Source organism: Prunus persica, chromosome G1, assembly GCF_000346465.2.
Source record: "Prunus persica cultivar Lovell chromosome G1, Prunus_persica_NCBIv2, whole genome shotgun sequence".
Taxonomy (NCBI): domain Eukaryota; kingdom Viridiplantae; phylum Streptophyta; class Magnoliopsida; order Rosales; family Rosaceae; genus Prunus; species Prunus persica.
The window spans coordinates 18,640,725-18,712,071 of NC_034009.1; the positions used below are offsets into that span (position 1 = coordinate 18,640,725).

Sequence of the window (71,347 nt, forward strand, 5' to 3'; positions counted from 1 at the left end):
AAACTTAGATTGTATCAGACCAAAAATTAATTTATATATTGTCAACCAAATATTTTTTGGCGGGAACCCTTTTATTGGTATACTATCACCCCTTTCATAGAAATTCTCCCTCCACACAAAACTCACTCCTCCACCAAATCTGTCTCCATCTACTGAAACTCTCTCCTTCATAGAAACTCACTTCCCCCATAGAATGGATTTACTAACCAAGTTTGATGTGAGCATAATAAACACCCCTCCAAACAAAGACCACCTTCGAAATGCAAGTGAGTCACCAGACAATCAATGTCACATTCCTAGACAGAATGACCATTTTGTTGGAAGTTTTGAGTCTGAAAGAGTTCTTGCTTTTTGGAAGGAGAGGCATCTTCAACTTGGTGATGAAATCCAAAGGGCAAGGGCACGTTTGGAATTTGTTGAAGGCCAAATTGAAGATGACAAAAGGCAGGCCAATCTGGATAGGGCGAAGTTGCAGCGCATGAAGCGTAGACACAAACGACTTCGGAGTGTAGCTGTTCAAAAATACAAGAACTCATCTAATGCAGTGGAGTCAAAGAAGCGTGTGATGCAAGCTGGATTCGACTACTTCCGATCCTATGCAAAACTCGTCGTACCCGGGTTTGATTGGTCATCTATTACCGTTTCCGACGTTAACAAATATACTCAGCAAGGGAAGTAACCATTTTGGTTCTCGTGTTTGAGCAGAGGCAAATCAGTGGAATTGGAATTTTCGTTAAACTCTGCTTTAAACCTATTTTGATGCTTACTACTATGGAAGATTTCAACCTTAATATTTTGATGTCTTTAATTACGATAACACAAGATGCAAAGAGCCCATCTACTTTAGTCATATGTTGCTGCCATGTCCATTTTTTTGTGATCACGTATCAGATTTGGACATGGTTGCATCATATGCAATGTTGCCTTTATTTATTATATGTTAGGACAAAGTTTATGGAAAAACATTTGTGAGTGCGTTTGTGACAAGGTTATGGAATTATTATGTACCATTTATATATTATTTTTTGTACTGGTTCATCTCCTACTATTTCTTTCTTTCTTTATATTATATGTTTGTGGAATCCCTCTCAAAGTTAACATATACTGTGAAAAAAATGCAGACTGAATATATAATCACTCATATAGACTAGGACAAATATTCACTAATATTTTAAAATTGCTTGACTTGTGTGAGGTTTTTCAGAAAAAGTATGGCATTATTTTATGTGATTGGACATGATAGAAAATATATTACTGATTCCCAATGCGGCGTCATATGGACAACTTATTGAATACCTCTGACGCGTTCAAAACTCTAGGCGCAGTTGCATGTGGACAACTTATTGAATACCTCTGACGTGTTCAAAGCTCTAGGCGTAGTTGCAATGATGGCTTCAAAGCATGTGCAATTATTATATATGTACATTATTATAACAAAACATATTATTTTACATCCTTATATATGAAAGGAAACTAATTCTTGTATTATTACAAATTATATAACGAATATTAAGTAAATATACTTGTTAAAGTGAACAAAAATATATACTTAGGGTTAAGAGGAAAGTGAGTTATGTAAAAATAATTTGGATTTTTTCATTGCGAAACGGATGATTTATAGGTTCCCCTAGATTTATAACATCACAAGGAGGTTTGAGTAATTTTTGGGGCATTTTTAGGATTTTCCTACTATTTATTACCTTTTTTTCAAAGATTTTTGCACTAAAAAAGCCAAAATAATTGCAAGAAAACACCTGGCGCGATCTCAGCCCCTCACATTTCACCACTTGCACAAGTGTACGTCAATCAACATGGCCACATCCTTGCATTTTATCCTAAATTATTATTTTATTACTTTTTCTTAGAAAATTCATAACTAAATACACAAAAATTAGAAAAATGATCCGAAAATTGCTACGAACTCATTAACACTCCATCTCCCTTGTTGAATTCCCCGATTCATGGTTACGTATTTTAAAAAATTATTCCGAATATTAACGGGAGATGCTTGTTGAAGTAGGTTATTGAAGTTAAAGTTAACAAACATATATACTTAGGGTTAAGAGGAAAGTGAGTTATGTAAAATAATTTAGATTTTTTCATTACGAAACAAATGATTTATAGGTTCCCCTAGTTTTATAACGTCACAAGGAGGCCGGAGTAATTTTCGGGGCATTTTTAGGATTTTCCTACTATTTATTACCTTTTTTTCAAAGATTTTTGCACTAAAAAAACTAAAATAATTGCAAGAAAACACCTGGCCCGATCTTAGCCCATCACCTTTCACCACTTGCATAAGTGTACGTCAGTCAACATGGCCACATCCTTGCCTTTTACCCTAAATTATTATTTTATTACTTTTTCTTAGAAAATTCATAACTAAATACACAAAAATTAGAAAAATGATCCAAAAATTGCTACGAACTCATTGACACTCAATCTCCCTTGTTAAATTCCCCAATTCATGGTTACACATTTTAAAAAGTAATTTCGAACATTAACGGGAGATGATTGTTGAAGTAGGTTATTGAAGTTAAAGTTAACAAACATAAATACTTAGGGTTAAGAGGAAAGTGAGTTATCTAAAACAATTTGGATTTTTTCATTGCGAGACGGATGATTTATAGGTTTCTTTAGTTTTATAACGTCACAAGGAGGCCCGGGTAATTTTCGGGGCATTTTTAGAATTTTCCTACTATTTATTACCTTTTTTCAAAGATTTTTGCACTAAAAAAGTCAAAATAATTGCAAGAGGACACCTGGCGCGATCTCAGCCAGTCACCTTTCACCACTTGCACAAGTGTACGTCACTCAACATGGCCACATCCTTGCCTTTTACCCTAAATTATTATTTTATTATTTTTTCTTAGAAAATTCATAACTAAATACACAAAAATTAGAAAAATGATCCGAAAATTGCTACGAACTCATTGACACTCAATCTCCCTTGTTGAATTCCCCGATTCATGGTTACACATTTTAAAAAATAATTTCGAACATTAACGGGAGATGATTGTTGAAGTAGGTTATTGAAGTTAAAGTTAACAAACATAAATACTTAGGGTTAAGAGGAAAGTGAGTTATCTAAAACAATTTAGATTTTTTCATTGCGAGACGGATGATTTATAGGTTCCCCTAGTTTTGTAACGTCACAAGGAGGCTCGGGTAATTTTCGGGGCATTTTTAGAATTTTCCTACTATTTATTACCTTTTTTCAAAGATTTTTGCACTAAAAAAGCCAAAATAATTGCAAGAGGACACCTGGCGCGATCTCAGCCCGTCACCTTTCACCACTTGCACAAGTGTACGTCAGTCAACATGGCCACATCCTTGCATTTTACCCTAAATTATTATTTTATTACTTTTTCTTAAAAAATTCATAACTAAATACACAAAAATCCCAATAATATTCCGAAAATTGCTACGAACTTATTGAGATTTCATCTTCCTACTGAATTCCCTGTTTCATGGTTATGCTACATTAGTATTTTATTATTATTTATCCTAAATTATTTTTATTATTATTATATTACTTTTTAGCCTGTACATTTGTTAATTATATTTACTCCAACTTTTTTTTTAATTTTTATTTTTCGTGCGAATAGACCATTTCTGGTGCTAATTAGTTTCTCTCTTCTTCAATTTGTTAATTTTTTTTCTTTTTTAGGTTTAAGGGATGTTTTGAAAAATAAAATGGAAATATACAAGTCATCCATTCTACAACATCAGGAAAAAATTATTCAAAGTCATTCACTGTTCAAGTTTTGCTTAAGAAACGTGTAACCAAATCATTTGGGATATGCTAAGTGGGAAAATATCATTCCCAAGCACTGGTGAAAAGACACATACTCACTCCATGCATGCCTTTTCGTTTACCAAATATTAAGATTGCAATTGTGCAAAATATCTGTGTCAGTAAAATGTCATTCGTAGCCGTCTATGATATCAGTAATCATTCCACTATATAATATATATTATACATTTATATATAAAACGGTTTATGACAGCACAAACACCAGACAAAATATATTAAAACCCAACATTTAAACAACATTTGTACAACGTAGCCAGCCAACCTAGAACTGAAGAAAAGCAAGTCCACAATGCATAAAAATCGTAAAAGCATACTACAACTAATTATAAGGGTATGGATTCCCTGGCACAACATACACACGCATCACCTTGAACCAAAAAATACTCTCACGGTGCCATTTGCATCAATTGCAACAGTCCAGAAGGCAGGATTTATCCTTTCTTCAGTAGGCCAGCCTTGAATAACAAAACACTATTCATTGTTGTTACAAGCACTTCAGTGATTGAACTTAATCTTCCCATAGTAAAACATATCTACGATATGTCTTGCAACAGAGAAAACTCGGCTTAATATTCTTCTCAAAGCATCTCTGGTTCCTTTCATATCAATATTGCTACGTTGATTCAAAGGACACAAGAATTCTAATGCATCCTCTTTTGACTGACCAATTCCGGACATGCCAAATAGTCCAACTAGATATTCCGCTTCCAAATGGCCTGTCGTGGCTGCAATGCGCATCCCATACAACGCTTCCACATTACCCTGCATGAAAAACACTTCGAATGCTTCTCTAAATATCGACTCAGGGTTATCGCAAGCCCTGCATTGTTGCAAGAAATGCTGGACTGCAGGATTGGCATGGTACCAGCTAGGATGGTCTGGGTACTTTGCCATTGAAATGGTGTTCCACACTTGTGGAGTGTTTGCCAAAGTATGGAACAATGGGCACACAGATGCCATACGGAAGAGATCTTCCGATGATTGGGTTGCCACGTATAACATCACTTTAAACCAAGGTAACTCCGGGATGAAGGCTTGGGGCATATCCAAATGGAGATGCTTCCTTCTCTTTCCTCCGAGTGTAGTGAAATGTTTCGAATTCATTGAAATGTTTTTGGAATGGAACGATTTGAGGAGTGGAAGAGGGGAGAAATGAGAATATATGGGGTTTTGGTTTTGTTTTAGCCTCTGTTTGTAGTGTTTTGAAAAAGTCAATTAATAACCTATTTGCATAGCCATTTTTAGGATTTTCCCGCCATCAAATTCATTGATACAAATGTGATGGATTACTGACTAGTCACAGAAGGTCACATCAGATACTTTTTCATTTTCCCACACCAAACTACCTCTAGTAATGTTATTAAAATGGAACCAATGATGATGGATTCTTATCCAACTAGTTGCCTTAATGAAATATAAATAAAATATTATATTTCAAGCAGTGTCCCCTCATTTTTGAAATATTATATTACTTTTCGGGGTAAAAGGTGTCACAATTCTGACGGTACAGGTGTCCAAATCGTGACCAACCCACCCACACACAGAAAAAAAGGATATAATTCGATATGGGCAGAGATGAGAGAGAGCTGAGTGAGAAGTTTAGGGTTATGAGTGAAGGGGTATGACTGAGAACTATGAGTGAGAAGGTATGAGTCCGAAGAGGTTTCAGTGAGAAGATCTGAGTGAGAAGAGGTACAAGTGAGAAGATTCAACATGTCTTCGTCTTGATCTCCCGCTCAAACAAAGAGGTGTCAGTATTGTGGAGCTACAATGGTGCTTCGGGTTTCAAAATCAGATAAAAATCAAGGGAAGCCATTTTGGAAGTGTCTAACCTCCTATGTAAGTTTTCATTTCAAGAATATGTATGTGGGTGAAAAAAACCTAAGTCTAACTCTAACAGAATTATTTTGCATATATGATGCCTGCAATTAGGGAGCCACCAGTTGCAATGGATTCGAATGGGTTGATGTAACCTCCGCTGAAGCAGAACAGCAAGATGACACGTATGATGCTACAGTGTTGAATATGCTGAAGTCCATTAAGGACTTGGTATTAGTTTTATTAGTTGTATCATTTGTCATATTATTTGTTCTTTTATTGATCAATTAAGTGCACGGTTTCAAGGATTGTGAAAGTTCTACCCAAAAAGACATGTTGCACGTACCTCCAATGAGTTTTCAAACCCATTTTGTAATTTTTGTTCTTGAAATAGGTGGATTGGCATTGAATTTAAACAAAAGTATTTATTTGTTTGAAACCCAGCAAAAACTTTCCAAGACTTACTTTTAAAAAAAATAAATTCATACGAAGACGATAAAATCACAATACAGGGCCAATACGATGCAATAATAAGACAATACATTTTTTTTTTGAAAATTGCATAATTATTTAGTGTATATAGATTGTTTATTTGCATATACTTAAAGTTTATTGATTGTTTACTGCATATAAATCGCATGATATTGAATGTTTATTGAAGGTTTATTGATTGTTTACTACATGTATTTCGCTTGTTATTGCTCCAATATTGAATGTTTATTGAAAGTTTATTGATTGTTTACATGTTTATTGAAGGTTTATTGATTATTAACTGCATGTATTTCGCATGTTATTGAACCGGTATTGAATGTTTATTGAAGGTTTATTGATTGTTTACGTGTTTATTGAAGGTTTATTGATTGTTTACGTGTTTATTGAAGGTTTATTGATTGTTAACTGCATGTATTTCGCATGTTATTGAACCGATATTGAATGTTTATTGAAGGTTTATTGATTGTTTGCTGCATGTATATCGAATGTTATTGCTCCAATATTGGATGTTTATTGGGGACAAAAGTACCACTCAAGTAAGATTTAAGGGGGGGAACGGACCTTATTCTTTCTTTTAGTTGGAAGAACAACTGTTAAGTATAATTTCCTATTCAATATGACTTCCTTATGGTTGGTGTAATTGGGGACTGATGTATATTGCATGTCTATTGTGTGTATATTGCATGTCTATTGTGTGTATATTGCATGTCTATTGTGTGTATATTGCATATCTATTGCGTGTATATTGTTTGTCTGTTGTGTGTATATTGTTTTTCTGTTGTCTGTGTATTGTTGTTTATTTCCTTCGTAAGCAATAAACAATCAATACACATACAATAAATGTAAGATATACACGCAATAGAGAAGCAATATAGACGCAATAGACATGCAATATAGACGCACCAATATACATTACTTTTATACTACTAAGCTGCCCAAAACCAATAAAAAAAGAAAATCAACGAATTTATTAACAGATTATAAAGGAGAGAGGGATTCAAACCCGAGGGGCAGTACGGAACCAATAGGGAGTTTTTATAGCATTACACCTGGGGACATTTTTTCATGTGTTTCTATAAAGAGGGCATGGTTGAATAAAACATTGGAGGCGAGGCCATAGCCGCTTATTCCCCTTACAGAATTACCTTATTAAGATGCAACCCATTGCGATTAAGTCAAGGCATGTTGAACGGCTTAAAGATTAGGATATGATATTTGAAATGGTGGCTTGCATAAATGATGACATATCACTTTGCAATGATGTAATACACTTAAAAAGCCATCTTCAAATCCCAATTCACATATGCAGTCTTTAAATCCCAATTCAATGCAGTTTGGTTAAGGTTATGTAAATGTCGTGAAGGAGTTAGGCTAATATTACACAGATGTTTGTTTCATTAAATCCAAAAATACTTTACACTCTATAGGCACATTCTATGTATGGGAATGACATGTGTCTAACTTCAAAAACTCATCTGCCTATCCATTTAGATTGCCTACGTGCAATAGATTTACAGATCCATTTACTTTTCTCCTCACCAAGCCTCAGCATCTCCATTTCAATTTCTTCATTTTTCTGTCTATGCTCTGCATCCAACTCCATATACATTTAGCACAATATAAGAATAAACGTAGCGTAGTATCACACTAATCACAATGAAAGCATGCATCCGCTATAATATTTGCCACTATTTTGGTTCTAATTGTTATTGTCCAATAACTTAAACCTAAAACTATGTACAAAAATACACTAAGATTGAGAAAGATGAAAGAAGAATAGAGGAGCAGAGGTAGAATTCGAAAAGGACCCGTAGGTCTCTATTGTGTATTTACATGAGTTTGAAATTAGACATTCCCAAAACCTATTTAATCATCATGTACCTAAACCAAGTTCAACCAATATCATGGCATGTAAGCATCTCCCCCGTGTATCTCTGCAGCCAATTTCAACCGAAAAAAGGGCATGTTCTGCGAGGTGCAAGTAGCTAACGGAATCTCAGCGCTCAAAAGCTCAATGTACTTCAACACGAACATGCCACAATCACCTCTGAAGCAAAATAAGAACTCGATCAATTCAACTAATGACATTCTAACGAAATTGACAATTTAAAGTAATAAAATTAAATAAAAAGTTGTGCTTACTGATTAGACTGTTGTGGAACATCCACACGCTCTATTGGCCACAGACACCACCAATCTAGGCTGCAATTGTTTGCGTAAACACCTTTTTCATAAAAGTCGATGGTGTTGAGAAGATTTGGAATCGTAATTGAAAGCGGGGTGAGTTCTTCCTTTAAGATCTCATCTGGAATAAGTGAAACCTTTGAATCGTACACTTTGATTTCACACAAAACCAGATCAATCATTACAGCCACCCAATGCTTGTACTTCGTCAACATACAAGGGGCATACACCTTATATGCGTTCTGCCAATCCATCCCACACGCCGGAACCTTGCCATTTACAACGTTCAGTAAACTGTTTCTAATTTTCCACCCAACCTGCTCTTTTTTTCTTTTATTATCTGCAAAGCGAGTATGAATGTGATTCTGTGAAATAGAAAACAATCAATGGTTAAACACCTCCACAAAGCAAGTATGGATAATTTGTAATTATTAACAGCACTTGGTCAAGGCCCATGACATACCATAAAAAATACATCGGTCGTTGTCTAGTCCGATATTTCTACTTCCTCCAACTCTTGTTGTCGCTTCCGGATGAGATACAACCCCAAATCAATGTGCTGCAACATGTTTTTCTTGTCAATCTCATAATCTATGTACATTAAAACAAATGCATAATCAATTAAACTTACATCTCCTTTCAGCCAACCATCAGCTTTGACGAGAGAAGCGAAGAATTCAATCTCAGCTTCCACGTTGTCAAATTGCACCACCAAACTATGAATATAAAAAAGTTTTAGAACACAACAATTAAAAAATATATACACCCATGCCTTCTATCTCAAAAAACAAGGGACTTACTTTGGGTTATGGCGCCATTCCCAACAAAGTTTCAGCAATTTTACCATATCATCATGCGGAATCGCCTTCATTGGGTCTAACATCTGAAGTCGGATTGTCTCTGGCAGAGTTTTTTGAACCAATTCACTACCTTCAATGATCTTCCACATAGGAATGATCCTCTTCCTCTTCCGTAATTGGACCTCTTGTTCTACAGCTTTACCTTTATCATTCAACCAAACGTTCAACTGAGATAGCACAACTGTAGGTTGATCCAAATCAATGTCCCTGAGAGTAAACTCAACCTTTGTCCCCTCCGTGCTCTCGCCAATGTCATCGCCAAGCAACATAACTTCATTATCTTCTTTCTCACATTGGTTTCTTTGCACTTCCTTTTCCTCACTTCTTTGTCTTTTTACTTCCTTGCCCTCCCTTCTTTTTCTTTGCGGATCCTCTCCCTCACTGCTTTTTCTTTGCAGTTCCTCTCCCTTGCTGCTTTTTCTTTTCACTTCCTCTCTCTCACTGCTCTTTCTTTACGCTTCCTCTCCCTTGCTGCTTTTCACTTGCTCTCCTTCACTTCTTTTCCTTTGAGCTTCCTCTACCTCACTTAGTTTTCCTTGCACTTTACCCCCTTCAATCCCCTCCTCTTCCTTTTCCTCTCCCTCATTTCTATTACTTGGCCCTTCACCCCCTTCAATCCCTTCATCTTCCTTTTCCTCTCCCTCATTTCTGTTACTTGGCCCTTCATCCCATTGAATGTCATCCATTTCCTCACTTCCCTTAAATAGATGTGAGATGACACAACGATTCGTCCTCTCTTTCAGTAAAGCTAGGTCCCTCCTTACTTCCTGCTCAAACTGAGAACCTAAACAGTGGTCTAAAAGTTTTTCCATCCGTATGACCTTTAACTCAAGGACGTCTTTTTCCCGCTTTACTTGAAACAACTCGGACCTCAATAAGCTTACCACCTTGTTCAACTCATCAAGGTCAACACATGAAGAAGGAATTGACTCTGCCAAGACAACAGCAGGGCGATCCTGTGGCCAACTCCAATATGGTTGTCTCATTTTCTCTTCACTCGGACATAGCGCCCGCAATTGAACTGACTGTTTCAGAATACAGATAAGAGTCATATTCAATCATTCTACTTCATAATTTCATTGAATCTTATAAATAGTTCCAAAGGCTGCAAACCAAACTTCTTTGCTCTGGAAAAAATAATTGTTCAACTTTCTCATCTCGGGAACAGACATAGTAGTTCTCCATCGCAAAATACGCGGGACAGCTGTCGGATCAACAACCTTGCAGTACTTCAGGTCCGCCATTCTAGGAATTAATTCATATACCCAAATCTACACAATTCACAGGACAAAAGTCATTATTTAAGTTTTAAAGTCCACAAAACATAACTGACATGAACATTATTACCATGTACTTGGAAAGCATACGTGAAACCTTTAAAACTCCAGCCACCCCTTTGAGCTTCACCATGCTTATCCTTCTTGCCCTTCTCATTTCTCCGGCTTGTTCCTGCTACCTTACTTTTCCCATTCCCTCTTCCCTCTTCATTTTCAAAGCTTTTCACATACTTTGTTGGTGCAGAAAATAGACTGTCTTGGGTTTTATCAAAGGACACCGAACCCCACGGATACCTATTGAACGCATCCAAGTCCTCTACAAAGGTTAGGTAATTTAGATTGATGTTCAAATGTTTGTCCCTTCCCAAAACCACTAACTCAGCAAAGTAAACAAGAGCTAGCTTGTAGGTGTCATCTTCCTCTGTGCACCTCAGAAATGCTTCTTCTAAAGCATTACATGTAATTCCTTCGTCTATAAAATATCTTTTCTGAAGTCTAATTTCATCACTCTCTCCACTGGAAACTTCAGGCACTTCCCCAAAACGAAGCCCTGTGATCAAATAGAAATCCTGACGAGTGAACTGAGCAACGTCACACCCTATTAAGAAACTCAGTCCATCCAAGTCTTTTACACCCTGCCCTGCTACTCTACGCAACACAACCCCATGCACAATCTACCCGCTAAACTGAATCTTATTTATATTCAGAAGATGGCCAAAGCATGATGTCTTAAATTGTTCTAATTGTTCCGCACTCAACTTCGCTCGAATTGCAGCTAGAGATGAATTTGCATGTGAGCAGTTGTTTACCCATGATGAATATGCCTCTGACTCTGGCCATACCAGCTCCACGTTGGATCCCATTTCCTAAAATACAAGATGAAATAACGTGAACACATATACTACCACGTATTTGCACAATCACATTGGTATTTACACAACTAGTCAACCAGGCACATTATAAATTTTACAAAATACATGAGCATAGGGATTACTGATCACAGGCTTTAACATCATCAAAGCAATATGACAAATTTTGTGCAAATACCTGTTAATGCAATGATTATGTGAATTACAAATAATTTCATGTGTTTTATTTATGGATCCAAACTCCAATCAATGGTTGATGCATGAGTGAGTGTGAGTGCAATCTAGGCAAGTTCTGCACTTCACACACATGACAATTATTGTCATCTCATACACAACAAAAAATAAATAAATAAGAAATATAGTGGAAGGAAGCAAAGCAAAGCATCTACTCTGCTATCTGCTTGCTAAGCCATTGCCACATCCTTCTTTCTTTCTAGCTTTTTCTTCAGTCAGCCACAATCATCATAAATCAACCTTTATTTCAAATGCTTTGCACTTTTATTCATGAGTTTATTATTATTTGTTCTCATTTCTCATAGGCAAATTTAGTAACAAATGAAATAATATTTATTTCAAAAATATATATAAATTCTAGCGCCAGAAAGGTACTCTGCACTCTGCACTGCTTCAAATGTGGAAGCTTTTGAGGGCCTCCTCCAATTCAACACCATTATCTTATTCATATCATTATTAACATGTTATTGATATGTTATTGATATGTGATTGACTTGATTTTCATTCGTTTTTTAACATATACCCAAGCAAAAATTAACATGCAAGTGAAGCACAAAGAAGAGATGCCAAATCCAACAACATCGATGGTACAAATTGGGGAAAATCGTTACTCTAACCCTAAACTCAAATTCCATAAATTACTCATCAAATGATTTGCACTTCTATTCATGAGTTTATTATTATCTGTTGTCATGTTTCTCAGGCAAATTTAGTAACAAAGGAAATCATATTTATTTCAAAAATATATATATTCTAGCGCCAGAGACATAATCTGCACTATGCACTGCTTCAAATGTGGAAGGTTTTGAGGGCCTCCTCCAATTCAACACCATTATCTTATTCATATCATTATTGACATGTTATTGACTTGATTTTCATTCTTTTTTTAACATATACCCAAGCAAAAATTAACATGCAAGTGAAGCACAAAGAAGAGATGCCAAATCCATCAACATTGATGGTACAAATGGAACCTACCACTTCCAACGAATACGGCTTCTCTCCTTCCCCTTCCACTGCTTCGCCCCTTCACTGTTTTGGAATCCACACCTTTGCCCCTTCTACTCAAAATAAATACTTTTTCAGGGTCTGGAGAACGGAGTGGCTTCAACCGTTGCCTTCAACCGTTTCTCAGAGATATGGGTTTTAGAGAGATGAGTTTTTTATGTTCAAACTTCGAACTTGCCTCTTCTTCTTCTTTTTTGGACGTGCTAGATATTCAATTCGGGTTTGGGTTCCTCACCTACCCGATTGTAAAACTTTATCTCAATTCTCCCCAGCCCTTGGATTGATCTGATGACTATAAAGTGAACCCCTTATAACTTACCCCTTATAACTTTCCACTCATTATAGTCTAAGCGATAGCAAATAGCCTACTTATAGCCCTCTCTCTTCCCCCTTATTGGTGGACTTCAACGGGCCCTACAAGCTCATGTGTCAATTCTTCGCATTTTAAATCAATTTCTAGTGACCAAGAAAGACCAAAATGAAAGAGAGGAATTCAATCAAACCTACTTTCGTAAAATCATCAATTGTTCAACAAAATATAGCTATTTCGCCCAGTAGACAAAATAAAACTTATGTGGTTCGAATGGGGTTCTTAGTGGTTTTTTCCCCCTAATGTTATGATACTTTTTTAATATATAATTTTTAAACTATTGTAGCTTCAAAAATAATTCATTAATTAAAAATTAACTCTTTAATATTTCATTTGAATTTTTAAAATTTTAAATACTAAAATTACTAAAATTCCCATGCCACCTCGATATAAGATACCAAAATAAAAAAGCACAAAGCAATAATGTCGAACAGAATAACGAAGAAATAAAAAAGAAATTGTTAAACAAAAATTTGAGTTTGGGTCATATGCATTGGAGCAAAAATGAAAAATTGTAGCACAAGATCTTGAGCGTAGCCTTTGCAAGCGCCGGCTAATAGTAGAATTTCCCTCTCTACTCCTCCTCCACTTCCCCTCGGTTAACCTAAGGGTGGTGGTATCTTTACGAGAGATTGAAAAGCTATTTCTATAACCAGATAGAACTTTGAAATAGCTTTGTTCACTTTATAACTGGGTTTAGGCAAGGCTACACCCTGCTAAACAAAGCACAGTCCACTTACACAACAGTAAAACATGCTGCGGCGTTTCAGTTTGACTTTTGCACAAGGGAGCAGTGTAGAGGCAGTGAACAGCCGTCTGTAGAGATTCAAACTGGTATACAAACTTTATCGCATGCACTGTTAGGTACGATTTGCACTCCTTTTTCTTACTTAAGTTTGGTCAAAGAACTAATAATAAATCATGGGCAACATTTAACACAAACAGAGAGAAGATCAAATGACATACTCTAGTCTGAGTATGAACTGTCTTGCTCTTCAGATTCAAGTTCTCTCATATTGTTAGTTGCCAGTTCAACTTTCAATGATAACCTCTGAGTATGTTCCTCGATATATTTCAATACAATCTGTAGCTTCTCTTGATAAGCTGCAGACTTCTTTTTCTCTCGATGTAGCTCCGTGGACAGTTCCCGGATTTTCAAGTCCTTCTCATCCTGAAAACAGAGAACTAATATCAGACACTGTTGTAATTTAAGCTCATATAGGAACTTGTAAATATACACTTATTAGGCAGGATGACACATGATTTCAACAAGCAGCTGCACAAAAATATGATTATTGAGGCATTAGCTCATAAATTTATTGGTACTAAGACCTATCTAGCAAATGTCTACTTGATTTGACCTCAGAATCATAGCCACCAAACCTCTTGCCCAACCAGAATTGCTTTTGGCCAAAAGGACTTGCATACCTATGGAATAGCATATGTATGACCAGGTACCAGTTGACATCAAAGATGGAAATTTTCAATTCTTCAGAATTTTCATTTTCTTAAATAAAAATAGAACACAGTTGAAGTGTTGTACTATCATCGCTATGAATTTAAATTTTTATATTTTTTTAAAACTGTCAGACCAATAAGAAAATAAATCCCCAATTACAAGTCACATTCTGCTCAGCATCTCTTACATATCAGAATAATATAAGTTCATACAGCCAAACTGGATGCTCATTTTGTTTTTTTAAACCAATTCAAGGATTAATTATTCAAACCTAGTTCTTAGTTCCAATTCATATAACTCCAGTCTCATGCTAACTCCTCAAAAGAATCTTGCAACATAAGATTAAAATTCTATTATAAGCACATTTACATACCAAAACGAAGACCAACATACCTCGCAGAATGCAATCCTATGTGATCGTCGAGGTGGTATTTTGTTAGGATTCAACTCATGATTATGTTCTTTTACAAAACCATATATAACCCACTTGCCTCCATCCTTTGCCGTTATCCTCAACATTGCATTGCATCCCTTTCTGGTGGCTGGCCGTGATGGAAGAACTCTGTTTTGACTCGTTGCATATTTTTCTGCTCGGAAACCTTCTTTTGAGCAAACAAACTCCCGGCCAATTATTGCGTTATCTTTTAGTGAACGACGGGTACGATTGTTCCGTATTGTAAATCCCATATGCCTACCATACATCTCATAAAAATCTCTAGCGTCTTCTGCTGATTCAAATTCCATCCCAATAACCGGTTCCAAAGTTAAAGAAAAATCTTGGCTAGATGTTTCAATCAAATTATTATCTACATCAGGAGTATATGATAGCTCGTCATCAGCTGTTTCATGACTGGAAAAAGTTTCATCTAGCCAACACCTGTAGTTTCTCTCAGGGCTAAATCCTTGTCCTGAGGTGCTTGCCATCATTAACCTGCAAAAATGAGATATAGTATAAATAAGAGCATCGGATCAAAGCCCAAGGGACAAGCAATGGTAGCAAGTTAGCAACTAAAATTCTATCTTACCTGAAGTATCCAATTTATTCCAGAAATAAAGTCAAAATATGCAAGTAATAGTGCGGATTGTCAGCAATGAGACCTAAGCTTATGATTAGGCAAGACAAGGACTTTTTGAAACCCATCACCTAGAGAGTCTGGAATTTGTCCTTGACTGTGCCCATGATATTGAACTTGACGGCTACATAACACCAAAAGCGTCCACCCATGATAAAATGAGAAGGCTACAATGCAATTTTGTTAAAGAACTCATCACCAACTGTAAAGTTCACTTGTTTTGCTATCTTTTCGCTCTATATGGCTCACACATACACTCTATTCAAACATAAATGAGAACCAATCTCTGAAGCAATTCATAGGCACATCACTTGGGAGTTGCCCTCTCAGATACAATACCTCAGTATAAAAATAAATAATAAACAATAACACTTGAATCCATATCTGCAGATCCTCGGATCTTGACAGAAGGGTAGCTAGAGTAATAGGGGAAAAATCATTTATAGCTACTGGGTTCCCCTCATCCACTCAAGAATGAAAAAGGGTAGATGCAAAGAGCTGCATCAGAAGATCCAGCAGAGGCTTGCTTGCCTCATGGAAGAGTAAAATCTTGTCTTTGCCTAGACAATCTGTATCTACTGCTATCTCCATACGTGTACAACGCCGAATGTGAAGCTGCCTGCCTGAATCAGTTACCTAAGTCATTGACAGCTACCACCAGGACTAACCCACTCAACTAGGAGTCAAATTTTTCAAAGGGGAGTAGTAAATTCACAATACTCATTGACTCATTAGATCAATAAAGAAATCCACATAACATAATTCAAACTTCAAGGTTCAACCTATATAATATAACATGAATCTGAAAGCAACAAAATTTGCTAAGAATCTAACACATTGCTAAACTGTGCAAGATTCTTAGCAGCCTAAAATGAACCCCTCTACAAATTTTCCAAATTGGTCTTCAACTGTTCATAAACACAAGAACAACAACAATAAATATACAGAGAGAGAGAGAGAGAGAGAGAGAGAGAGAGAGAGAGAGTAGGATACCTGGCAAGTACTAGAAATTGAAAACCCAAAATGATTTTAGCGTTCTTTTGGGTTCTACAGTCTGAGATTTTGGTGAACTGATCAGCAAAGGAGGTTTTGCTATCAATGGAACTTGGAAGCTACAGTTCGGTCTTCCCCTGTAAAAAGCGTTTTTTGGGTCAATTTAAATAGCATTTTGTCTGTGTAAGCACTCTAGAAAAGAATACAATTTTCTGTTGCAAAAAATAGAAAAAACAAAACAAAATTTATTCGAAGTCAATGATCTTTGACCTAATAGTCCCACCCAAAAAAAATAATCTCAAATCTAAAATCCCAAAACGGGCAAATGATGAAAACATCCTCAAAGTGACAAAAATGAATTAAGAATTAGGACACATAGGTCCTTTTTGTTTTTTATATGAAAAGAACACTTACAATGAAAAGGCACTAAAACACGATGTGCTAGAGGTCAAAATAAAACGTGTTTACAACAGAAAGGGTTAAGCCATTCTCGCATAAACGGGAAGGAGAGAGGCTATGTTCCAATTTAGCTAAGGCACTAGCCATGAAGTTTGTCAATTCATAAGTTAGTAGTAGCACCATTTTCATTTGTTTGCATAGCATGTAGGAGTATCCTCTAGTTAGAGGCACGTCTGAGAAGAAAAACTCTTTGGTTCTCTCTAGCTTTCAATAAAACAGCTTTGCTTTCAACATTTTCCATCTCTTATGTTTCAATTTCCTTTTACGTTTCAAGCTCCAAGCAACACTAGTACTCTTTAAGTAAGTTTCTTATCTTTTATTTTATGTTTATTCAAGCAAACATCTAGTCCAAAAAACACTATCACAGTTATACTATTATCTTTCTAAACTAGGGATCATACTTTCTTTGAATACTTTGTTATAGTGAAATGCTTGCTATGTTTGGAAACTATTCACCCGTTTTGATTTAGTCCTGTGATGGTTTGGTAAAGTTCCATATTGGCTTGAGAACCATTTGTGGTCAATAAGTCAACTTTCTTTGATGTGCGAGCGTGACACTATTAGCAATTAAAAATCCTAACAGACTTATGAAAAATAGATAACTTGCGCTTCAAGTTACTGACGTTGAACAAGTGATTGTGAATTTGGGTGAGGAATATCTCAAGTAAGTTTTTTTCTTGCCTCAGACTGGTGAGGACTTCACAATTTTTCATAGTAAATTAGTAGTTTTGGCCAAAATGAATATTGAGAATAAATCAAACTGTTTTATGGAAAACTACCTATTACACAACTTAAAACAATAGGGAACTGCCATGTTTGAAAGGACAACGGAACATTGGGTTTCAATTTTTGCTTGGATTGTTGCCTGTGACTCATGCTAGATTAGATGTATCTATACTGGATTCAAACGTCAGCACCTTCAACTGATGAGGTTCAACTGGAAATCGATACCGATGTTGAGATTAGCAGAGCTTCAATCTATTTGAGCCATGGAGAGGCTTGTTGGATAGGCAGAATTGAGATCTCTTCAGTCTGGACGAGGCTGGAAGTGGCTGGATTGATGATTGCTAGTATGGAGCTGCACTGTAGTACATGTTTTGCTTGATTATGAATCATCCAAGAGCTATTCTTCTGGGAGATCAAGGCATCTCTGTAAATTTGTTGAGGTTTTCATATTATGAAAAACTCAAGTTCTGCTGTTTGATTTGGCTTATGTTGAACCAAATTTGTAACGAGAGAAATCTCGTTTTCTTTGTGAATTGCTTCCCTAAACTGAACTGGAGTCAGAAGTCTGAGTTCTGCCTGTTTTGTTTAGGAGCTGTATGAATTTTCAAACCAACTAGTTTGATTGCTTTAGAGTCTTAAGGCTTTTGAGATCGAATGATCTTGTTTAGAATTTGTCAATATGACTTGAGAGTTTTTATTTTGATTGAATTTTTTGGCTTTCTTTCACCATGTTCACCTCCTTTCATATTTATAGAGAATCTGAATTAGGGTAAATCTTTTGAAAGGTTTTTATTTTTATTTTTCTAATGTAAAGAAGGAGGAGTTATTATTCTGAAAAAAAAAAACAAAAAAAAAAAAAAAAAAAACAACAGACCCATCAACAGTTAGTTTTTATGATGGTCCATTTGTTTTTTCGACAAACAACTTCCCTGTCTCCTATTTATCTCTTGTAAACACAACTTGTCTTGATGTAGAGCCCTTTATGAGTCTAGAAAGGAAACTTGGCCCTCTTTTTCTGGCATAAAATGGTTTATGGGGAGTGATTTTCCAATTAGACTTTCTACCAGCTCCCCATCACTTCCTCTGCCCAGTTGAAAATTTTGACTTCAGAGTCACGTGTGCTTTTTGAGAGAAAGATCTTCCCAAGAAAAAAAATCTACTGACTTGAACTTTGGAATTGAGATCAACGGTGATGATGAATTTTTTTATATTTTGGAGAGATTAGAAGCTGGGCTTAATCTTTAAACCAATTAAAAACTGATTGTCCAGATTAAATCACCATTTAATGGTAATTAATCTTTAATTTGTAAATTTATTCCTCATAATTGGTTCACAAAGGCCTGGGCCTCTAAATTCATCTGGGCTGATTTCTGGCTTTAACAAACAAAGCCCAAACTCATGTTTTTGACATGGGCCAAAAGTCAATTAGGCTAGCGTGTGGAATTTAGGCCCAAACAAAAATAAAGGGAAAAAAAAGTTCTTGTAAAAATAACTGAATATCAATCTGGAAGCCTATGAACTCTATACATGTGACCCTATGAGTAAACCACAAAAATCTAAAAAAGCAAAACATGGAAACCTGTAATCTATGTTTTCATTTGATTTCAAACATAAAAACTCCCCTCTATTAGTCTCTGTCATTGGGCTTGAAACTTTGGTAGTATCTATTGTCATCAGCCATGCTAATGCTATCACCATTAGAGGCACAACGCTTTGTCAGCCATATATGGACTTCAAAGTTGCTAATTGGATTCCAATATGAACTTTAACATTGCAAAGATGAATCAATAACTCTATGAGTGCCTTGTTAAATATATAATACAAATATATGGCTTATTAAAAATAATTATGTAATTTTAATTATGTAATTAGTTAATAGAGATGAAGGAAATCATAGAACAAAAGCTTTCCTTCAACTCAATGTTGGGTGGATGCAGTACTCATAGTACACTAGAACTTAATGACACTTATAAATAATAATGGAGAGACTAGTTAGGAATCAAGTCATATTCATGGTTCAACTCCTCCAATGATATAACATGGGATCAAACCTTTGTTTTTATGTTTAGAATCAAATTGAAAATTGAGATTGCATATATTTCTTTTTAGGTTTGTGGGTTTTTACTTTTGAGGGCGTTTGAGTATTTTTAGATGAATTTTTTGTTATTTTTGAAAGTTTTTATAAAATTGATATTTATAAAAATAATAAATAAAATTTAACTATTTTTTATGAAACCTGACAGAGCCCCCACTCAAATTTGTTATCTGACCCTAGTTTAGCATTTTAATAATATTTCACTTATCTGCTAGCTAGTTGCTATTATTTTATATCTTTATTGAAAATGCGCGGGATGGAAATTTTATATAGCTTTCCATTTCTTCTTCTTTTTCTTTAGCTAATTAAGCTTGAGGGGGCCTACTTATCCAACCTTATGTCATGCTCAAGTATACCTTGACCTAGCTTCTAGACTGAGAAGTGAGAACTATAAAATTGGAGAATTTGAGGCAAAAGATGACGATGAAGATTTGCACAGCTTGGTATTGGAAAGCAGTTGTGTACTCTAGACACCAACTTTTTCCCACTCTCTCACATCACGCGGAACGTAGAGCACTTCCAGCAGTTTGTTCTTTGTCATGATAAGGGTCAGAGCTAAGACAGCTACTATTCACGTGAATAGTGGCTGCCTTTGCAAAAAGTTGTGATGTTTTCACTAATTGTCATGGCAACAACTATTTACATGAGATATGAGGTGAGAAATTTGTATAGAGTTTTGGTGTGGGAAGTGAAAACTATGACTAAGTATTTATTTATTTTTAAATGCAACAACTATTCACATGAGATATGAGGTGAGAAATTTATATAGAGTTTTGGTGTGGAAAGTGAAAACTATGACTAAATATTTATTTTTTTTAAAATCTGAATTTTTTTTGTATTTTTTTTATAAAAATTTTGTTGCTAACATCATCGCTGACGTCAGCAAACCAGGGCTTGAACTAGGGTTGATCTTGCCTGAGGGCTGGCCTGGTTTCGTGGGCCCCACCTTCTACCAGGGCTAGCCCTTGCTGTTGAAAACGTTTTTTGACCCAACCCCATCCCGCGCGCCCCCCCGCCCCGTGCGGCGCCCGAGCCCAGCCTTAGCTGCTGGAAGTGCTCTTATCAAATTATGAGACTCCTTAACTTTTTATCTCATACCATGACGTGCAGTTTGATTAAGTCGTTGTGATTAAAGGTTGCATGTCTAATTAAGATCCAATATTGAAATAATTTCAGATGTTTTCCTTCACTTTGTCCTTGTCGGTTAATAGGACGGAAGCTTAATGAAATGAATCAGAATTAAAACCTCAGATTCATACTAGAACTGCCTAGGACCCATGTCGGGCGAGTGAGGGATAAAAGTTAGTGTGTGTAAACGAATTTTCCATAGTATATTTATTCAAAAAGAACCTTTTCCAGTCCAGACTAAATAGTATATATCAAACTCTAGATTGAACAAAAAGCCAATCTACTCATAAAATAGGCATGCCATGATTTAAGTCATGACATTCAAATCGTAGAACATCAAGCTCCAGTTTACTTTCTACAAAAAAAACCATGCGGCTTTTCAAGTCAATACATTGTTCAACCAATTTCTACAAAACTCCCCATTTTCTCCTAATTAATTAGGAAAAACAGGAAATTTAATTCTTTGATCCTGGTATTTAAAGAAGTTCATAATACGAGCCTCCTTTGTCATACTCATGGCTCAATCATCAGCTCTCCTCACAACCCCTACTTGGTCATGTCCCCATCACAATCTTATACGTTTACTTTCAATGCTTTGTAAAAGGCAGGACAGCATTCAGAAGCATCCTAATTTTCCTACTTATCTCAATCCAGATTTTCCGATTCGAGAAACAAAATTGAAGCCATAACTAGAACTGAAGGCAACTGAATGACTTACTATACTCACACAACTTCTGAAAAGTATCTATCATGTAAAACCTACTGTTTTAGCTTCAAGCACTTTTAGATTGTCAAAGACTGATTGAAGTTTTATTGATAGGTGATTGTTATGGTCTTCAACATCCTTCATAAAGGCAAGTAGCTGTTCTCTATATGCTGCACTTAACCGCTTCTTCACTCGCAGTTGTGCAGTTAACTCCTGAATTTTCTTATCCTTCTCATCCTGGTAATATAGATGCAAAAACGATGATAAATGATCTCTGTGGAAGGGAAAAAAAAGTGCATACAGTGTAAAAGAAAACAAAACCAAGAAAGAAAAAAAGACCCAACAGATTTAGAAAATCCCAAATGCAAGAGAACAATAAGTTGGACAATTCAAATTACAAACTTTCACCAAGCATAAGGCTTGGACCTTCTAAAAGGAAAGAAACTATAAATATGAAGATAGTACAAAAGCTCATGAGTTGAATAGTTTGAAAGAGCAGCAAGAGAACAGTGTGGTAAATGAGAGTACAAAGGCCATAAACAGATGCCAAAACTTGGGAACACAGTAAGCAATGTTCAAAAAGGGAAAAATACATGGATTTAGAAAGAATATATTAAGGTGTTGAATTACCAAGGTAAGCTCATGAGTAAAACACAACTTGGATGCTTCCGATGTAGTCAAGATGTCATCAGAAGATACTTGGATCACTCTGTAATTTTCCTTTTGCACTTTTAAATGTATGTTCTTAATGTTAATTTGGAAATGTAAGGAGTCAAATTACAGTAAAAAAGCTATAAATAAATAAAAACTGATTAATCCAATAGTCTAGTTCAGCTGGCATCATTGAGTACAGGGAGATAGCTTCATAGGGAGAAAGAAAGAAATATGGTAGCTTTCAACTGTGACTTGGATTTTGTCCTTCATTTCATTGAATATAAGTTGCAAGCATTATTTATGTACTCACATTGAATATCAAACACAAACTACAAAACATGCCAAAGTCTGCAACTTTGGAGGCACTACTGCTTTCCAAATATATAAATAAGGATTAAAAACAGACCTCCCTACAACATTGTAGCAGTTCCTAAAATATGAATTGGTTAAAAATTTAAAGGTTCCCAGACGTATCCAACAGCCATAGTCTATCATCCTCTCCACTGCTATGTAATCTCAACCCTTCCAGTACTTGTAACGTGTCTACTAACTTCCTACCTTCCTCATCTTTAGGTTTCTTCTAAAACCAAAGTCCGAACTTAAAGGAAAATTCTTATCCAAAACCACCCTTGTGCTAATGGGCAACGTATAGGCCATGGGTCTTGATCATGACCCAGCCTAGGTCCAATCTGATTTTTTTTCTCTTTTTTTGATTTTTGGCTTTTAAGTTTTAAATGTTATAGGTTCAACTAAGATCTATTAAGTTAACTTTGGTTTATTTATATAAGTTAGTTAATCATAGTCAATTAAGTTTAAATTCTCCTCGATTGTCTTGTGATGCAGGTGACTAAGTCCGTTTACGTTGGGAAAAGGAAAATATAAAGAAAATTTTCAGTCATTTTCAAAGAATTTGGATCATTCTATTTCTCATAGTATAATATTAATGGCAGTGGTCGTAAAAGGATATGAAAACACTAGATTATCAGTAACTGGATGCATCCAACTACATGAGAACATATGCAACATAAGAGAGGCTTACAAGCGTTCGGCGACTCTTTTGTGATTGAACCACTAACGGATGATTATGGTCCTTCAAAAACTTCTTGACAACCCAACTTCCAGGCTTCTCTTGCCTCAACAACACCATGGCTGTGCAAAATTCTCGTTGTGCACACTCCTGCATTACTTTTCTACCATTATCAGAGACCCCTCTACATCCAAGTCCACGAGAAATTATTGACCCATCACGCTCAGACTTCCGGGATGACAGAACACGGGTCAAAAATCCTACGCGACTGGCATAATCATCATAGAATACTCTGGCAGCATCTTCTGATTCAAATAGCATACCCTCATATGGTTCTTGATTTGTGCTAACTTCAACAATAGTTGTTTCCCCTCCTTCAGAAGTGTACATTGTCCCATTCTGATCATCCATTTGCACCTCCACTATAGGACAACATATATCAAGTTATAAGATACACTAACGCACACCTGTCAACCATGTCATCGAGCAGACCCTTTAGTATTGCATATTCATACAATAACTTGAGATTTGCAAGGAAATTAAATGAGAAAATCATAGAGACCATCCAATAAAGGAAAAACATAATATATATATATATATATATATATATATTGAAATTATCATTGCATTTTTGGAATGTGGTAATGTAAGATTAACACAGAAAGTCTTTACAAATGGTCAAGCCTTGATATAGAAATTAAGGTGAATTATCAAAGATAGGCAAGCGCAAAGATATGCAGTCAACTCAGAAAAGCCTTGATGAAAGATACTTATGGGAAGAGAAAAGGAATGAAATTTGGATCACATAAGTTACCATGTTCTAAAGTGTACGAAACCTCAATCAGACATGGTAGAACAAATGTACAAGATGCAGTTAACGTGATGTAAATGTTTCATTCGGCACACAAAAAACAAAGAAAGAAAGAAAAAAAAATCTTGCAAAGTTTAGGTATATCTCAAGCAGTTCTCAAGCTTATGCCAAACTTTGAAAAGAAAAACAACCAAAACATTCAAGAGCTTCGTCTGTTGCTTATAGTTTGCTCATAGATGAATGTGCAAACAACTTGTTTTTGCATTTAAGATATATTTTTGAGAAACTTCAAAATAAATAAGTAAAAAACCCAATTGCATATTTGATTTGTCTTTTCTGATCCTTAATTAATACATGAAAATGTAACCAAACACAGCCATTCTCAATCTTTTCCTGCCTTCTTGATTTCCTTTCCAATTACTCTCTTATTCCTCAAATTTCTTAGCAGTTAGAAACGAACGCAGCATTTCAAAATTTACTATCATCAATTATATTGATAGACAAAATTAATAATAAAACAGGTGGACCAGAAAGTATTGCCACCAAAGAATCATTACAACCCATTAAAATAAAGTTGAAATATCAGAGATACACAAATAAATAAAAAAACAACAAGACAATAGGAATTTCAATAAGCAAGAAAAAAATAAGGTCAATAAATCAATGGCGAAAGCCCAAAAAGAAAAAGCAAGAAAGGTTATAGCATTCAGTGTAACAGAAGAATGGAAAGAGGGGTTGGATTGGACTTACTGGAATTCAAGAGGACTTTCAGTGAGGTGGTAGAAAGATAGAATCAGAGAGAGAGAACTCGGGTTATGAAAAAGGAGCAACTCGTTCTGTGTCTTGGAGAAGTTTTCAGACTGTTTATAGTGTTTGATGTAAGAAGAACCGCACACGTGGTAAATCATAGGAACTTATTCAAGTATACCAAAAAAAAAAAAAAACGAAACAACAACGTTCTAAAATTTATTAAAGAACAAAATAATAATATTTATTTTCGTTTTTTAGGGCAAATTATTGAAATTCCTTACCATAAGTCAGGATAATAAACGTGTCAAGAATACTCAATCCAACATCGACTCATTTAATAAATATATCGTGTTAAATAAGTTATCTCGTTAATGCATGTTTAACAAATTATCGAGATTGCTACATTTGATTCTTATCATAATTTGACCAAAAATAGAATTCTTATCATAATCAAATAAGGAATGTTTTCTAAAGCCTTGCAATAAATTGACTTCAATTGCCTCTAGTTTATATTCTCCCCTATGTATGGTATAACTTTTTTTGGGTCAAAATGTGGTAGCATCTAGTAATTAGCTAAAAATGTAATCGGTAAAAATTAAAAACAAATAATAATAATAATAATAAAGAATAACTTGCATGGGACATACAAGAATCACTTGCATTCTTGAGTATTGGGCAATAAGTAAACAAATAGTAAAAATCAACAAAGACCCACATATCAAATTACGGTCATAAAAAACGAATTAAAAACATAAATTTCGATCATTTAAACAAATAATTGCATTTAGCAATTTATTTATATATAAAAATAGTGATCACATTTTGCCTCTTTGTATGTATGAAGATTGAGAAAGAAAAATAAAAGAAATTTTAAAAAATGAGAAAAATGAACAAAAATGAAGAAAAAGAAAAAGAAACAAAGAAGTGGGTTGGTGGGTTGGTTGGTATTACACGGGTTGACACGACCCATTTAATAAACGGATTACATAGGTATTTTAGTGGGTTGGCAGGTTAATCCGAAACTTACCTGTTTATTAAACGTATCATAGCGGATTGACCCAAAAAAGTCCGAAAATTGAATCGTGCGAGTTTTAAGTCGCCAAGACTATAATGAGTGGAAAGTTATAAGGGGTAAGTTATAAGGGGTTCACTTTATAGCCATCAGATTAATCCAAGGGCTGGGGAGAATTGAGTTAAAGTTTCACAATTGGGTAGGTAAGGAACCCAAACCCGAATTGAATATCCAGCACGTCCAAAAAGAAGAAGAAGAGGCAAGTTCGAAGTTTGAACAGAAAGAACTCATCTCTCTAAAACACAGAGGTCTGAGATACCCAATGAAGGCAACGGCTAACGACAGTTGAAGGCAACGATTCGCCACTCCGTTCTCCAGACCCCGAGAAAGTATTTATTTGGAGTAGAAGGGGCAAAGGTGTGGATTCCAAATCAGTGAAGAGGCGAAGCAGTGGAAGGGGAAGGGGAGAAGCTGTATTCGTTGGAAGTGGTAGGTTCCATTTGTGGAGCAAAGAAACAAAAAGACCCCACACAGACACCTTGCAATAACCAGCATTTGGTGAGTAATTTATGGAATTTGAGTTTAGGGTTAGAGTAATGGTTTTCCCCAATTTGTACCATAAATTTTGTTGGATTTGGCATCTCTTCGTTGTGCTTCAGTTGCATGTTAATTTTTGCTTAGGTATATGTTAAAAAAAGAATGAAAATCAAGTCAATAACAAGTGAATAACATGTCAATAATGATATGAATAAGATAATGGTGTTGAATTGGAGGAGGCCCTCAAAACCTTCCACATTTGAAGCAGTGCATAGTGCAGATTAAGAAGAGGCGCTAGAATATATATATATATATATATTTTATGAAGTAAATATGATTTCCTTTGTTACTAAATTTGCCTGAGAAACATTTGAACAGATAATAATAAACTCATGAATAGAACTGCAAAGCATTTGATGAGTAATGTAAGGAATTTGAGTTTAGGGTTACAGTAATGGTTTTCCCCAATTTGTACCATCAATGTTGTTGAATTTGGCATCTCTTATTTGTGCTTCAATTGCATGTTAATTTTTGCTTGGGTATATGTTAAAAAACGAATGAAAATAAAGTCAATCACATGTCAATAACATCTCAAAACCTTCCACATTTGAAGCAGTGCAGAGTGAAGAGTACCTCTCTGGCACTAGAATTTATATATTTTGTGAAATAAATATTATTTCATTTGTTACTAAATTTGCCTATGAGAAATGAGAACAGATAATAATAAACTCATGAATAAAAGTGCAAAGCATTTGAAATGAAGGTTGATCTATGACGATTGTGGGTGACTGAAGAAAAAGGTAGAAAGAAAGAAGGATGTGGCAATTGCTTAGCAAGCAGATAGCAGAGTACATGCTTTGCTTTGCTTCCTTCCACTATATTTCTTATTTATTTATTTTGGGTTGTGTATGAGATGACAATAATTGTCATGTGTGTGAAGTGCAGAACTTGCCTACATTGCACTCACACGAGTATGGATCCATAAATAAAACACGTGAAATTGTTTGTAATTCACATAATCATTGCATTAACAGGTATTTGCACAAAAATTGTCATATTGCTTTGATGATGTTAAAGCCTGTGATGAGTAATCCATATGCTCATGTACTTTGTAAAAGTTGTAATGTGCCTGGTTGACTAGTTGTGATTGTGCAAATACGTGGTAGTATATATGTTCACGTCATTTCACATTGTATTTGAGGAAATGGGATCCAACGTGGAGCTGGTATGGCCAGAGGCAGAGGTATATTCGTCACGGGTGAACAACTGCTCACATGCAAATTCATCTCTAGCTGCAATTCGAGCGAAGTTGAGTGCGGAACAATTAGAACAATTCAAGACATCATGCTTTGGCCATCTTCTGAATATAGATAAGATTCAGTTTAGCGGACAGATTGTGCATGGGGTTGTGTTGCGTAGAGTAGCGGGGCAGGGTGTGAAAGACTTGGATGGACTGAGTTTCTTATTAGGGTGTGACGTTGCTCAGTTCACTCGTCAGGATTTCTGTTTGATCACAGGGCTTCGTTTTGGGGAAGTGCCTGAAGTTTCCAGTGGAGAGAGTAATGAAATCAGACTTCAGAAAAGATATTTTATAGACGAAGGAATTACATGCAATGCTTTAGAAGAAGCATTTGTGAGGTGCACAGAGGAAGATGACATCTACAAGCTAGCTCTTGTTTACTTTGCTGAGTTAGTGGTTTTGGGAAGGGACAAACATTTGAACATCAATCTAAATTACCTGACCCTTGTAGAGGACTTGGATGCGTTCAACAGGTATCCGTGGGGTTCGGTGTCCTTTGACAAAACCCAAGACAGTCTATTTTCTGCACCAACAAAGTATGTGAAAAGCTTGGAAAATGAAGAGGGAAGAGGGAAGGGGAAAAGTAAGGTAACGGGAACAAGCCGGAGAAATGAGAAGGGCAAGAAGGATAAGCATGGTGAAGCGCAAAGGAGTGGCTGGAGTTTTAAAGGTTTCACGTATGCTTTCCAGGTACATGGTAATAATGTTCATGTCAGTTATGTTTTGTTTTTCTTTAAAACATAAATAATGACTTTTGTCCTGTGAATTGTGTAGATTTGGGTATATGAATTAATTCCTAGAATGGCGGACCTGAATTACTGCAAGGTTGTTGATCCGACTGCTGTCCCGCGTATTTTGCGATGGAGAACTACTACGTCTGTTCCAGAGATGAGAAAGTTGAACAATTATTTTTTCCAGAGCAAAGAGGTTTGGTTTGCAGCCCTTAGAACTATTGATAAGATTGAATGAAATTATGAATTAGAATGATTTAATATGACTCTTGTCTGTATTCTGAAACAGTCAGTTCAGTTGCGGGTGCTACGTCCAAGTGAAGAGGAAATGAGACAGCCATATTGGAGTTGGCCACAGGATCGCCCTGCTGTTGTCTCGGCAGAGTCAATTCCTTCTTCATGTGGTGATCTTGATGAGTTGAACAAGGTGGTAAGCTTGTTGAGGTCCGAGTTGTTTCAAGTAAAGCGGGAAAAAGACGTCCTTCACTTAAAGGTCATACGGATGGAAAAACTGTTGGACCAATGTTTAGGTCCTCAGTTTGAGCAGGAAGTAAGGAGGGACCTAGCTTTACTGAAACAGAGGACGAATCGTTGTGTCGTCTCACATCTATTTAAGGGATATGGGGAAATGGATGACATTCAATGGGATGAAGGGCCAAGTAACAGAAATGAGGGAGAGGAAAAAGAAGATGAAGGGATTGAAGGGGGTGAAGGGCCAAATAATAGAAATGAGGGAGCACATAAGGAAGAGGAGGGGATTGACGGAGAGGAAAAGAAAGAGGAGGGGATTGAAGGAGGTGAAGGGCCAAGTAATAGAAATGAGGGAGAGGAAAAGGAAGAGGAGGGGATTGAAGGGGGTGAAGTGCAAGGAAAACCAAGTGAGGTAGATGAAGGGCAAAGGAAAAGAAGTGAAGGAGAGCAAGTGCAAGTAAAAAGTAGCAAAGGAGAGGAAGCCCAAAGACAGAGCAGTGAGGGAGAGGAAGTGAAAAGAAAAAGCAGTAAGGGAGAGAAATTGCAAAGGAAAAAAAGGGAGGGCAAGGAAGTGAAAACACAAAGAAGTGAGGAAAAGGAAGTGCAAAGAAACGAATGTGAGAAAGAAGATAATGAAGTTATGTTGCTTGGGGGTGACATTGGCGAGAGCACGGAGGGGACACTGCTCGAGTTTACTGTCGGGGACATTGATTTGGATGAACCTACAGCTGTGCTATCTCAGTTGAACGTGTGGTTGAATGATAAAGGTAAAGCTCTGGCACAAGGGGTCCAATTACGAAAAAGGAAGAGGATCATTCCTTTGTGGAAGATCGTTGAAGGCAGTGAATTGGTTCCAAAAACTGGGGCACAGACAACCGGACTGAAGATGTTAGACCCAATGAAGGCGATTCCGCATGATGATCTGGTGAAATTGCTGAAACTTTGTTGGGAATGGCGCCAGGACCCAAAGTAAGTCCCTTGCAATTATAAGATAGAAGCATGACTGTATATAATTTTTTATATACAGTGTTCTAAAACTGTTTTATATTCATAGTTTGGTGATGCAATTTGGCAACGTGGAAGCTGAGATTGAATTCTTCGCTTCCCTCGTGAAAGCTGATGGTTGGCTGAAAGGAGATGTAAGTGTAATTGATTATGCATTTGTTTTAATGTACATACATTATGAGAATGACAAGAAAAACATGTTGCAGCACATTGATTTGGGGTTGTATCTCATCCGGAAGCGACAACAACAATTGGAGACAGATTCGGTAGAAGTAGCGGACTGGACAACGACCGATGTTTTTTTTATGGTATGTATCGGCCTTCACCAAGTGCCGTTAATAATTACACATTTTCCATACACACACTAGTGGAGGTGTTTAAGCATTGATTGTTTTGTATTTCACAGAATCACATTAGTACTTGCTTTGCGGATAATAAAAGAAAAAAACAGCAGCTTGGGTGGAAAATCAGAAAAAGTTTACTAAACGTTGTAAATGGGAAGGTTCCTCCGTGTGGGTTGGATTGGCAGACCGTCTATAAGGTGTATACCCCATTTATGTTGACGAAGTACAAGCATTGGGTGGCTGTAATGATTGATCTGGTATTGTGTGAAATCAAAGTGTACGATTCAAAGGTTTCACTAATTCCAGATGACATCGTAAAGGAAGAACTCGGCCCGCTATCAATTACGCTTCCAAATCTTCTCAACACCATCGACTTTTATGAAGAAGGTGTTTATGCAAACAATTGCAGCCGAGATTGGTGGTGTCCGTGGCCAATAGAGCGTGTGGATGTTCCACAACAGTCTAATGAGTAAGCACAACTTGCAATTTAATTTTATTACTTTCAATTGTCAATTACGTTAGAATGTCATTAGTTTAATTGATCGAGTTCTTGTTTTGCTTCAGAGGCGATTGTGGCATGTTTGTGTTAAAGTACATTGAGCTTTTCAGCGCTAAGCTTCCGTTAGCTACTTGCACCTCGCACAACATGCCTTTTTTTCGGTTGAAATTGGCTGCGGAGATAACAAGGGGAGATGCTTACTTCCCATGATATTGGTTGAAGATGACAAATGGTACATGAGAAGGTTTTGGGAATGTCCATTCTCAAACTAATGTAAATACACAATAGAGACGTACGGGTCCTTATCGAATTCTACCGCTAACTCCTTCATGACGTTTACATGTTTGTTAACCAAACTGCATTGAATTGGAATTTTAAGACTGCATATGTAAATTGGGATTTGAAGATGGCTTTTTAAGTGTATTACATCATTGCAAAGTGATATGTCATTGTTGATGCAAGCCACCATTAATCGCAATGTGTTGCATCATAATAGGTGTCTAAACATGCGAAAGGTTTTCCGCAGCTCAGTAGCATCAAAGTAGAAACAAAGACAATATACACAAAATCAACATACATATCACAAACGCACCGACAAGCAATACACACACAACAGACAAACAATATACACAAACTTGGCCTGCCATATACAGAGAATAAATATGCAATATACACACAGTAGACATGCAATATACACACAATACTCCCTTAACACACACAATAGACATGCCCTTGTCATTGTTGATGCAATATACTTGGGAATGACAACCATAGGGAAGTCGTATTGAATAGGATATTAAACTTAACAGTTGTTCTTCGTACTAAAAGAAAGAATAAGGTTCGTTTCCCCCCTTCTTTCTTACTTGAGTGATACTTGTGGCCCCAATAAACATCCAAATGTGGGGCAATCATATTCCATATACATGCAGCAAACTGTCAATAAACCTTCAATAAACATTCAATATCGTTTCTATAACATGCGAAATACATGCAGTTACGAAATATTACAAAATGGGTTTAGGGTCTCATTGGTGGTGCGTGCAACATGTCTTGTGCGGGAGAACTTTCACAATCTTTTAAACCGTGCAGTTAAATGATCATTAAAAGAACAAATAATATGACAATTGATACAACTAATAAAACTAATACCAAGTCCTTAATGGACTTCAGCATGTTCAGCACTCTAGCATCATACGTGTCATCTTGATGTTCTGCTTCAGCGGAGGTTACATCAACCCATTCGAATCCATTGCAACTGGTGGCTCCCTAATTGCAGGCATCATATATGGAATATAATTCTGTCAGAGTTAGACATAGGTTTTTTTTCACCCACATACATATTCTTTAAATTAAAACTTACATAGGAGGTTAGACACTTCCAGAATGGCTTCCCTCGATTTTTTTCAGATTTTGAAACCCGAAGCACCATTGTAGCTCCACAATACTGACACCTCTTTGTTTGAGCGGGAGATGAAGATGAAGACATGTTGAATCTTCTCAGTTGTACCTCTTCTCACTCAGATCTTCTCACTGAAACCTCTTCGGACTCATACCTTCTCACTCATAGTTGTCATTCATACCCCTTCACTCATAACCCTAAACTTGTCACTCAGCTCTCTCTCATCTCTGCCCAAATCGAGTTATATTTAATTTTTTTGGGATCATTTGGTGGGTTGGTCACGATGTCGACACCTGTACCGTCTGCATTGTGACATCTTTTAGCCCAAATTTTATTCATTTATTTATATTTCATTAAGGCAACTAGTTGGATACGAATCCGTCATTAGTAGTTCCATTTTAATAACATTACTAGGGGTAGTTGGGTATGGGAAAATGAAAAAGTATATGATGGGACCTTCTGTCACTAGTCAGTAATCCATCACATTTGTATCAATGAATTTGATAGTGGGATAAACCCAAAAATGGCTATGCAAATAGCCATTTAATTAACTTTTTGACTGTCTGACTCTGTATGCACCGTTATGACGTTTTCCCTTCTTTTGTCTTAAGTTTTAATTCACTGGGGTTCAGTTTCTTTCAAAATGGTCAACTTGGAAAAACCCCAACTGGAAACACCTTTTCAAAACACTATAAACAGAGGCTAAAACAAAACGTGTACCCCAAATATTATCATTTATCCCCTCTGCCACTCCTCAAATCGTTCCATTCCAAAAACTTTTCAATGAATTCGAAACACTTCACTACAGTCGGAGGAAAGAGAAGGAAGCATGTCCATTTCGATATGCCCGAAGCTTTCATCCCGGAGTCCGCTTGGTTTCAAGTCATGTTATACGTGGCAAAAGAATCATCGGAAGATCTCTTCCGTATGGCATCTGTGTGCCGATTGTTCCGAACTTTGGCAAACAGTCCACAAGTGTGGAACACCATTTCAATGGCAAAGTACCCATACGATCCTATCTGGTACGGTGCCAGACCTGCGGTCCAGCATTTCTTGCAACAATGCAGGGCTTGCAATAACCCTGAGTCCATATTTAGAGAAGCATTCCAAGATTTTTTCAGGCACGGTAAGGTGGAAGCGTTGTATGAGATGCGCATTGCAGCCACGGCAGGCCATATGGAAGCGGCATATGTAGTTGGACTACTTGGTATGTCCGGAATTGGTCAGTCAAAAGAGGATGCATTACAATTCTTGTGTTCTTTGAATCAACGTAACAACATTGATATGAAAGGAACCAGGGATGCTTTAACAGGAAGATGTCGCGGAGCATTTGTTGCAAGACATATCGTAGATATGTTTGACTATGGGAAGATTCAGTTCAATCGGTGCAGTGCTTGTAATAACAATGAATGGTATTTTGTTATTCCAGGCTGGCCTAGTGAAGACAAGATAAATCATGCGTTGTGGACTTGTTGCAACCGATGCAAATGGCACCGTGAGAGTATTTTTTGGTGCAAAATCCTGCGTGAGTATGTTGTGCGAGGGAATCACGTATTTTTGCATTAGTTTTAGTACGAATTTACGGTTTTGATGCATTGTGGACTTGCTTCTCTTCACTTCTAGGTTGGCTGGCTACGTTATACCTAGCTCAGTTTAAATGTTGTTCAAATGTTGGTATTTTGTCATAAACCGTTTTATATATAAATGTATAATATTTATTATATAGCGGAATGATTACTTACATCATAGACGGCTAGGAATGACATTTTACTGACACAGATATTTTGCTCACCGACCCCAATCTTCATATTTGGTAAACCAAAAGTCATGCATGGAGTAAATAGGTGTCTTTTCACCAGTGCTTGGGAATGACATTTTCCCACTTAGCATATCCGAAAGGATTTGGTTACACGTTTCTTAACCTAGGGGGTTGAACAGTGAATGACGTAGACTATTTTTTTGTGTGGAAGGAGTACAATGGATGACTTGTATATTTCCATATTATGTTTCAAAACATCCCTTCAACCTAAAAAATAAAAAAATTAACAAATTGAAGAACAGAGAAACCGATGAGCACTACAAATGGCCTATTCGCACGGAAAATAAAATTGTTTTAAACAAGTTGGACTAAATATAATTAACAAATGGACAGCCTAAAAAGTAATATCATAATAATTATAATAATTGTGGATAAATAATAATAAAATACTAATGTAGCATAACCATTAAACAGGGAATGCAGTAGGAAGATGAAATCGCAATAAGTTCGTAGAAATTTTCAGATCGTTTTTCTAATTTTTGTGTATTTAGTTATGAATTTTCCAAGAAAAAAGGTAATAAAATAATAATTTAGGGTAAAATGGGAGGATGTGGCCATGTTCGGTAACGTACACTTGTGCAAGTAGTCAAAAGTGACTGGCTGAGATCGCGCCAGGTGTCATATTCTTGTTAATTTTGGATTCTTTTGTTCAAAAATCTTTGAAACTAGGTAATAAATAGTAGGAAAATCGTAAAAATGGCCCAAAAATTACTCCGGCCTACTTGTGACGTCATAAAACTAGGAGAACCTATAAATCATTCGTCTCGCAATGAAATAATCCAAATTGTGTTACATAACTCACTTTCCTCTTAACCCTAAGTATTGATGTTTGTTAACTTCAACTTGAATAACCTACTTCAACAAGCATCTCCCGTTAATGTTGGGAATTAATTTTACAAATGCGTAACAATGAATCGGAGAATTCAGCAACGGAGATGGAGTGTCAATGAGTTCGTAGCAATTTTCGGAAATAATTTTGAATTTTTGTGTATTTAGTTATGAATTTTCCAAGACAAAAGGTAATAAAATAATAATTTAGGGTAAAATGGGAGGATGTGGCCATGTTGACTGACGTACACTTGTGCAAGTAGTTAAAAGTGATGGGCTGAGATCGCGCCAGGTGTCATCTTCTTTTAAATTTTGGATTCTTTTGTTCAAAAATCTTTGAAACTAGGTAAAAAATAGTAGGAAAATCGTAAAAATGCCCCCAAAATTACTCCGGCCTACTTGTGACGTCATAAAACTAGGAGAACCTATAAATCATTCGTGAAGCAATGAAATAATCCAAATTGTGTTACATAACTCACTTTCCTCTTAACCCTAAGTATTGATGTTTGTTAACTTCAACTTGAATAACCTACTTCAACAAGCATCTCCCGTTAATGTTGGGAATTAATTTTACAAATACGTAACAATGAATCGGAGAATTCAGCAACGGAGATGGAGTGTCAATGAGTTCGTAGCAATTTTCGGATAATTTTTTTATTTTGTGTGTAATTAGTTCTGATTTTTGTAAGGAAAAGTAATAAAATAATAATTTAGGGTAAAATGGGAGGGTGTGGCCATGTTGACTGACGTACACTTGTGCAAGTAGTCATCAGTGACGGGCTGAGATCGCGCCAGGTGTCCTCTTGCTATTATTTTGGCTTTTTTAGTGCAACAATCTGTGGACATAGGTAATAAATTCTACGAAAATCCAAAAAATGCCCGGAAAATGAGAAAATGAAAATTATTTGTACATAACTCACTTTCCTCTTAACCCAAATTCACGTTAACACGTATATTTCGGATAATATTCGAAATATAATTTCTAATAATACAATATTTAGTTTCACTATATACAATAATATGTTTTGTTATAATAATGTACATAAAAAATAATTGCACATGCTTTGAAGCCATCATTGCAACTACGCCTAGAGCTTTGAAGACGTCAGTTTGTATTCAATAAGTTGTCCACATGCAACTGCACCTAGAGTTTTCAACACGTCAGAGGTATTCAAGAAGTTGTCCACATGCAACTGCACCTTGAGTTATTAACACGTCACAGGTATTCAATAAGTTGTCCATTTGACGCCGCATTGGGAATCAGTAATATATTTTCAATCATGTCAAATCACATAAATAATGCCATACTTTTTCTCAATAACATCACACAAGTGAAGCAAGTTTAAAACCCTTAGTGAATATTTGTCCTAGTCTATATGAGTGATTATATAATCAGTTGCATAATATTTTTTTCACAGTATATGTTAACTTTGAGAGGGATTCCACAAACATAAAATATAAAGAAAGCAAGAAATAGTAGGAAATGAACCAGTACAAAAAACAATATATAAAGTGTACATAATAATTCCATAACCTTGTCACAAACGCACTCACAAAAGCTTTTCCATAAACCTTGTCCTAACATATAATAAATAAAGGCAACATTGCATATGATGCAACCATGTTCAAATCTGATAAGTGATCAAAAACAAATGGACATGGCAGCAACATATGGCTGAAGTAGATGGGCTCTTTGCATCTTCTGTTTTCGTAATTAAAGACATCAAAATATTAAGGTTTAAATCTTCCATAGTAGTTAGCATCAAAATAGCTTTGAAGCAGAGTGTAACCAAAATTCCAATTCCACTTATTTGCCTCTGCTCAAACACGAGAACCAAAATGGTTACTTCCCTTGCTGAGTATATTTGGTGACGTCGGAAACGGTAATAGATGACCAATCAAACCCGGGTACGACGAGTTTTGCATAGGATCGGAAGTAGTCGAATCCAGCTTGCATCACACGCTTCTTTGACTCCACTACATTAGATGAGTTCTTGTATTTTTGAACAGCTACACTCCGAAGTCGTTTGTGTCTACGCTTCATGCGCTGCAACTTCGCCCTATCCAGATTGGCCTGCCTTTTGTCATCTTCAATTTGGCCTTCCACAAATTCCAAACGTGCCCTTGCCCTTTGGATTTCATCACCAAGTTGAAGATGCCTGTCCTTCCAAAAAGCAACAACTCTTTCAGACTCAAAACTTCCAACAAAATGGTCATTCTGTCTAGCAATGTGACATTGCTTGTCTGGTGACTCACTTGCGTGTCGAAGCCGGTCTTTGTTTGGAGGGGTGTTTATTATGCTCACATCAAACTTGGTTGTGCTTATGCTCATTCTTTGGGGGGAATGAGTTTGTTTGCTTCTTCTGAGAGTATCGGTAGATGGAGACAGATTCGGTGGAGGAGTGAGTTTTGTGTGGAAGGAGATTTTATATGAAAGGGGTGATAGTAATACCAAGAAAAGGGTTCCCGCCAAAAAATATTTGGTTGACAAAGTAGAAATTATTTTTTGGTCTGATACAATCTAAGTTTAATCCTAACTAGTTTGGTTGAGTTAACTAAGTAGATGTCACTTCCATTGACTTTGTTTCAACCACTATCAGTGGTGTCAGGAGAGTGTGAGGTTGACATGCTTGAAAAGCAAAACCTGACACCTATTTTTAAAAAATTCCCGCCAAAAAGTACATATGTTGACTACACACAAGCTTTGGTATGTTGGTCTATAAACCTATGTTCCCTTTCTCAAACGAAATTGCATATGCAATCCTCATCCTCCCAAAACAAAGAGGATTATTCAAGCATGTCAACCTCTTCAGGCACCAACAACACAATCGAAGATGACAAATTGGAGTGGCAGGTTCTATTTCCACATTGTACTCGCCGACCCCTTCCTTTTTCAACATCATTTGGGAGTGAGGGGGACTCCGATGATCCATTACAGGCAATACATGCAGTCAGTGGCAAGCTGGATTATAATTCCAGACTGATCAATTCATGGCACGAGAAATATGTTGAAGACGAGGCAATTTTGGCTGATCTTAACATTAGGGTGAACAAAGCGTTATCCCAAAAGAACAAGTACTTGAAGCTGAGTCATAGCAGGAAGCTGAAAGCTGAGGAGTTGGATACAGTAATGAATGATGAAATCAAAGGTTGTTTGATGAACCATATGCGATGCGAAAAGCACCATACTGAACTGGAGTTGGCATTCAACGAAGGATTCGACAAATTCCGAGCATTTGCGGCAACTACTCATACAAGTTATGATTGGAACTATGTGTCCCCTGATGCTGTGAGAGAGATACTAGACGATGGGGGTGACATGAATGAGCATAAGCACGTCAAAGCTGCTCGGAAGAAGCCGACCGATACGACTAAGTGATTGCGGCTACCGCTGTTCAGTTGGTTGAGGGTGACCGTGGTATTGCACATATACTCCCTTAATGTCAGTATCTAACTTAAAATAACACAAATATCAGTTTCATTTGCTTGATATATAATTATTGGGACTATGTATTGCAAGTCATCATGTGTTATAATGTCTAACATTATATTTTGCAAATATGGAAATATTATTCAAGAAGCAGTCAATATCACAGAAAGCCGGGAATCAGTAAATGCTCCTTATCATGTCCATTTACATTAAAGAGCTGGAGTACTAATGTGTTAAAAAAAAAATTGACACGTGAGTCATAAGTTACATAACATGTGCTATACATTGTTTACTGAATGGTTTATGGTTTATTTATATATAATAAAATTCCAAATATTGCTGAAGATTTATTTCGTGTATATCACTAGGGATATGAGTGGCCATAAGCATGTGAGACCTGCTAAGAAAAAGCTGACGAGTACGACCCAGTGATTGTGGCTACCGTTGTTCAGTTGGTTGGGGAGATCGTGGTATTGCTATGAGGAAGCACATAATATGTTTTGCAATCAAATGTTATTTTGTGTGTGGAATTATGAGTATTTATGTAAGTTAGTGTACCCTTTAATATTTTTCACCTATGTATCGAAATGTAATTAGCTGCAATGTTATGTTTTTTTTTTACCCGCTGGTTTCTATTTGCTCTGTTCCAACAAAGTGCTTCGAGTATCCTTCACTTACAAAAGTGTACAAAATCGTGCCCCTAATAACCAGTCGGAAAAAGTGGCTGCTGCTGGAAATGATTACTGGTAATGGAAACAACAGCTGGCTGCTGTAATTGCTGCATTACCCTGAGGAATTGAAAAATGAATCTCTGTTAAAACAAATTTCACCCTAAACTGCCCATTTTACATGGTAAGAGTCATTGCTTCTTCACATAACTACAAATTTCAAACTTGATCAAATGTCTATGAAAATTTATAAATAGGGAGAAGACGTAAAATTAACATGTCTCCAAATGTCTTGGAAGAATGAAACCAAGCAAATTTTCATTTCAATTACCAGTGGACATAGTAAGAGCTCATCGGTGGACATGAACAAAAACACAATAACATTCAAAAACTGAATCTATAAAACTTCACTTGATCATTAATCTTCATAACAACCACATTTCGTCTAATACAAATATCAATCATTCAGTTGGTCTGTGCATCCTGTCAAAATCATCGAATAATGGGTCACTACGATGTATTGGAGTTGATTCGTCATTGTTCGACGGTGATGTCCTGCATAAACATCAAACACAAGCACATAAAAATTTTACCTTTTCATATTTTAGATATTATTACAAATAGTGGTAGCATCTTACGGTATGTTCAAGGCTGGGCATTGTCTTCTATCATGACCAATGTGTCCACACTCCCGACAGTGTCTAATCCCTCGCTTCATTGCCTTTTCCTTTGCTCCCGTTATTCCTTTCGACCTTCCTTTGCACCTCACTCTCTTAGGGTCTTTCATATATTGTGTTTGAGAGCTGGACCCTTCAACTTCGTTATTACTTGGTCCATCCTTCAGCAACTTCAACTTCACCTGCAAACTTTTTAGAGTCTCTGACAGTAGCTCACATCCTTCTTCACTCATTAATGCATCCTCAACCACATCTGAAGCAAGTCGAGACATTGTACTCCGCTTTATTAGAAGGCCAGGATCTGCACAGTCTTTAATTTCGTTGCCATTTGCATCTGACACCAATCCACATTTCGCAGTTTTCTTCCACCTCTTCAAAATATATTTATCGGGCATATATTCAATCTGGTCCCTTCTGAACAATGCTAGGATGTGCTTGCAAATAATTCCAACAAATTCAAATCTTTTGCAGCTACACGATGCGTGGTCAGAATCTTTGACATATACGACTTCTGCCACTCTTGTTTCCCAATTTTTCCTTTCGCTCACGTTGAACACAACTTTACACGCATCCTCTGTTTTGAGCTCTAGGAAACATGCTGTACTTTGTATTAGTTCTTGCTCAAACTTTTGAAACATTGTCCTTGTGTACAAGGTAGCCATTTGTTTGTTCATTGGCATCGGTAGAAGACATTGAGCCACTTCAAATGCATCTACGTGATCAGCAACTAACTCTTTTTCACGTTGATGAGAAAGTGCCCTCTCAAATCGTATTATGAAATCCATAAACGAATTTCTCCTTGATATGTATTGCTTGAAAAAACCATGAGAACCTTCCGCTCTTTGGCTGCTTGACATTCCAGCGGCAAAAAATTGTCGTGCGTAGGCTGGAACCCAAGATTCCCTTAAATCAAACATTGAACTTAGCCATGGATGGTCAGTCAAACCAGCCTTTGTAACCACAATATTCCATTTTGCATCAAACTCATCCTTATTGTCAGTATCCCATATGGCTTTCTGAAATTCAGGCCAATACTCCTTATAAGCGTCACGTGGTAACTTAACAGAGAACTTTGATGTGATGTGCCATATGCAAAGTCGATGAAATGTACTCGGGAAGGCTATTGAAATCGCTATGGCCATTGCCGCATCTTGATCTGTAATGATCGTTTTAGGTTCCCCACCTGGCATGGCTTTCTTAAACTCCTCAAACATCCAAACAAACGACTCAGTCGTTTCCTTGCTCAAAAATGCGCATGCTAACACAATTGTCTGACCATGGTTATTAACTCCCAACATTGGTGCAAATGTCAAGTCGTATCGATTCGTGTTGAATGTGGTATCGAATACAACAACATCTCCATAAAACCCATACGCCCGTCTAGAAGTTGCATCTGCCCAAAAACATCGACTAAACCTGTCATGCCCATCTCCCTCAATCTTGAAATAAAAAGCCTCATTTGTTTTCTGTTCAGCCATAAAATACTCGGTCACTAGTTCAACATCGTGGTTCCTCAGCTTCCCATTCACACTACATTCAAGATTGTAGATATCTTTTTTGATAAAACCGATTTTATCCATTCCTCCGGATTGCACCTCGAATATACTTACCTTCTGATGAATGGGAATATTAACTGAACCCAACTGTTTTGTGAGTACTTTTGTAGAATCTGAAATATGACGGTGTGATCTCAATAAATGCATTCTTTCTGAGGGTGTCATCTTATGATTGTGTCCCTCTGCAAAAAGAGAAATGGTATACTTCTTGCTCCCATTTGTCTTCACAACCACAATCTTTGCTTTGCAATTGCATCTACTTATTCCCCGTTGTCTTTTTCTCTCCCGAGTTTCATCCTTCCTGTATGCACCTTGTTTGCAACATACAAATTCTTTCCTCAAAATCTCTTTCTTATTTTTCCCCCAAAAGCTAGAATGAAGTCGAATACCAAAGCCAGCCAAGAATGCATATCTATTATAGAAATTGTAAACGAGGTCAAGCGAGTCAAACTTCATCCCAACTGCTGGTGTTTCCTCATTTCTTACTTCAGGAATATAAACCCTCCCATTAGCTGTTGCACATTCATCACTCTCTGAGCCCCCAGACATTTTATCTACGTATATTATTGATCCACTTCTATATTACTGCATAGCAATTATTCATTCATTAATCAGTCATTACTGCATCACAACATATCAATGCATTCCACTTACACAAAACATTGCCCAAATTGACACAAAATACGCATAGCCTAACTTCCGATTACACAAAACACAAGCAAAATTTCATACAAGTTACGTCATCTCTTGGGAAATAATCTGGTCAAAATAACATTAGAACCAACATGTTCAACTAAGAACACAAATGTAATTCAAACCACCAATTACAGAACTTCACCCAATATCCTCTCCAACTGCTTACTCCTAACGTCATTAAGCCTAAGTTTAGGTTCTTTTACCTACATTTCATAATTTTCCACCCCGACCAACAACAATGAACTAAGTATATTGAATATTCATAAGAAAATGACACATTATTGATGCCACAAATGACGAATTTCCCACCCTCACAAAAAATAAACCTAACCCAATAAAATCAATCCAGCAAGTGAACTTACCTCTCAAAATCAATCGGGAGCTCTGAAGTCAGTCAGCTTGAAAGACTGTGGTGGAAATTAGAGAAGACTCTTTGGTATTTGAGACTCCATCTCTACCAAAATCGAGGAACAACTGCTGCTGCGGCTTCTAGCTACAAAAACAGATAAGCTACTTTGCTTTCATCTGGAATCTTGTCAGCTGAATGAAAAGAGAAGGGGTTTTCACTTGAGCCATAGAATCAAAACAGGGCAACAGCTAGGTAAGAGCCATTCTTCGTAATACCCAGGATACTATAGATCGCAGGCCTCCCAACGAGCTAATGACAGTCGAGTGACTATAAGGTTTGGGAGATTTGGATCCTTCTAATTGTGGGTTTGCTTTACATTCAAAAAGAAAGGCTTCAGTTTTTCACAGAGAGGGAAAGAGGGGAACAACTGAAGTTGGGTTTCTAACGGGTTAGATTTCAACCCGATTCTACATGCACCCTCTTTTAAAAACTCACCGTTGGATGAAATCCAACGGCTCTTACATACCCCTCAAAAACACCCCTTATAACTTCCCACTCACTATAGAAGCTCTCGTTTTAAGTTGTATAGCAGCTTGGGCTGATCTTGCCTTCGGGCCTACCCAGTCTTGGTAGAGCCCACATCCTACCTAGGCTAGAATGCATTGGTTGAGAGGTTTTTTTAGTCCAAAAGCCATTGACAAAAGACCATGGGTGGAAATGCTCTAAAAATAGGAAACGGAATAAGGAAAATAAGTGGTTGAGCCACTAGTACCACAGTTGCCTTGAAGTATGCTGTTTGAAGGCCATAGATCTTTTCCTTTGTGTCTTCAAGCTATTGTTGCCATTCTGGAGTATTTTAGACTGGCTCAAGATGTATGAGTATTTTGAGGACTTTTCGATCATGTGCCTTTTTGTTTTTTCACCAATGTTTTTTCACAAAGCTACATTAAACAAGACCACAAATATTCTAGACCAATTTTTTTATAAATATTTTGAATGGAGCGTTGTGAATGTATGAGTATTTATATATATATATATATATATATATATAAATATTTTGAAGAGTCTAGACTAATGTTATTGGCGTGACAAGACTGATGTTATTTCACAGCGTTCTCTTTTCTTATAGAATAACTAGAAATTTGTGAGCACACACCATGTATCCAAAGTTGTCAAATTGGTCTAGCTTTTGCTTTCCAATACAGCTATATAAACAGACAATCATTGAAAGGTCATGATGGAATTTCTTACTTTCTCTGCACCTTTTCTCTTTTACATTCTCTGTCTCGTTTGGTAAGTCATATTGTACTGTCTTGGATTTTTTGTTTTTGGTCATAGTAATGTCTTAGTTATTATTGACTATATTGTCCTAATACACAATAAAACAAAGATTGTACCAAATCCATACGTAAAATTAGTAAAAGAACTAAGTAACAAGAATACAATTTGAGATGATTAGAAACTATAAATCTTTGTAAAATGCTGTATAACAACGATGGGCTACTTTTGTACCTCCGTAGAGAGAAACTACGGATCTGTTCTTAAATTCCATTATAATAGACTAGTCAAACTAGAAATTAAAATATAAAAAAAATTGGCTGAGACCTTATTAAAGGACTTTGGCTGAGAACTTTTCTGTTTATATAGAGCTCTAGGAAATAGCTCAAGTAAACAATCTAACCAATAAGCATGATAAGGAATGGCAACTCCAAATAGCTACTTGGAGTACAAAGAGCACAATTTCAAAAGCAAATGAGAAGTAAACACATCCCTGCTGGTATCGATTATATGTACTGGCGAATTTGTTTACACAATTATAAAATGCAAGCATATTCCTTCTACAAAATGGATGCTATTTATCTGCCATGTCTAGATGTCTGTGCCCCATGTAAGGCAATTAGGCACTGCTTACTACTCTATGATATTACCTATCACCATTTAGAACATGCTCATAGACCCTGGAAATGCTTTCAAGTTGCTACGCAGAATGACTAAAGTGAATAGCTCTATGAACCTGGATGGATCACCACATAAAATAGCTCCATCAGAGCTTCCATGTATACATAATCAAAGTCATCTTGGATTTCTGTCACTAGTTCTTCCTATGGCTGCAGCCTGCACTGGAATGATGAAAAAAGATGATTAAAGACATCATCTTGCTGAGTGCAAGTGAATTAGATATCAGATCAAAGCTGATTCAGTAAATTCTTATCAAACTTCATAGTGGCATTTGTGACAAAATGTAACTTGCAGTGAACTTGCAAAAATCTATTTATGATAAGCATGAAACTAATAGTCACGTAAAGAAGGATTAGTGATTCTTTGGATCTCAGACTCAATATTTAATTTCTAAGCATAGAACATGTGCCTGTTAATTAAATTGGTAAGCTGGGCCTCATATCAATTGAATAAGACAATTAAAAAAACATGCAAAGGGGAAAGAAAACAAAAAGAAAAAAGAAAGCAAAGTTAGAAAGGGAAGACGATACCAATGAATGTTGTTTAAGATAGAGACTAATTGAAAAGTACAGACACAAGAGATGCCAATAAAAAGAGAAACAAGTAAAGGCACATTACATCAAAAGCTGAAAAAGTCGGAAACGAAGAACCTAATCACCAAGTTAAATGTTCTTTACGCACGTCTACCAAATTGAATCAACACATACCAGTCAAATATATAAACACGAATAAAACCGTGACACTGAAAATTTGGAAACTAAGAACCTAATTGCCGGGTCAAATATTATTTATGCATGCCTGCCAAACTATCAACACATAACAGTCAAGTATAATAATACGAAGAAAACCAGACATGCACGCGCACACACACACACGCACAAGCATCACATACTGATTACACCACAAGCATCACATACTTCAAAGTATTATCTTGGGTCACTTTGGTAATATATGTGCATATTCTATAAATATATTCACAAACAAAAATGTACAGCAATGATTTGTGGACAAACAGGACTCTCAAGTGCTGAATTGGCACACAGTGTCCAAAACTGAACCTTCACTCAAGAGTACCAATTTTAATGTGCATTTTTGGAACTACAATATTTATTCAACATAATTTATATAGAATTGATCGCTTAAAGAAGAAAGAGCCACTTCCCCCAAAAGGAAAAAGAAGAAGAAACAACCACAAATATCAGAATAATATGAAACTAGTAATGATGCAATGTGTAGCACATCCTTATATGGTGATATTACAGTCCCAATTGGTTAACAACCTTCTTGATTTTGACTAGTGCCATCAACCCTAGGGATATTGGTATACAGGTCAAAGTTTGCACACCACATCCCTGCACTAGTTCTTTTATATTTATATATTTTCAAATAAACAAAACTTGTTTAGTTATTCCAATGAATGTTAGAAATAGGTAAGACCCAAGTGTTCTGTCCTTCACTGCCTGACACTGAAACTTTACTATTGATCCTACAGAGTGTACCATATATGCATGCAGAAAGCATGTATAAAATTTGAAGATCGCCAAAATTTTAAATTAAGTTCTATTCAATATTAAAGTACACTAGTCTGGAGTACAGACAACTATTGAATGTGAAATAAAAATGAATCCCATATAGTTAGGATTACATCAATGGTAATTGCTAATTAAAGTTTCTACGTTAAATGCAACTTAAGCTATTGCTGAACAAGGCATCCTATGAAGCACGGATACTACAAAAATTTCAAGAATGGAGTAGCTGATACTGATACGCTCTTGCTACTTAATGACTACTCGAAATTTGTATCCATTTGACTTTTGGATACGGGATGAATAAGCAAGTGATACGCAGGGAATACAACAGGGCATATTCTGTAACTTTTTAGACAAAGAAAAACAGAAATGTGAGGCTAATTCAAGAACGTTCTGGACTTGTTTTTCTACTTCAAAAAGATAAAAAGAACTTGAGTGTACTGTAGAATGTTAGGGGCTACTAAGAAAACAAAAGAAAACATAAATAATTAAACGAAAAAGAGACAGTTCACATATAAATATAGATATATTATCTTATTGTCGTATCCTTACCATATACATATCCTAGTTTTTGTAGACTTGTCGTATCATATCGCATATCTTGTATTGTATCCGTGCAACATAGGCAATTACAAGGGCAGCCTCATGGGCCCAGCCATTAATTGTCCTCATTGGAGAGTTTTGGAAACTAGAAAGAGACATGTGCCACATCAGCATTCATATAAAGGGAAAATTGTACTATTAACTTTTCAACTCATAATTCAAGATTAATTGCATTAACCAATCATAATTAATGGAACTTCAACAATCATATACATTCAGTTAAGAGAGAACTCCTAGCTCTGCAATGATAGTTCAATTATAATTTCAAAGGATTCTGGGCTGACATTGAATAAAGAGGTACAGCTCATAGAACCTTAACATTCAAGAAGGCTAAAATGAGGAACTGTTCGCGGAAGCCTATGGAACCAAAAAGTTAGTTCTTTCATTTCTCTTATTAATTTTACTTTTCCCCTAAATGTATTAAACGGTTTGAAAGTTTATTCAGTGCAGTTTCAGATCATCATTTCAGGGATCGACACTGAGAGTTCACAATAAATGAAATAAGTCAATCAGATCACACTTCCAAAAGATGTAGGTTTTCAAATCTATTTTTCAATTCTTAAAATAGAAGACAAAGCAAACAGATAAACTTCAAACCTACATATTTTAGGGAAAAATTTAGCTATTCCCCCCGAATTATTGAACTTGTACCATATTGCACCCTTGACTCTCAATTCTCTCTCTCTCTCTCTCTCTCTCTCTCTCTCTCTCTCTCTCTCTCTCTCTCTCTCTCGGGTTGTTCTTTTTTAGTTTGGATTGTTTTATTTTGATTGAGTTATTGACTGTTTGCTTGATTACTACAATTACTCGGAACTGACTACTAAGCATAAAATGATTGATTGGTATTTTGGCTGAAAGGAACAGTCAACAAGCCTAGCCCATGTGGCAAATCTAATCTTAGTACTCGAGCATCATCACCATTCAACCATGACTGAATTTATAACCAATTCTAGAAAAATAAATTCAGCTTTTGGCAGAGAAGATTGTAGAGACAGACAAAAGAGAGAAAGGAGAGAAAAGAGAAATAAAAGAGAAGTAGAGGAAGAGAAAGAAGAAATAAGCAAAGTGACGAAAATATCCTTAAAAAACATATCATGTGCTTGGTACGTGGGTACAATCAACAGAAAGTGTAACAGAATTGACAATAGGGGCTACATTGGAACATTTTGAAAGTTTAAGGGGGTTGAAAACCAAATTGAAAATTCAGCAGGCAATTTGAAACAAGGGCAACAGCTCAGGGGAGTATGCTAATTTTTTCCCCGCATGCTAATTTTTTCCCCAAATTCTGTTGTACTCTTTGTTGGTTGCTTTTCCAAAAGAGGTCATTACCGGTGTCTATCAATTCCAACAACCTAATTGATAAAATTGGGAACACTAATTTTAAAAGAAACCAAGTAAAAAACTAAACAATTTTGAAAGACCATGCCAAATTACTCACTCTCAATGCAGAGGCTATCTATGTTGCGAAAGCTCCCGATCTATGGACTCAAATTCTTTAAGATTGCTTACAACATTTTGAACTTTTTTCGATAGCTGGTCACTATACTCTTCAACAATTTTCGTAAATGCTGTTAGCTGTTCCTGATATGTTGTGCACAACCGTTTCTTATTCCGAAGCTCTGCAGTTAATTCTTGAATTTTCTTATCCTTCTCATCCTACAGAAGAAAGCACAACACACAAAAGACATGACTTAGATCATACCTGATGCTTGAATATAGAGACTATAAACGATATCACCTAGAGTACAGAAACTTTAGACCTAATTTGGGATCAATACAACATATTCATCAACTTGTCTTCAAAGGTAATACAAAAAAGGTTCCTAGTCTGAGCTGTATTTTACCACTTGCCTGCTATAAACAGCCAGTAGGGTTGCCTGAACCAAATTTTACCTCCTGAAGAAGCCCTTATTGAAATATAAAATAAATTTAAATAAAACACCTCAATGATGATGCAGTTTACTATTGGCTTTCACATTGTCGGTAAGGATAATATCACTATTTTTTTTATCTTCATATTTAAAAAGGGATTGTTAGCAGTTTCTAGCTACAGATATGCTGTAAGAAAGAAATTATAACACATTACTTAATTTTCTTTTTCCTAAAATTATTGATACTCATCAAATTTTGCAGGGTATCTTATTAGAAGCAAGCAAAATTAGAATTTAAGAGCCACATGGGAAAAACACTACCATAACCTCAATAAGGAGTACAATATATTTTTCTATTTCTGAAGGAACACTCGGGATACAAATACAAGAATTGTTTCTAAAAGGAGAGTTTAAGTGCAACTTCTCACAACTTAAAATGTACACCACCTGGAAAATTAATAACCCCCCACACTGGAAGTTTAATTATTTATAGGAATTATTGAATGTTACTAAATATGAGAAAAATACTCACCATTGTTTGACGAGCTTCACGTGGGGACACCACAAGTGGATGATTATGATCCTTTATGAATTTGGTAATCACCCATTTACTGGATTTATCATACTTCACGTGAATCATTGCCTTACAACCTTCCCTTGTACTCGCTCGTGGTTTTCGAACTGGCCCAAATTTACCCCGAATACTAACACAGTGGCCCTCCTTATTACACCCAAGTCGACGGGCAAGAATCCTACCATCTCTCTCGGATCGACGGCATGACATCACACGCATGACAAATCCAACACGTCGTGCATACTCATCATAAAATATCTTGGCAGCATCTTCAGATTCAAATTCCATACCCTCATAAGGTTCCAAAATGGAATCTGCTTCATATAAAACCAGTGCCTGTGAGGAAGAACTCTCCACTGCTCTAGCCCCCTCATCTGAATCCACTGCCAGACATTTTCTGTTATTTATTTTCGAAGCCCAAAATTCACAACCAATAAACTGTTTAACAAAAAAATAAAGACTGTATCTTTTGGGTTGAAACAACAGGCAACTTGAGGAAATGGGTGAGATTCCCCGTTTATGATTGTATGATTCTAATTTATAACTAACCAAAACAAGCTTGCTCCTGTTTTTATTCAATTGTTATAAACCAAATAAAACATGTCGTTTCTTAGTTACTTTATCAAACAGGTGGTGAACACAATAGAAATACATACTCATAAACACTATATACGCTATAAATTCCATGACAAATCTAACTTTTCAGCCATTGCAAACTAAATTACATCCCACACCCAATAAAAGAGACACAGTAGCAGCGAAACCATCAATAGAACTACAAATTTTACGCATTTGACAGTGACAAAGCAGCAGCCAACTAACGTTCTTCAATCCCAGTGCAAAAAAGAAAAATAAACGCATGAAATGAGAACCGAATTATGAAATAAAACAGCAGGAAAGACCAAAAAATTAAAACCAATTAGAATTTAACCAAATTTTGATCCAGATTCAGTCTTTAGATATGAACTTGCAAAACTGACAAGGCAACAAACTGACCATAAAGGGCCAAAAAATATGGAGGGTTTCAGTAAGACTGAGCCAGAACAAATGGGTATTCTTCGTTTTATGATTAGGAATCGAGCGCTTACTTGATTCGAGCAAGCTAAGTAGATCTTCGTTTTCCGGTCGGGAGTGGAATTCCGTTGGCTCGTAAAAGCTTCAAAATGTGAGTGCTTTGTTTTATCTTTATCTTTTTCGAAAAAATAGACCACGTCAGGCCAACTTAAAAGGCAAATTGTTATTGGGAAATATGCTGATATAATCACTTGTGAACGTGAAATGACCAAACTGCCCTTTATATAAAAGCAGATGTATTGGGGAGTTATTGGCCTTTGATTGCCAACCTAACGCTTCTGGCTTCTCTCCCTTTCTCAGCTCTCTGTCACGGTTTTCTCTTCCTCTCTCGGCGGTTTCTGTGTCCATCGACCACCACCACTCTATTTCTCCCTCTATCACGAAAATCTAAGCAGTACTCTGTCGTTCTCTCTCTGCAGTCAATGTTAGGGTTTGGTGAGGGGGTTCTTGACGGTGAAAGAGAGGGTTTAATCGTTAAATGCTCTCTCCCTTAAACGATGTCTCAGTTCCCTCTATTTTCGAGTCTTGAATCGACGTCGTTCTCTTCTCCTCTGCTCCTTCAGGGCCTAAAAAAACCCTAAATTTTGGTTTCGGTTATGACTTTGTTCACAAACGTCCTCCTCCTTCTCAATCCTGTGACAGACAAAAGTCGCGATTTGCTGTAGGTGTTGCTGGGATTTCGAATTCGGTTCTATGCAGAGAAGGAGTGATTCTAAGGTGGGTTTTGTATTTGTTATTGACTAGTTTGTGTTTTTGTATGGTTATCATTTGAGAAGGATAATTTCACTAACCTGTGACTGAATTTGTGAAGTTTAGTAATTAGAGAGATTGCAATAATAATGTAATTTAACTGTGAATTAGATCATGCTGGGATGAAACTTGTATTAGTGTATTGATTTTGCTCTATGGACAATGAAGTGCCTCAAATTGCTATTTGTCATCTAGGATTGGTTCGTTTGTGATGCTTGTTTTGACTTCCATTTTATGAGTCATATTTAGTGTGGGAAATTATTCTGGTGGCAAGGGCTATTCCATTATAACACACCATTACCTCAGTAGGCCCTGAATTAGCTGTTGAGTAATAATGCACAAGTAAATTTGTTGGTATCATTGGTGTTTCAGCACGTAGTAGCATATTTTGCACCCTTCCAGTGTTAATGGTTAATTATGTGATTTTGAAATACTAAAGTTAGTTGGCGTGGAAATTTTCTCTTCCCTGTGGTATAAAACCTGCTAAATTGTGTTGTTATTCCTTGCTTGCAGCTTGTGATATATGTCTGAAAATGGTATTTTATGGGGCTTCAGTATCTGTTTAGAAATTGCATGTTCATCCATCTAGGTTTAGCAGTTGCAGTTGCAGTAACATTTTGACGTGTCTAGTTTGCACACAGAGTCCATAACTGTGAATACTGATGCTCCATGTGTGGTACTGTATTGCATATGACTAGACATGTATATGACTATGGTCATGAGTAGATTTTAGTTGGCATTGATGCATTTGGAGTAATTATTGTAGCCATTTCGTCCAAACCCTGTATGAAGTGGATCCGTGGTTGATGAAATTGTTTTCAGACTTGGGTGGTATTTGGTTTTTGGATGGAATGGGATGTACATTTGGTAGAAGGGAATGTAGATAAGAGGAGAGTGTGGAGAGAGTTGGAGAGTAGAAAAGAGGCTTAAAAACATTTATGGTTTTGTCATATGTATATACATATATCAAAATGGGTTGAAAGTATTAGTTTGAGTAATGTACGTATGAAATATGGGTAACCAATGATCCATATGTATGATGTTGTTGTGCAGGGAACTTGAGAATGGCTTGTAAAGCAAAGCTTATGATTCCTGAGGATGAGAAGTACGAAGGAAAGCCATTTGCCCCTTCACACACAAGGACCGCCATTACAACAATAAAGGCGAAGTTCAATACGCAGCAGTTACAGAGGTTCGAGGGAAGTTGTTTTGGTCATCTATTACTGATAGAGGACCTGAAGTGGAATTCACAAATTGTCCACGGCTTGTTGATGAGGAAGGCTGATCCTAAGACAGTTACACAAGTGAACGGGATAAAATTCATTGTGGGTAACAAGTTGATACAATTCACAGCCCAACACTTTTGCCTCATCACTGGGCTAAGGTTTGGAAAGCTCCCTTTCATTCCGAAGGTGACAAATGAAAACTGCTCGTTGAAGCGAAAATACTTCAGCAGCAATAAACCTGCCACCCTTTCGGACCTACACACCGCCTTCATCGAGTGCACAGATGATGAGGATGCGTTAAAGCTTGGAATGGTCTATTTTGCCATTTTTGTGCTATTGGGTAGTGAAAAGCATGTGCTTATTGACATGCGCTATTTGAAGTTGGCTGAAGACCTAGAGGAGTTTGACAAGTATCCATGGGGCGCAGTGTCATATGCAATGACAAATGCTTCACTGTTGAGGGCAGTTTGTGCTGAATACCAACGAGTGAAAGTGCCCCAAAAAAGAAAAATGCCCAAACAAAGTGGAAAGAGAGCGCAGACAAGAAGGCGAAGTGGTAGACCAAGAGAGTACATCATAAGGGGGTTTGGCTTCACTCTTCAGATGAACACATATCCAGCAATGTGTTAGTTGATGTAAATACATGTACATATATTGATGTTTCATTGTTGTGAACAGATTTGGGCTTTTGAAGTGTTCGTAGCATTGGAAGCATTGCATTTCACGGTCCATGAAGACAATAGGCACATCCCTCGAATATTACATTGGAGGAGCAACACGGTGGCCCGTTTTCGGGAGGTTATGAGTCAGGTTTTTGAAAACTTTGAGGTTAGTTCTGTTTGTATTAGTCATGTTATGATTAGGAAAAAGTACAAAGTTCACTGATTTTTTATATGTGTTTCAATTGGAGGTTGATGTGCAACTTTTCCGGCCAACTGATATTGAGAAGCAACAACCTTACTGGAGTTGGAGTGATGATGACAACGAAGAAGAAATTGTTGAATTATTTAGGGATGAGGCCGAAGAAAAAACCGGCACTTCTAGTGAAGAAAAAGATGCGGATGTTGAGGAAACAGCTACCCTTCCCTCCTCTTCTAAGGTGAGCATGACCTTTTTCCAATGTTGTGAAAATATAGCGAATACGATAGGAATGAAGTGGAAATAGTTTCCTGCTTTTTTGTAAGCTTTCTAACTGTTGCATTATAACTGTATGTAGGGCAAAGGGTCTGTTAATGACGTTCGCAGTTTGAAGCATCAATTACGAAGCACTAAGGATCAGTTGGCAAAGCTACGTAGTTCAAATCGGGGGATTAGGAACAAAGTTCGTGACTTGGAAGCTATTGTACACAAGAACTGTTTGAAGCATGAGAACAAGTGTGACAGAAATAAAAAGGCTATTCGGGATTTGACCCTAACAATTGCTTCAGTCGAACATTATTTGAAGTTGGAGATGGAGGAGTTAAAAAAAAATTATGGTGGAGAAGGGCATGAGGAAGTCTGTACTGCTCAGATGAATGAAGGAGGGCAGAATGAAATGTCACCCTTCAATGAACCTACTAGTCCGACTACAGCAGCACCTAAAATGGACACTCAAGTTCCAGCTGATGGAGTAGAAGCCTTCCCAGGCATGCATACAGAACGGGGTGAAATGGAAGCAGCAGTCTGTGGTGATGGAGTGGAAGGCTTTCCAGCCATGCATATAGAAGGGGCTGCAAGGGAAGCAGAAGTCCCTGCTGATAGAGTGGAACCCTTCCCAGCCATGGAAGTCATAGACGCTGAAATTGAAACTTCAGTTCGTGAGAGGCAAGTGGACCAACAACCTCACAAGGTTCCTACCTCTGAAGATGTGAAGGTTCCTAGTCTTGAAGATGCCCTCCTTCCTACTCCGAAAGATGGGAATGGGTATAGAGTTATTTGTAAAACAATGTTACATTTGTTAGAGGATTGGAAGAAGACAGAAATTGAGGGGGTGGGATGCAAGGTCAGGCCTCCCATGAAAACTAGTTTAAGTCTGGTTGGTGATGAAGGGGACAACGAGGCTACTGCCACGGTTCGGAAACCAGATGCTGAAGGCAAAGGGTGCAGACTTAAGCGGGCTGCGACAACATTGTTGAGTCCATTCACCGATCCCTCCAGGAAAAAGAGGAAGGTTACTGATTTGGATGCACTGACACCTCAGCCACGTTTTGATCCAACAAAACCCGTGGCCATGGACGATGTGAAGGCTATCATACAAGTTTGCAGGGCTTGGAAAACTGACATCAGGTTAGGATTTGTATCTTGGCAAAACCAATATACTTGTTTTTTGATGTATGCAAACAATTTATACGCAGCTATACTATACATGTGTGTGTCATTGTCATATTATACAAGGTGTTCCACTTGTCTATTTTATTTCAATTTACCTTTGCAAGTGTTGTTTTTGTAGTGCGGAGCTGGAGCTCGAACCATTTGAAGTTGGGGCAGATTTTTTTTACAAACTTTTAGATGAAACTGCATGGATGAGCTCGAGGGTAACAATTTGAACCCGGCTTTATTTCGATCAATCTCTTATTTGATGACATTGACTATGTGTCATTTGTTGTGATATTGACGCCGTTGTTGTGTTCTGAAATAGCAGCACCTTGACATGGCCATGTTTCTAATATGCAAAAGACAACTCTCTCATCCGTGTCTTTCACACTTGGTTCGGGTTTATGCAACGTGTCTTTCACACTTGGTTGCAGCAATTTTTACAGCCGTTTGCAATGCCAATTGGGAAACGAGTAACGAGGAAACAATATGCTTCAAGGACCGTTGACCCTCCGCCTAACTACCTCAAAAATGTACACCACTTTGTCAATGGTTCATGGCAACATGGGTATGCTCAAGCATGGACGAAAGTGCGCAAGGTCTATCTCCCATATAATGTTTGACAGTCCCATTGGGTGGCAGTAGAAGTCGACTTTGTGCGACATACTGTCACTGTCTATGACTCGTATTTTGATTTTACCTCCAACAGTATGCTTGTCCGATTCATGGAGCCTATTACCCATACGCTTGCAAAGGTGCTGCATGAAATGAGGTTTTATGAGAAATCGGAGGTTGAAGCAGTGAAGAGAAAGGGGACTGACATGTCAAACTTTAACCCATTCACAATTTGCAGAATTTCCGATGTTCCTCAACAAAGTGATAGGTAAGATGTGTTCTTTTAAAGCACTTTAATCGGATGTTCTCAATACGTGCACTTCTAACTTGTCTACTGCTCGGGTGGACAGTACTTCATGTGGCATTATGACAGTCAAATATATTGAGTACCTTAGTGCCGGCATTCCTTTACATACCATTGACCCATCCAAGTTTGGCTACTACCGATTGAAGCTTGCAATTGAGGCTTTCAAGGGGGAGGCCTATGTATGAGGTAAAAGTCCTAATCTGACCTCATTGCTGCTTTATTGTTAACTACTGCCTTTGGAATTGCGTAGTTATTTACTTCATTGTAGTTACGTCGTACGTACTCACCTGTGATGTCAGTGTTCATTTAAGAGAACTTACATTATGTTGGGAACTTGTCCAACTGTGATTAATAAAAATGGCTACTGTTGTGCATCAAAGTTTAGGGTATTGGGGATTTGAACACTATAGATGGTAATGTAAATGTTTCGCAACTGGCATCTGATTTACGTATGTCATATGTTCTAAACTCCGACTGTGTCTAATCCAAAACTTGTTTCATGTTCTTTATGAAAGGTTAAAACAATTACTTCTTCAAATTCAACATGTCTTATGACGTGTCATTTTTCCTTTATATGAATGCTGAAGTGGCACATATGTCCTTCTTCTGCAAGTGGTCCTTCCAGCTTCATACCCATATTCACATCTCAGATTCTGTACACGTATGTGAAAGAAGTTGCAGGCTATTTTGTCGTATTGTGAATCTTGAAACTGAATATGAGTTTTTGCGTAACATGGCACCATTTTTGACATTTTGCTCACCACGCAATAAAGTGTGGTGATTTTGTAGTAGGTTGCAGGGTGTTCATTTCTGTAACGGAATTCAACTGTACTTGTCTTCCATAGTAGAAGGGCTGTCCTCACTTTCCTTTGTTAGAACTAATTCTTGACATTCTATGCTTAACACAGATTGTAAATCCATCATTTGGCACAAGTTGCAGCGAAATGCAATTTTTTGGGGCCACCCACATTGTAGCCTTTTTCCATTATTTTATCGCCACTATAGCGAAATATTCGACTCTCATTTGGCAATATTTGTGGTTGAGATATTTTCGTGACAGTTGAAAGTATAGATTGGGTGGCTATGTCATGGGACTTGCTTCGTGAGACGACAGTGCATTGTCGTCTGTTTAGTTTAGTTTAGTTAGGTTGAATACTTAGTTTTGTATATGCTTTTTTTTAAATCCGATCCGAACGGAAATGTCGGAGTTGGTTAGCACAAACAATATCATTAATGCTCGGCTGGGCCAATTACAAGCTCAAATATTCTATTGTTTGACGTCATTGAGTTGTAGTTTTGGGAGGTCCCTCACCGTCAAATATTTAGTTTTTTCTCATGTTTTACGTGGAAGAATTGGTCTGACGATTGAGGCTGCATAAGAGTTGATACCAAAATACCAAAGCCTGGGGTTATTGGCTATACCTTTTGTGTTAGCCTTTGAAAACCAAGATGAAATAGAAAACGACCATGTCTGCCATCACTGATTTATAATAAATCAAACCTGTTCCATTACATCCATAACCTAACCAACTTTAACCTGTCAACTGTAGATGAACAAACCTCCTATTACATTTGGAAAACAACAAATAAATGACCATTCCAACCATGAAAACAGAGACCCAAAACCATGGGTTTTTCATCTTCCCTTTTCCAGCGTTTTGTTCTTCTTCCAAGCGGTTTATTTTCCTAAGCAAGTCGGGAATTATGTGCTTCGATCTGTCACACATCTCTGGGTCAGCCCATTCCCAAAATGTACATCCATTCCTCTGCATAAACGGAATCAATGTTTTCAAACAAAGACGGCCAGCATCAGATTTGGAATACAGACAATTCCCAAATGTCAGCTCAAACTTACACAGAAATAAACTTACCCTTGCACATACTTGAAACCTCCTTCCAGGATGAGAAACCGTCCACGATGTATGCGTTTTGACAACGTTCCCATAGTAGCACAGCCGTAAACACACTGAACTCGCGGCTTCCATTTCCCAGCGAGATCTTGAAGTCGCCTCTTGACCGGGCAACCGAGACGTCACTGACTCACCCTCACCGGTACGGAGGCTCCTCCTACTCATCTTCTTGTTTTGGAGGGTATGAATTGTTGTTCACGTTGTGCGATATTTAGGGTGCTGAAGAGGGTCATCGTGTATTCAAAGGGTTACACTTGCATGTGCACAATGTTTCAGGAACATGGTGTGAGTGCACAAACATGAAACCTGGAGTTAATGGGGTGTTTTAAAAAAAAAAAATTTCCAATATTTACCATTGCCAACAGTAAGTATAGATTGGAATGTTATTCATAGCCTTAGTTTATGACAGATACGGCATGGTATACACTTGCAAATACAGTAGATGCCATTCTTCGTTATCTGTATATTAGTTTATTAATGACGTATTGGTAGTATAGTGGCACTATATTGGTATCCTATTGTAACTTTATCGTATTGCTATTGCTTTGTATTGGTTTTATAATGCCCGATATTGAACTTATATTGGCATTCCAATGTAACCTCTGCATTATTTGCAATTGGTACAGCTATTAGAACTTTTTTTATACTGTCTTACGTATTGGTTTTGCAATGTCATTTAACAAGTCTACAAATCTGAACTATGTGGAAGGTAATTACGTTATATCGAATATGAAATGAATGCAGCCAAACTACATCAACTGCAGTTTTCAAAGTTCCTGCATACAATACAAAAGAAAGGCACCTGAAACGTACATATAATACAAAGGCCACCTCAACCTGGCAGCATGCAAAATAAAATAACAAGCCATGTGAAACTTACAGAAGACAAAATTTATAAAGAGGTCACCTCAAACTTACATAATACAATCTTAACAAAGACGGCACCTGCAGCTTACATTATACATATGTACCAAAGAGGCCCCCTCAAACTTACAGAAAACAATCGAAATAAATAAAAAGGGCACCTCATACGTATATATTACAAAAAGAGGGCACGTCAAAAATTCCACTGTACTGGGTTTGTCCCCAATAGTAGCCATAGTAACATTACAAGGCAAACCTTATGGCTGTGGCCGAATTTCGAGTTGCATACCCGTCAAATGCGGCGACCGCGACCCATTAAGTTCATGACCCCTCCCACAGTGATGTCCCACTTTCCTTCTGCATCCACAATTTGTGCAAACTTCCTAAATAGTTCGAAGCCGGATTCCAGTTGTTGTTGCTTCAGCTGAGCCATTTCGTCTGATTCTTTGAATACAATAACTGCACTGGCAGGGGCATTTTCAATTCTAGCTCTGACAGCCTTCATATGTAGGAGATGCATCCGGGCTTGATAACGCGCTCGAATTGTGCGCTTTTTTATGACACCCCACCTAGCTTGGCCCTCTTTAATTTTGATAACTATGTCTGCATGGAGATTTTTCAGAACATGGTATTGGCTCGACATTGCTGCAGTCCATGGACCCAGTCTTCAGTGTCTTCTGTTGCTGCTTTGGCAGGTGTTTCGGTGTCCCCTCCTTCAGTAATGGCAAGGGTTGGGTTTGGTGTGGGGTTGGGGTCCATGGGTGTTAGGTATTTACTGTGGGTTGGTGTGGCCATTAGTTTGCCCAAACTGCCATTCATTGTGATGTAGGTGAAATAGCTGCGCAGGCAGGGGGGGTTTGACGGAGTAAGTGTGATGGAAATGTTGGGTGGATGCAGCTGGGTTACAATTAAATAGTGGGAGGTATTAATGACCAGGAGTAAATGACTGTGATGAAGTGGCGGGAGTTATTGGCGGCAGTTGTTGGGTCCAATTTTAGGCGGAAGTTATTGGCGGGAGTTGTTGGGCAACACGTTTGACTTGGGCTGTGCGTAATTGGGTATATAACTATTCTTTACCATTGGTTGGTGGTTGTTGTATGGGACCCTTATTGAATTTGCAATTTATTCCTTTTGTCCTCTTTCCCCAATTTCCCTCCTGTACCAAAACTACAAATTGTCCCAAATGTATGAGTACGGTAATTTGACAATGTATGGGCCAATTACAAAAATAGACCATGAAAGTATTTGTGTTTCCAATTTCCTTTTTGCTGTCTTCCAAATTCCTTGATATGAGTTCCATTTTTGTATATAACGGTGAATTCCTAACTCTGATTTTTTACCATTTGCAAATCTTTGTAGGTGTATTCATCCCACATGACGTTTTATTCGCCTTGAAATTTTAGTCGGGACTGTATATGACTGTTTTGGTGGTATTATTTTTTTTTTTAGATGGACTTGCCTATTGTCGTCATTTGTAGGGAATACTTTGTAATTTATGAACAAGTGTGTACAGTTGGTAAAATGAGAATTAGGGAACTTGCTACTATGCTATTATTCATATGGCAGCACCTTCAATATTAATATAGTATAGAATTGTGATGAAGATTTTGTGTAATTTGTGTAGTCACTGTTGTTCAAGTGTGTATATTGCTACAGCCGATTATTCCAACGTTGACATACATTTATTCGTATTTGGTCCGGCTGTAATGGGCATATTACAATGCTGTCACTGACAGAGAGGAGTAATGAGTGAAGACTGATTTTGTAATGTAGTCATTGAAAGCAATATAAAACACACAACTTCCTCTATATAAGAGGGTCTAACCTACTCATTCAATTCCATATATATCAGAGACGAAAGCTGTACTAAAGGTCACCCTATTGTTAGTAACGAAAAGAAAGCTCCAGATTCAACCTAACGTTAACTGTTTTTCAGGGTGCATGTGTGCATTATCCCCATTTGAAGTTGAAGATGTCAGACGTAATCCCTCCAAACGAGGTTGTTAGTTACCCAGGAGACCAGCCATGACATGTCCCTTTCCCATCTCCACCTGGGACTCCAAATAACGATCCGACGTCATCCGGAAGTGAGGCTGACAACAATGATCCGCTAAAGAAAATAGCTGAAGTGAAGAATCACCTCCAATATTTGTGTACGGCAACGGATTGGTAGGAAACCCAATGCGATATTCATGGCCAGGTGATGGGCAACTTGACGAACAAGCTGAACAAAGCATTTGCTAGAGAAGTTAAGAAAACAATGAAAGCACAAAGTCGAAGCGCGAAGTTAGCCTCGTTGATGTTACAATTGGAAGAAACAAAGAAAGATGCTGTCCACAAATTCACTGAATCTGAAGAATTTAACCATGAACTGGTTGAATGTTTTAACAATGGGTTCGAGATGTTCCGGGATTATGCTTCCGTCGTGTCACCAGACTACAATTGGAGCGAAATAGATGTTGGTGGTGTCTGGCAGGTGCTGAATAGGGGTGGCGAGGGAATGGCTGATCATAGCCTTGTGCATGCAGCGAGGAAGAAGACCAAAGAATTGGATCTATTCATGGACCTGTAAACATGGTGATTTTGTGGAAGGGTTTCTGTAGCTGGGTCAGGGTAAGTACGGGTGGAATCATTTTGTATGTATTTGGTGGCTTTTGTATGAATGTGGTGCCTTGTTTACGCCTTCCTCTTATTCTCACCGTTGAGTGGGAAATTACTTAGTTTGTATAAATTTGAAGTGCTGTAACGTGGAGGTGTGCTTATTAAACGTTTATTGGCCTCATATTAGAAGCATTAAGCATGTATATTGTGTTTGTATTGTATATTTATTGACTCATATTGCAATCGTATTGTGCTTATAGTATGGTTTTATTGCTGCTTTATGGATATACACCTCATATTATAGCCTCTACATCTGAGTAATGATAAACAGTGACTCTAGCAACGGTCGTATATATATGGAGGGTTTCGGACAGATCGATGGTTCTGACGCGCGTAATATCCATGGAAATATGGGACATATATCGATTTCAATAACAATTGGATACAAACCACGGACACTGTAAATACATGAAATTTTTTACTAACAAGACAAATAAAGTTATGAAAGCAATAATTAAATAGGAACAAAAAAAAAGGATTATCGACATTTAAGTAATGAAGTAACAATTTGAAGGGATAGGTGGTAATATTCAGTACTTATTAAGTTCAGTAGTTATTCATTTCAGTACTTATAATGAACATTGGAAGTAAATAAGCAATAACATGAAATGGATGAAATAGGAAAGAAATGAATGACATTAAGTAATGAATTTTGTGAGCAACAATATAGAACACTAATAAATGACTTTGTTATTTTGCAAAACAGGTTGGATTGGAAGACTTATAAATACCAGAGTCCATAGGCACTAATCACACACCGATGGGGTGTGCGTGTGGGGACGTAGCTCAGAACCTAGAAGAGGGGAAGGGTTTCTTCCTCTGTGTGTGTGACTTGAAGTGAATAATTAACTATTTGAAAAGTCCATATCACGATAGTAGCGATGTGTTCACCATGTGTAGCTGCATGGATAGTTTCCCAAAAACTATATATAGTTTGGTCTATGGCAATCAGAACAATGAGAAATCATTAAGTACAACGACGCTCCCAGTAATTGCGTAACATTTGCCTTCTAGGCCCTTTCATTTTGGACACAAACCGTTTTCATTACACTACCAATAGGCGTGCAACAAAGTTACAATACAATACCAATACGGTGGCAACAAAGTTACAATACAATACCAATACGATGGCAACAAAGTTACAACAGCATGACAATAGTGTGAATATAAAGACAGGAATACATAACGTTGTGTAGGAAAGGAAACCAAGTGATGCCAACGTGACTACAATCACATTTCACAACACCAAATCGAATACAATTTAAATGAAAATAAAAGGGACATCAGAAACGAATAGAAATGCTAATCTGTAAGACACATTGGCCAGTGGAACACTGTTAAATAACAGCTGGTTTCCTTTTCACATGTGGAACTGTATGTTCACCAATTTGTACTAATAATAGGCTCTCATTGCAAGGAACTTGTTACCTTGTTCCATACGCTTCACATGACCGTTTAGTTGACGGACTTCCATCTCTGCAGCATCACCGAACCTATTCATGAACTTCACAGTTGATGACAACTGAGGTACAAACTGAACAACTGTAAAAGGGCAAATTGACACTTCAGTTCTTGAGAGGGACAGATTGTTTGCATGTATTTCGGTAGTGGCCCTTCACACCACACCTTGAGCATTTTTTTTGCCGGGAGTCCTCTCCTTTGGAAGGTATTCTTTGCATTTTGCGACGGCCCGACATAACCTTACAAACAGGAGGAAGGATTTTGACATTGTTCAAATGTTCGGGAATAACCCATGTGCCTTTAGGTGGTACAGGATAAATAGATTCAGCATATGCAGTTGCCCATGTAGCTCGTGTATAATAAAAAGAGGCAAAGGAGTAGGGGTTCAATTTCAAGTGCCGACATACCGCAATAGCATGCTTGCACGGGAGTTGCTCCAAGTCAAACTTCCTGTACATACAACTACGGTTTGCCAAGTGCACCAGACCGTTCAAATCACCATCCAGAGCATTATACTCGACATCATTGATTTTGACCACATTCATCCTTGACGCAGCGTCTAACCTCTTCCTTAACTTCTGTTCACCCAAATCAGGGCACAATGTAGAATGACATTTCATTGCTAAATCTCGACGTTGACTAAACCAAGTGAGAAGTAGATTTGTGATTTCATCGATCAAGTGTAGCACCGGAAGCATCCTTGCAAAACGAAGAACTAAATTAACGGACTCCACAATATTCGTTGTCATCACATTATATCGTCGTCCTTCACAGTGGGCCCGAGACCACTTCTGGACGCCTGCACGTAGTAGATAAGTTCGCACTCGCTCATTGTTTATCATCGAGAAGTGACGATATTGAACTCCGCTAGACGATAAGACTTCGCTGCCCTTACAAAATACCCCAATATCGGATCCCGTTGCTTCAAGTGAAATGAGGCTTTCATATTGCCCTTCAAGTGATAAAAGCAAATACCATGGCTTGCCCCAGGAAAAACTCTACACAACCCATATTGTATGCTAACATTGCGATCAGATATGACAACAAGATTCGAGCAATCACCAATTGCACAATGTAATTTTCTCAAAAACCACTCCCATGATGCATCCGTCTCCAAATCTCCAATCCCAAAGGCAACAGGATATATGTTGCGATTTCCGTCAAATACGGTCGCAACAAACAAAACACCTTTATACTTGCACTTCAAATGGGTAGCATCAACAGCAATCACGGGCCGCATTGACGACTTAAATCCTCGTATGCATGCACCAATTGACATAAAAAAATATAAGAAGTGGTCGGCTGCATCAGTCTGAATGTATGTCAAAGTTCCCGGATTTGTACGCTCCAATTCATAACAATAGGAAGGGAGAAGGGGAATACGACTCTTTTGCAGACCCTCTCATTGTTTTGAAAGCTAACTCTCGGCTTCTCCAAGCTGTAGAGTAGCTTATGCTGACACCAAATTTTTTTTTCACATCTGTCTTTATATCAGCTGCAGTATAAATGCTGCCGCGAATCCTGAATCTCCATTTACCACAGTCAGACCACCAATTCGCCGTAGCTTGAGGATGGTGACTACTTACAAACCTCGGGTGTAAAACAAAACGTTAAAGAAGTAAGTTAAATAGAGGGAGTAATCCAACTTTATATGCCCGAACTTTCCAAGGGCAAGGCACCTGCCAACAGCGAACACACAACCGACGCTTCCCAAATTGGACTGTTCTGAACCAAAAGTGGCCTCTAATTGCTGCTAAACTGATGGTTTCTAAAAGGGCAATCTTATTTGGATAAACTCGGCCAACCTTCAAATTTGCTTCCCAATTTATGCACGAAAGGCCTCCACCATAACCAATATATTCCACACTCTCACCATGCTTCGAATCAACCCGAATTGTATGCATTTCACTCGAACTTGATTGCCAGGGAGGTTCAGATTGCACCTGTCTACACTGCACAGTGGAGGGTTCCGCATTGCTGTCCTCATGAGGATGCACAATTGGTGCAGAGTACGGTTCCTCTTCATTGCTAGGTTGATACAAATCAGCAACTATGTTTTCACCGCTTTCAAAATGAACTTCTTGAACCCAATCACTCCAATTAAAACCATTCCCACCATTTTCAGTTTCATTGTCCGAAATTACCACATTTCTTCGTTCCACAACAAAGGTAGCAGGAGCATTGCTACTCTCAACGCTTACAATGCCATTGCACCCTTCAATACCATGACCTTCGATATTTTTCAAGCTTGCTACTAAAGGGGTTACTTTAGAGGCCATAAATCTGTGTTGTACTTGAGAAAATATTGAACATCATCATTGTCTTCAACCCTTATGTGCTTACTGACAGATGCGGATACAGGAACTGAATACTTCAATGTGACACTATATTTCGTGGGCTCTGCATCCATGATCTTATAAATGCGTTGAACAAGGTCGGAAAACGTTACGTTCCGTGACACTATTATGCCTTTAGCCTCCCCACCTTCATAGCTCTCAATGTTATCCTTCTTAACCCAACTTCCATTGTAGCATACCAAAATTCCAGCTGTATCCATTTCTGCAAATAACATAAATAATTACTACACCGATTCATAACACTAAAAAAGAAAAAATTGATGAATAAAAACATACACAACAATCATTCCACTACACATATCATCTTCTAAATCCTCAAATCTTCAAACTCAAATTGTAGCTGCTTCAACAAGGAACTTTTATTCCTTTTTGTTTTTTCTCTGATTTTGTACATATCTGTGGGTTCCAAGTTATTAACAAACTAACATACACATACAATGGCAGAAATATGAACCCTCTAACCCTCCAAGGCTTTTGCACAAATGTAAACACCTTCAACAAAAGGATCAGGTTGTGATAGAAAACGTATAATGTAGTACAAGCTCAATTACCAAATTCGAAACCAAAACACACAAACTATACTTCTTACCAAAACAAACCCAGAATGCCAATAAATTCCCCACATTAGCATCTAAATTGAGCCTAACACTAGCCGTATTTACAAATTTTTAGGCCAGACAAAGTTAACATATGATTTTTCTGTGTGCTGTTATTTTCACCATTATCAAACACATTGCACTACATTATACACGCATTCGGTCAATTTTAAACAAAATTCAAGTTCACCAGACAGATCCCACTACAGATAATATCACAAACTATGAATTTCAACATATCATAACTCCTTCAAACTGAAAATTTAAGCTTTTATGCCCTCTGTGGTGAAAAGGGGCTGAACGATTTCATAATACACATACACTACCAAACCAATATCATAACTCACATCCGTTCACAACGACGCCGGAAGTCGCCACTTTTGCTTCTCTGTGGACTCGCAGCAGTCACCTCGATCTGGAGGTCAACAATGGAGGCCGTGCCTTCCGGCTTCGCTGCGCCCAAACTAGGGTCCCAAATTTGAGGACATCTGGGTTATGACGATGGATGGGTTGCGAACTGGATTGCTCAGTGGCAACATGTCTCGCAACCTGGAGTTCCCCCAATTTTTGCCAACCTTCCAACACAGAGGAGAGAGAGTTTTAGGAGTTCAGACAAGTTCCCTTTCAGAAAAGGGGTGGCAAAGGGTTGCTACATCTGCTTTTATATGGAGGGCAGTTTGGTCATTTCACGTCCACAAGTGATTATATCAGAACACAATTTGTAACCTGATCATTTCAGAACACCACTTGTGAAAGGTGATTATATCAGCATATTTCCCATTGTTATTTGCAGACTACTCCTCTCAGTCTCAAGTTCTAATTCATGGGGTTTGAAAAAAGAAAAAAAAACAACACTTGTGTTATAAAATAACCTGGGATATGTGCGAATTTTGAGCTGCACGTAAAGTAGATGAGACACAGTATTTAACGAGGTTCGGCTACGCCTACGTCCTCGGAGAGCAGCAACAGTAACTTTTCACTATATAATAATATGACTACAATAGTGTTTACAATATGTGTGACTCACTGAATTTTCTCTCTGCTTACTTACCCTCTTCTTTCCTCTTCTCTCTCTTTCCTCCTTTCCTTTTCTTCTTTCCGTTTCCTATTTCTTTCTCTCTTCTTCTTTCTCTATTTATAGACATGTTAAATGGCACCCGTGATTCTACAATACACATCCGTGAGTGTGCAGCTGATAAACCTCCAAATACTTTGCTTAATTTTCTTTGTGGGCCCCATAAATATGGGCTCCACATGTTTCTTCTTTATAACACTCCCCCTTGGAGACCACATGTCCCTAGATTGGTTGCCTCATTAAAACCTTGCTTGGAAAAACTTGTGGGAAAAAACCTAAGCGAAGGAAAAAGAGTACAACGTGCATATGTCCTATGTTAGAGGACTTTTGAATGCTCCCCCTGATTTTGCATGCTCGAACTTGATTGCTTGCAGAGTTGTCGTAATCCGATGCCATGCACTAACTTTTGGAATGTACATTTCGGCAATGATTTAGTGAAGAGATCTGCCAGGTTATCACTTGAACGGATTTGTCTGACTTTGATTTCTTGACTCTTCTGGAGCTCATGTGTATAGAAAAAATTTGGTGATATGTGCTTGGTCCTGTCACCCTTAATATATCCTCCTGTGATCTGAGCAATACAAGCTGCATTGTCCTCATTCAGAATTGTTGGAGTGTCTGTTGTTGAGGGTATGGCACATGTGCTTCAGATGTGATGGATTACCGACCTTAACCAAACGCATTCACGACTGGCTTCATGGAGGGCAAGGATTTCTGAGTGATTAGAAGATGTGGCCACTAATGTTTGTTTTGTTGAGCGCCATGAGATCGCAGTTCCTCCACATGTAAATACATACCCAGTCTGTGATCGTCCTTGATGTGGATCAGAGAGATATCCTGCATCAGCATAACCAATAATACTCTGGGCATTGGTCGCTTCACTGGAATAGAATAACCCCATGTCTGTTGTCCCACGAAGGTATCGTAGAACATGTTTGATGCCGGTCCAGTGTCGCCTTGTTGGAGCAGAACTGTACCTTGCTAACAGATTTACTGAGAATGATATGTCTGGTCTGGTACATTGTGCTAGGTACAATAAGGCACTTATTGCACTAAGATATGGTACTTCTGGACCAAGGACCATTTCATCATTCTCTTTTGGACGATATGGGTCTTTCTTAGTGTCAAGCGATCGAACGACCATTGGAGTGCTAAGTGGATGGGCTTTATCCATGCCAAACCGTTCCAATACTTTCTCAGTATAAGTTGATTGATGCACCAAAATTCCATTAGCACTGTGCTCAATCTGCAAGCCAAGACAATATTTTGTCTTTCCAAGGTCCTTCATCTCAAACTCACGTTTGAGATAATCAACAGTCTTTTGAAGCTCTTCAGAAGTTCCAATTAGATTCATGTCGTCGACATATACTGCCACTATCGCAAATCCAGACTCTGATTTCTTAATAAACACACATGGGCAAATAGGATCATTTGTGTATCCTTCCTTCAGTAAATACTTACTGAGACGATTGTACCACATTCGTCCAGATTGTTTTAGCCCATATAATGATTTTCTCAATTTAACTGAGAACATGTCCCGTGGTTTGTTTCTGGCTGCTTCAGGCAACCTGAATCCTTCTGGAACTTTCATGTATATATCTGTATCCAATTCTCCATACAAATATGCGGTAATGACATCTATGAGTCTCATTTCAAGTTTTTCTGAAACCGCCAAACTTATTAGGTAACGGAATGTAATTGTGTCCATTACTGGAGAGTACGTTTCCACATAATCAATTCCAGGCCTTTGTGAAAAACCTTGCGCAACGAGTCGCGCTTTATACCTTGAGATCTCATTTTTCTCATTGCGCTTTCTTGTAAATACCCACTTGTAACCTACAGGGTTCACATTGGGTGGAGTTGGACTAATATGTCCAAAAACACTCCTTTTTTCCAAAGAATTTAATTCTGCCTGGATTGCATCTTTCCACTTGGGCCAATCTTGCCTCTGTGTACATTCATTAATAGAGCACGGCTCAATATCACCATCTTTTATGATCTCAGCAGCCACTGAGAATGCAAATATATCATCGATGATCATCTCATTTCTACTCCACAATTCATCAGTGGACGTATAATTTATGGAGATTTCTTGACTTTCATGTACGGTTGCCACTCCATGGGCACTTGTCTCACCAATGACGTTTTCCTTGTCAAGAAGTACCTGTCCCTCTTTGGGGGCATTTGAATTATGAATTGTGGGCTCTCTATTTATTTCATTTGGATTCATTTTGTCCATCAACTTCCTCTTTCGAGGAATTGAATCCTTTGAGCCTAGTGGTCTGCCACGTTTTAGGCGTGCAGCAGATGAACCATTTGCTGGGACATTGCTTTGTCCATTATGGACATCAATCCGTGCGGGTGCATTTGCAGCTGGGATATGAGATTTCGTCACCTTTGCGGCATCATTAAATGCATCTGGCATCTGATTGGCAATACTTTGGAGGTGAACGATCCTTCTCACTTCGTTTTCGCATTGAGCAGTATGAGGATCGAGATGAGACAATGTGGATACATTCCAGGATAATTCATGTCGTTTTTCAGGAATGAGTTTGCCTTGTTCTTTAGACACAGATTTTTCTCCCCCTAATGGTGGGAAGATTGTCTCATCAAAATCACAATCCGCAAATCGTGCGGTAAAAATATCACCCGTCAGGGGTGCCAAGTATCTGATGATAGATGATGAATCAAAACCAACATAAATTCCCAATTTGCGTTGAGGGCCTATCTTAGTACGTTGCGGTGGTGCAATGGGCACATATACCGCACACCCAAAAATTCTTAAATGTGAAATGTTTGGTTGATTTCCCAATACGAGTTGTATTGGAGAACATTGATTGTTGGTGACGGGCCTCAATCGCACAAGCGATGCTGCATGTAAAATGGCATATCCCCAAGCAGAAACTGGCAACTTTGTTTTCATTAGCAAAGTGCGTGCTATCAATTGAAGGCGTTTAATTAAAGCTTCTGCCAAGCCATTTTGAGTATGCACATGGGGAACAGGATGTTCAATATCAATGCCTAGTGACATGCAGTAGTCATCAAAAGTCTGAGATGTAAATTCACCAGCATTATCGAGTCTGATTGACTTAATGGGATAATCTGGGAATTGGGCTCGTAATTTAATTATCTGAGCCAAAAGCCTAGCAAATGCCATATTCCGAGTAGATAAAAGACAAACATGTGACCATCGGGTAGATGCGTCTACCAAGACCATAAAGTACCGAAATGGTCCACATGGGGGATGAATGGGTCCACAAATGTCCCCTTGAATTCTCTGCAAAAATGATGGAGACTCAACATCAACCTTTGGTTGTGATGGTCTGATCACCAACTTCCCTTGTGAACAAGCTTGGCAAAAGATGTCGCTTGATAACATAATGTGTTTAGTCAACAAGGGATGTCCTTTAGAGTTGGTGATGATCCTGCGCATCATGGTGGATCCAGGATGACCCAACCTGTCATGCCAAAGCTTAAAAGCATTTGAGTCAGTGGACTCTTGGTCCATGACACTATGTGCCTCAATTGTCCGTATGGTTGTGTAATACAACCCTGATGAGAGCTCACAAAGCTTTTCCAGTATACGCTTTTGAGTATCACTGGAGGTAATACAAAGATATTCCATGTTTTCCTCTTTCTTTGTTTCAACATGGTAGCCATTCAAACGTATATCTTTGAAACTCAACAGATTCCTTCTGGAGTTAGATGAATACAAAGCATATGGAATGGACAGTATTGTTCCATTCGGTAACATAATTTGGGCTATTCCTGAACCTTCAATCAGATCTGCAGGACCTGATATGGTTGTTACCTTTGCTTTTGTAAGCATTAATTTTGAGAAATACTTCCGATCTTGAAGGATCGTATGAGTAGTTGCGCTGTCTGCGAGACAAATATCTCTGCCATAGCCTTTGTTTTGAGGGCATCCATAATTTGCATCCATGCCACCAAATAAGTAAAATAAGCTGAATTAATAAAGAAGAAAACATTACCACTTTTATTGGATTGAAATTTAAACAACACTTCAGCTAATACAAATAGTATATTAAGGAATTTAATCTAATTCGGACACATACCTTCATTCCCTCTTTCAGTAACAAAATCAGAAACATCTAGATGCGTCTTGTTTAGCTGACGTGATATTTCTGATGAGCCATCTGTGGCTGGCGGAGCATGATCAATGTAATTTATCTCCACTTTCCTGTTCTTAAGTGAAGCTTGATAGAGATCCGCCAAATGCCTGGGCGTACGACATGCGCGCACCCAATGTCCCTTTGCACCACATCTGTGACAAGGGCTTTCAACATTTCTAGGCACATGGCTCATCTGTGCCTTTCCCTTATTACGGGATGCATTTTTGTCATTCGTGGATGGACCGCTCCTTGGACCTAAACCCTCTGAACGAGCACCACGATTTTTTCTACTTCCTTGCCAGTGGCCACGCTTGCCCCCTCGCCCACGTTTGTGGATACTGCCACGAGATGAAGTGGCATTCACTTCCTGAGATGCAGCATTTATTTCAGGAAGTGGTGCTGAGCCCGTTGGGCGAGATTGGTGATTCTTTAATAAGAGCTCATTATTCTGCTCAGCTAACAAAAGGCAAGATACAAGTTTCGAGTACTTCTTGAAACCGCTATGTCTGTATTGCTGCTGAAGGAGGACATTTGAAGCATGAAAAGTGCTCAGAGTTTTTTCGAGCATATCCTCATCAGATATATTTTCCCCACATAGCCTCATTAATGAGGTAATTCTGTGCATAGCAGAGTTATACTCGGACACTGACTTGAAATCTTGAAATCTCAAGTGGGTCCATTCGTATCTAGCTCTTGGGAGAGTCACCGTCTTCTGGTGATCGTATCTTTCACCTAGAGCTTTCCACAGAACCAACGGTTCATCAACCACCACATATTCGCTCTTCAGCGCTTCATGGATGTGGCGGCGAAGAAAGATCATGGCCTTCGCATTCTCTTCAGGCGAAGCATCATTCTCATCTACAATTGTTTGTCCGAGGCCATTGGCTCGTAGATGAATTTTGGCATCCAGGACCCATGATAAATAGTTGTCCCCGGAAAGGTCCAAGGCAGCAAACTCTAGTTTTGCCACATTTGCCATCCAAAACTTTAGGCTCGAGATCTGGAATATTAAGCCACTTATTAATAGGAATTTCAGGTCTTCATTATTCAGGTATATTAATTGATGATAAAAGTAAAGTGTTATGAATTTGCTGGTATGGACGATAAACCCGCACCATACCTTAAATGTGCGGTAAAGTAAATGTGCTTGTATGGGCACTAATTCTGCTCCATACATTTAAATAAAAGTAAAGGCGTGGACGATAAACCCGCACCACCCTTTAAATAAATATTACCGTATGGGTAAAAAGCCTACACCATACCATAAATAAAATTAAATGTGGGGTTAAAACCACCACCGAATAAAATAAGAAAAAAAAAAGTTAGTATTAGTAACGGTCTTCCACTGATAATATGTTTAGT

The 71,347-nt window shown here is 37.6% G+C and overlaps 10 protein-coding genes across 14 annotated transcripts; 5 read left to right on the forward strand and 5 right to left on the reverse strand.

Moving 5' to 3' along the window:
* Window positions 4,310-4,858, reverse strand: LOC109946621. The gene has a single exon (XM_020555020.1). It carries the CDS (start codon window positions 4,856-4,858, stop codon window positions 4,310-4,312), a length of 549 nt encoding a protein of 182 aa, XP_020410609.1.
* Window positions 13,561-16,780, reverse strand: LOC18792756 (protein FAR1-RELATED SEQUENCE 5). Its single transcript, XM_007225977.2, has 3 exons — window positions 16,452-16,780; window positions 14,779-15,316; window positions 13,561-14,097 (listed from the first exon to the last, which is right to left on the reverse strand). Exons 2-3 carry the CDS (start codon window positions 15,310-15,312, stop codon window positions 13,894-13,896), a joined length of 738 nt encoding a protein of 245 aa, XP_007226039.1. The 5' UTR covers window positions 15,313-15,316; window positions 16,452-16,780; the 3' UTR covers window positions 13,561-13,893.
* LOC18792392 (protein FAR1-RELATED SEQUENCE 5) lies at window positions 21,107-25,398 on the reverse strand. Of its 2 annotated transcripts, none has more exons than XM_007227138.2 (3): window positions 24,808-25,398; window positions 23,259-23,668; window positions 21,107-21,802 (listed from the first exon to the last, which is right to left on the reverse strand). In XM_007227138.2, coding segments are annotated over exons 1-3 (606 nt in total). In that variant the 5' UTR covers window positions 24,809-25,398; the 3' UTR covers window positions 21,107-21,607. The 2 variants fall into 2 exon arrangements, with proteins under 2 accessions (XP_007227200.2, XP_020409813.1); XM_020554224.1 differs by having other exon boundaries at window positions 23,259-23,713; window positions 24,808-25,155.
* On the forward strand, window positions 27,550-28,941 carry LOC109946625. The gene is made up of 4 exons (XM_020555024.1): window positions 27,550-28,346; window positions 28,431-28,583; window positions 28,677-28,817; window positions 28,918-28,941. The coding sequence occupies exons 1-4, from the start codon at window positions 27,561-27,563 to the stop codon at window positions 28,939-28,941; spliced, it is 1,104 nt and encodes a 367-aa protein (XP_020410613.1). The 5' UTR covers window positions 27,550-27,560.
* Window positions 29,499-30,298, forward strand: LOC109946627. Its single transcript, XM_020555027.1, has 4 exons — window positions 29,499-29,827; window positions 29,913-29,997; window positions 30,070-30,171; window positions 30,281-30,298. The coding sequence occupies exons 1-4, from the start codon at window positions 29,499-29,501 to the stop codon at window positions 30,296-30,298; spliced, it is 534 nt and encodes a 177-aa protein (XP_020410616.1).
* Window positions 30,298-31,084, forward strand: LOC109946443. Its single transcript, XM_020554225.1, has 2 exons — window positions 30,298-30,676; window positions 30,772-31,084. Exons 1-2 carry the CDS (start codon window positions 30,420-30,422, stop codon window positions 30,914-30,916), a joined length of 402 nt encoding a protein of 133 aa, XP_020409814.1. The 5' UTR covers window positions 30,298-30,419; the 3' UTR covers window positions 30,917-31,084.
* LOC109946628 lies at window positions 32,949-33,671 on the forward strand. Its single transcript, XM_020555034.1, has one exon. The coding sequence runs from the start codon at window positions 32,949-32,951 to the stop codon at window positions 33,669-33,671; it is 723 nt and encodes a 240-aa protein (XP_020410623.1).
* Window positions 39,312-42,175, reverse strand: LOC109946631 (protein FAR1-RELATED SEQUENCE 5-like). Its single transcript, XM_020555037.1, has 4 exons — window positions 42,142-42,175; window positions 40,219-41,668; window positions 39,489-40,125; window positions 39,312-39,405 (listed from the first exon to the last, which is right to left on the reverse strand). Exons 2-4 carry the CDS (start codon window positions 41,630-41,632, stop codon window positions 39,312-39,314), a joined length of 2,145 nt encoding a protein of 714 aa, XP_020410626.1. The 5' UTR covers window positions 41,633-41,668; window positions 42,142-42,175.
* Window positions 43,747-49,880, reverse strand: LOC18793542 (protein FAR1-RELATED SEQUENCE 5). Of its 4 annotated transcripts, none has more exons than XR_002269586.1 (5): window positions 49,753-49,880; window positions 48,623-49,047; window positions 47,658-47,875; window positions 46,169-46,304; window positions 43,747-44,243 (listed from the first exon to the last, which is right to left on the reverse strand). XR_002269586.1 is itself a non-coding variant. In XM_020554222.1 (4 exons), coding segments are annotated over exons 1-3 (630 nt in total). In that variant the 5' UTR covers window positions 49,754-49,880; the 3' UTR covers window positions 43,747-44,243; window positions 47,658-47,671. The 4 variants fall into 4 exon arrangements, 2 of the variants coding, with proteins under 2 accessions (XP_020409811.1, XP_020409810.1); XR_002269585.1 differs by having other exon boundaries at window positions 43,747-44,248; XM_020554222.1 differs by lacking the exon at window positions 46,169-46,304.
* On the forward strand, window positions 51,553-52,344 carry LOC109946632. Its single transcript, XM_020555047.1, has one exon. The coding sequence runs from the start codon at window positions 51,553-51,555 to the stop codon at window positions 52,342-52,344; it is 792 nt and encodes a 263-aa protein (XP_020410636.1).

Coding starts and splice junctions, on each gene's coding strand:
- LOC109946621 (XM_020555020.1), bottom strand. CDS start 4,858: ATGCCCCAAGCCTTCATCCCGGAGTTACCTTGGTTTAAAGTGATGTTA.
- LOC109946625 (XM_020555024.1), top strand. CDS start 27,561: ATGGGATCCAACGTGGAGCTGGTATGGCCAGAGGCAGAGGTATATTCG. Junction 28,347..28,430: donor GTTTCACGTATGCTTTCCAG/GTACATGGTAAT, acceptor TGAATTGTGTAG/ATTTGGGTATATGAATTAAT. Junction 28,818..28,917: donor TTGATGAGTTGAACAAGGTG/GTAAGCTTGTTG, acceptor ACCAATGTTTAG/GTCCTCAGTTTGAGCAGGAA.
- LOC109946628 (XM_020555034.1), top strand. CDS start 32,949: ATGCCCGAAGCTTTCATCCCGGAGTCCGCTTGGTTTCAAGTCATGTTA.
- LOC18792392 (XM_007227138.2), bottom strand. Junction 21,803..23,258: donor AAAAGAGTCGCCGAACGCTT/GTAAGCCTCTCT, acceptor CTATATTACCAG/GATGAGAAGGATAAGAAAAT.
- LOC109946631 (XM_020555037.1), bottom strand. CDS start 41,632: ATGTCTGGGGGCTCAGAGAGTGATGAATGTGCAACAGCTAATGGGAGG. Junction 40,126..40,218: donor TGCATTTGAAGTGGCTCAAT/GTCTTCTACCGA, acceptor TACAAAGTACAG/CATGTTTCCTAGAGCTCAAA. Junction 39,406..39,488: donor TGCCCAGCCTTGAACATACC/GTAAGATGCTAC, acceptor ATGTTTATGCAG/GACATCACCGTCGAACAATG.
- LOC109946632 (XM_020555047.1), top strand. CDS start 51,553: ATGGCTTGTAAAGCAAAGCTTATGATTCCTGAGGATGAGAAGTACGAA.
- LOC109946627 (XM_020555027.1), top strand. CDS start 29,499: ATGTTGCTTGGGGGTGACATTGGCGAGAGCACGGAGGGGACACTGCTC. Junction 29,828..29,912: donor GAATGGCGCCAGGACCCAAA/GTAAGTCCCTTG, acceptor TTATATTCATAG/TTTGGTGATGCAATTTGGCA. Junction 29,998..30,069: donor ATGGTTGGCTGAAAGGAGAT/GTAAGTGTAATT, acceptor AACATGTTGCAG/CACATTGATTTGGGGTTGTA.
- LOC18793542 (XM_020554222.1), bottom strand. Junction 47,876..48,622: donor GTGAAGCTCGTCAAACAATG/GTGAGTATTTTT, acceptor TTTCTTCTGTAG/GATGAGAAGGATAAGAAAAT.
- LOC109946443 (XM_020554225.1), top strand. CDS start 30,420: ATGTTGACGAAGTACAAGCATTGGGTGGCTGTAATGATTGATCTGGTA. Junction 30,677..30,771: donor GTTCCACAACAGTCTAATGA/GTAAGCACAACT, acceptor GTTTTGCTTCAG/AGGCGATTGTGGCATGTTTG.
- LOC18792756 (XM_007225977.2), bottom strand. CDS start 15,312: ATGATGGCAAGCACCTCAGGACAAGGATTTAGCCCTGAGAGAAACTAC. Junction 14,098..14,778: donor ATAGGATTGCATTCTGCGAG/GTATGTTGGTCT, acceptor CTCTGTTTTCAG/GATGAGAAGGACTTGAAAAT.